We start from the raw sequence: 72,089 nt of genomic DNA, 5'->3' as shown, positions 1-72,089 counted from the left end.
CGTTCCCCCTAGGAAGTGACGGCGAGGTGGGTCCCCTGCGGTACGGGCTGTGGTGGTGCAACAGGTAGCAGGGGACTGGTGCCCATTCGTCCTGTTAACCATCAAGTGGCCCCGGGGAGGGGAGCAGCATGTGCTAGCTCTGTTAGACACTGGAGCTGAAGTGACCATTCTGCATTCTGCCCAGACTGCGGGTCACGCGGTGGTCGTGCAGGGCCTCGGAGGAGCAGAGACCACCGCTTATTCGGTGGAGGTCACTCTAACGCTGGGGAAAGCCCCTCCCTTTCAGGCGACTGTGCTGGCTGCACCTTTGGGTGAATACATCATTATAATGGATGTCTTGCATGGCCGGTGTGTGGATACGCAATATGGGCCGTTTGCCTTTGGGCACCCCCGATACATTCGGGCAATCAGAACTGTGGAGCCCCTACTGTGGGGACATCCCAAATGGGACCCTGTGCGCCTGCCGGTCCCCCAGACCTCAGTGTCAGTTAAGCAGTACTGTATTCCTGGTGGAGAGCACGAGATCAATGACACTATTGCTGCATTGCTACAGGTGGAGATTATTCGCCCCATGCTGAGCGCCTTCAACAGCCCCATCTGGCCAGTGAAGAAGCCGGATGGATCATGGCGCATGACAGTGGACTATCGGGAACTCAATAAGGTAACCCCAGAGCTAACGGCCGTAGTTCTGGACATGGGTACCATCCAGGAGTGTATCACCGTGGCAGCCTTGCCGTGGCATGCTGTCATAGACCTGGCCAATGCTTTTTTCTCTATTGACATTCATCTCGAGGGTCAAGAGCAGTTTGCCTTCACATGGCTAACAAAGCAGTACACGTTTACCGTGTTGCCACAGGGCTTTGAGCACTCCCCGACGATCTGCCATCAGCTAGTGCAGGCCGATCTGGAGCATCTGGACCTCCCTGACCAGACGGCCTGCTACCACTACATCGATGACGTTATGATCTCGGGACCAGATGAACCGACTGTTCAAGCTGCCCTAGACACCGTTGTAACAGGTTTGCAGGAACAGGGGTGGGCTATTAATCCCAAGAAAGTGCAGGGGCCAGCCACCAGTGCGGTCTACTTGGGTGTACTGTGGATGGGTACAGACAAATGCATTCCACCGAAAGTGCAGCATACCATCCTGGCGTTCCCCACACCCTCGTCTAAACAGCAGCTGCAAACCTTTCCGGGCCTTCTCAGTTTCTGGCGTGCTTTTATTCCGCACCTTGCTTTTCTTATGCATCCTTTACAGGAGTTGTGCGCAAAGCCACCCAGTGGAACTGGACAGAGAAGCACCAACGAACCTTTGATTTCTGCAAAGAGGCGGGGGTGGCACATGCCTGCCTCACTGCACCGCTGCAGGGCCAGCCGTTTGAACTGGAGGTAACATCCGTCGGCGACGTGTCATCCTGGGGTCTGTGGCAGCAGGTAGGAACCCAGTGAAAAGAACCTATCGGCTTCTGGTCACGAACCCTCCGCGGAGTTGAAGGTGGGTACACCCCCCTGGAAAAGCAGATCCTAGCAGTGGTGTGGGCTTTGCAGGACACTGAGCGGGTCACGGGCGTTGCCCCTGTTACTGTACGGACCCCGATCCCCTTAATGGGGTGGGTCACGGATACCTCTGAGCGTGCACATATGGGAGTGGCCCAAGCAGCTACCCACTTCAAGTGAAAACACTACTTACAGCAGCGCATGCGCTTGGGAGCCCCCACACTTACTGTTCCACACGCCCTTCTCCTGGGAACCATTACTTTTCAGGATGATCCCCAGCTAACGGACAAGCTACCTGCCGTCAACCCACCAGTAGCCCTCTCGCAGGTGGCGGAGGCACCTCCGTTGGATACCGTGCCTGAGGAGAGGAGAGAAAGCCTCTGGGTAACTGATGGGTCTGCTACGTACACCGCAATGGGACAGAGACAGTGGCGAGCAGTCGCATATGCCCCCTACAGGGATGAAATCGCCTTTGCCTGGGGAACAGGCAACTCGAGCCAGTGGGCAGAGTTGCGGGCAGTGACGCTGGCGGTGGAAGCTGGGCAAGTGGAGACCTTTATCTATACTGACAGCTGGGTAGTCTACAAGGGTCTGCGCACCTGGGTAACAACGTGGGAAGCCAAGGAGTGGAAGATAGCGGATTGCCCCCTCTGGGGCACCGACTTATGGCAACAACTCTTAGCTTTTGCTCGGCAGCAACCCCTGGCAGTGCGGCATGTTGACACCCATACCAAACAGACGACTTGGGAGGCGCAACTCAAAGCAGCTGTGGATCAGATGGCAGGACACACGATCACGGAAAGCGCCATGGCCTTACATGTGGAGTCAGGGCACCGAGGCGCTCACACAGCCCGCCAACACGGCTTAACCAAGGGTGAGAACCTCCCCCTGGTAGCATATCGGGTGGCCCAACTGAAATGCACCGTCTGCACCAAACTGGTCCCAGTAGCGCTAGCGCTAGCCACAGGAAGCATACGCCACGGGCACCTGCCCTGTAGTGAATGGTTAATTGATTACATTGGACTGCTACCTCCATTGCGCTCATGGCGCTATACGCTGACCAATGTGGATACCTATACTGGCCTGCTGTTTGTACATCCCTGCAAGCATGCAGACACTGCTGCTATGATCACAGCACTCACTCAGCTCAGTGAACGGTATGGTGTCTCCCTAGCGATTCAGAGTGATCAGGGCACACACTTCACCGCCCAACACATCCGTGACTGGGCGGCCAACCTACGGGTAACCTGGACATTCCACGTGCCCTATACCCCCACCGTGAGTGGGCTAATTGAGCGGATTAATGGGCTCCTGAAGGAGCAAATCCGCAAACTGACACCCACAAACACCCTGAAAGGGTAGGGGGAGGTGGTGCACTGTGCTGTTTTCCTTCTTAACAACTGGGCTGTTGGACCCACCACTCCCTATGAGCGCCTGCACCTTGCCCCTGAGCAAGGAGTTGTAGTACGTGCCAGGCAGGCCTCACTCCCGGGCCAGGTGCAAGTGGAAGGACACCAGGTGGTGCTCCTTGCTCGGACTGCAGAAACTGTAGCACCCCTGACCACTGCCAAACCCTGGGCGGGAGCGGATGTACTTGAGTGTACCCCCGAGATCCTCTTTGCTGTTAGTACCTGAGTACCTGGGCTGAGTTGGGTCCCAACGTACTGGTCAGTCCCTGGCCCACCACTGACTAAACTACGGTGTTACAACCACACCGACCAGCCAGTTATCTGGGAAGTGGGGCAACCCCTAGTCGAGCTGGTCCCTGTGATGCCCACAATGGCACACATAGAATGTGCCCCCGCACCAGCGACCAGTGCACCTTTGATTAGTGCCTGGTGCCGTGGTGCGCCCTCGGAGGCTATACAAGCAGTGATAATCTTAGCAGAAGGCTCGGGCATGGCCGTGGTCCTCCCTGGAAGTGAGGACTATCCTCAATCTGTTTCTTCCTGCAGACTGACTCTACGGACTCTGTAACCATGGCCTGGCTGTGGCTCTGGTACCTCAGGACTGCTGTAGCAACGGCCTCAGAGTGGGGCCCACATATCGGTGACCGCTCCAACATATGGGTAACGTTGGCACAGACTGCTGTCAATGCATCTGCCTTGTGTCTGCCCCACAGTGTGGCCATGGGACAGCTCATGGACACCTGTTTCATAGGTGTCAGTGCTACTCCTGCTCTCTTGCAAAACCATACCCTTCTAAGTAACTTTGCTTTTACTGCTACCTTTGCCAATCTGTATGATATGGGGACTGTGTTGGCAGCCCCAGACAGTCACACATATGTGTTTCGTGTAGCCAATGTAACACGAGCTACACATTGCGTGTTGTTTATTAACGCACCAGGGCCCCGAGTAGACCTTAATAACACTGAGTTATAGTGTGCTCAGACCCAACTTGTCTCGTACGCCCGTAACCCCCTTTTGCTGCCAACAGGGTGGTTCCTGTTGTGTGGCTGCGTAGCCCGCACCTATGTACCCGCAAATAGCTCGGGCGGCCCTTGTACCATTGGCAGTATTGTACCCCTTATCAGCCCTTATACATTGCGACGCAAGGCCTGACTCCATTCGGCGCGTGACCTACCAACCCTGCCTCTGGCACCCACTTGCAATCTGAGGGTGACTTTGGCCGCTGAAAAAGAGGCAGCAGCCCTAATCTTTGCTTTTGGAGGTCTTTCTGGTCTCTTGGGCCATGACTATTATGCTGTAACTCACCCTGTGTGTGCCCTTGCTAAAACTATCAATCTCATCTCCATTCTCATTGTGGCCCTCAATCAGGAACTCAGGGAGGTGTGCAAAGGAGTGATACAGAACCGCATGGCTATAGATTATCTCCTTTTGCGACATGGACACATGTGCTGAGTTTGAAGGTATGTGTTGTTTCAACATCACCAATATCGGTAACACAGTGGAGACCAACCTAAATTGTTTGAAGGCCCTGGCTCAGGGCGGCCCACTTGGTACCAATCCTATTCCTTGGGCTCTTATGCCTCTGCGCCCAGTACCTTGGTCTCATGTGCTGTTGTCAAGTCTGTTCTACAGGTGCACGCTGTGTGGCCAGACATCTTGCCAGAGGGGCCTCAGACACCTCACTCGATTCCCACTAGCCTCGGCATTCACAAAGGGGTCGCGGGGAGGAGTGTAGGGTTCGAGAAGAGTTTCTAACAGTCTCACGAGAGCAGTCCGACCCCTCTGTGAACCCTCAGAGGAATCCTTACAAAGCATGCTTGCCAGTACTTCAAGGCTACATGCTGCAAAACAACGCATCCTGCCCCACAACACCTGCTAAACAAGGCTTGCTTCCCAAGACTTCAAGGCCACGCTGGCAGTAGGCCACAAGATGTAGTGATAAGAAATGCATAGGCAATTTTAGGCAATGTTATGTTAATGAGTTCAGCTTTATCAGCTAGTGTTAGGAGGCCTGTTACAGAGCCTCTCCCCAAGCAAAGCTCTGGCGCGTCGGGTCGTCCCCCACTGGTGACTGAGGCGTCTCCGGGGCTCCTGTCGTGGGTGTCACGCACTTTCAATAAACCAAATATAGCACTCGGCTTCTGGGTGCAGCCTCGTTTCTGGGGAACCTGAGCCTGGTTGGCTACACTAGGTGATGTCAGATCTCCTTGTCTTGTACCTCTACTCTTTCTCAACCAACTTCCCAACTCTCCGCATGTTCTCACCGCTGCCTCCACATTGTCATTGATATCCTTCAACAACCTCATCAGTCTGCTATTGACTCTGTATGACTCCAGCACAGCCTAAGTCACTTTGGCCACGTCTACACTAGCCCCAAACTTTGAAATGGCCACGCAAATGGCCATTTCGAAGCTTACTAATGAAGCACTGAAATGCATATTCAGGGCTTCATTAGCATGCAGGCGGCCACGGCACTTTGAAATTGACGCACCTCGCCGCCGCGCGGCTCGTCCCGACGGGGCTCCTTTTCGAAAGGAGCCCGCCTACTTCGAAGTCCCCTTATTCCCATCAGCTCACGGGAATAAGGGGACTTCAAAGTAGGCGGGGTCCTTTTGAAAAGGAGCCCCGTCGGGACGAGCCGCGTGGCGGCGAGGCGCATCAATTTCGAAGTGCCGCAGCCGCCCGCGTGCTAATGAAGCGCTGAATATGCATTTCAGCGCTTCATTAGTAAACTTCGAAATGGCCATTTGCGTGGTCATTTCAAAGTCTGGGGCTAGTGTACTCACGGCCTTTCTGATTTATACTGTCAAACACTTTCTGAAAATTGAGGGTTTTCCAAATTACTAATTTTTTGTGCACTCAGTGTTTTGAATTTCATTCCTGTTAAACTTAATATTCATTTTGGCTGGTTGGTTTTACATTGACAGAAATCTCTCAAACTGTGATTATCCTGATATTTAATTACAGTATTTAAGCAGGAAATGCAGCTGATTTTTTTTCCTATGGGGGCCTTGCTTACAGTAAGGCATTCAACCTAACTAAATTATCATGTTATAATGTTTGTGTTCTAATAAAATTATGCCCCATTCCTTCTTGTGAACAGATCTTCAATGTTATGTTTTAATGATGTAGGGATTAAAATCCAGTCACATCTAATACAGCAGAAGCAAAAGAAGTTATAAATAATGGACACATGCAATACACCCAATTGGTCAGATTCTCAAGTAGTATAATGAGCATACTCCATTGATATTGATTTTGAGCACCTATGACCCATCCATTATTATTCTTAAAAATGTCACGTGCTATCAATATACATCATTGGGTCTGCAACACAGCTGCATTTCAAGGCTTGCTGATGGGAGGGCAGGCAAAGAGGGCAATTGCCAGGGGCCCGGCTGATTTAAAAGGGCCAGGTGAGCCCATTGGACACTATTAGCAGTGCAGCAGGGCTAGAGTGGACCACCTGCTCCTTCTCACTCTATACTACTCCTGTAAGTGGTCAGCACATCCCTGTGACCCTAGGGTGGGAAGGTCTCCACACACTGCCCCCATTGTGAGCACTGACTCCGCAGCTCCCACTGTCTTTTGGTTTCAAACAAACCCCCAGACTCAAAGGCTAGGTCTAAACTACAGTGATCTGTCAACTGAAGTTACTGTCAGAAGATATCTTTGGACAAAAGTTCTGTCAACAGTTCATGGCCACACACAAAAGTGGATCACTGTGTCAACAGAGAGTGGCTGGACTGCCTGGCTGCTCTTTTGACAGAACAGCCAATTGGAAGCACAGGACAGCCAACTGAAAACACTATCTATCATGGCTTTTTTGTCAACAGATTCTTTTGCAAAAGGCATTCTGCCTCATGTGGGAGAGGCAGAAGGCTGTTGACAAAAGTGCTAAGTTCTGCTGACAATATGTTGACAGAATGCATTTTTAGTTTGGACGCTCCATGAGTTTTGGCAACAAAATGCCAGTTTTGTTGACAAAACCCTCTAGTGTAGATGTAGGCAAAGTGTAATGCTGAAAAAATCACCTGCATAAAATCAACAACAATTTTTCTCTGCCCATAGCTTGTATTTGAAAAAAAAATCAGCCTTACTTGAAAGGTTATTGAAGTTTGGCATCTTTTTGGTGAATGAAGCCAAAGCTTTGGATTTGTATTTCAATTTGGCAGCAAAACCCAAAAGAGGGCAGTATAATGCTATCACACTGCAGCATCCAAAGAATGTTCTGCTAGAAGTCTGTCTCTCTAGCAATATATCAGCCAGGCTCTGACAGTTCATAGTGTACATGCATTGTATAAGCTGTGTATAATGTGCTAACTCAAGAGAACAAGGGCATGAACATGTTAAATACAAATGCCTGTCTTTACTGCAATTACAACAATGCAGGAATTAGCCTGTCAAATAAGGTAATAACAACCTTCCTCCGATACTAAATAAAATGTTAAATTACCAATGGGTATTACAGAAAAGACAAGAATTAGCGATAATCCCAGACTGCAGCATTGTGATCCAGAACTCTTTTTTTTTTCCAAGTTCAAGGATGAGTGGGTGTGAGCCTCCAATTTGGCCACATTATGAATAATTTCATGCTGTTAAGTTCAGCCCTACATCATAAAGGTTGGGTAAGGGCAGCATAAGGCTAATCTCTAACACGAAATTAAACGTCTTTATTGGTTGCTAGGTTTGGGGAGAATGAAAACAGACTATCACTTCTGATTAGAGTTGGTCAATTAATTTATTTGACCAATTTAATAACATGTATTTAACAATTAATTCTAGCATGGTATTAGTTCTTATTCATTCAGCTGAAACAACTTGGTAAAAGTTGTAATATATTAATTCAAAAATTTTATAAATACATTTTGTGGATTTTGTTAAGAAAATAGTGTGGGGTGTGTGTGTGTGTGGCTACGTCTACACGTGCAGCCAACATCGAAATAGCTTATTTCGATGTTGCGACATCGAAATAGTCTATTTCGATGAATAACGTCTACACGTCCTCCAGGGCCAGCAACGTCGATGTTCAACTTCGACGTTGCTCAGCCCAACATCGAAATAGGCGCAGCGAGGGAACGTCTACACGTCAAAGTAGCACACATCAAAATAGGGATGCCAGGCACAGCTGCAGACAGGGTCACAGGGCGGACTCAACAGCCAGCCGCTCCCTTAAAGGGCCCCTCCCAGACACAGTTGCACTAAACAACACAAGATACACAGAGCTGACAACTGGTTGCAGACCCTGTGCCTGCAGCATAGATCCCCAGCTGCCGCAGAAGCAGCCAGAAGCCCTGGGCTAAGGGCTGCTGCCCACGGTGACCATAGAGCCCTGCAGGGGCTGGAGAGAGAGCATCTCTCAACCCCCCAGCTGATGGCCGCCATGGAGGACCCAGCAATTTCGACGTTGCAGGACGCGGATCGTCTACACTGTCCCTACTTCGACGTTGAACGTCGAAGTAGGGCGCTATTCCTATCTCCTCATGAGGTTAGCGACTTCGACGTCTCGCCGCCTAACGTCGAAGTTAACTTCGAAATAGCGCCCGATGCGTGTAGACGCGACGGGCGCTATTTCGAAGTTGGTGCCGCTACTTCGAAGTAGCGTGCACGTGTAGACGCAGCTTGTGTGTGTTATTTTCAAATTAGCCAAGGACCTTGCCTTGGAAAGCATGATAAACCTGGTGCAGTGAAGGTGACCCATGAGGAAAGGGCATATAATCTCCTATGATTATTAAAAAGCTTTCAAAGCATAACATTTGAAGAAACAGTGCTTGAGCAAACTAATGGATAGTTTAGAGCACTATTGCAGATGTATTATGATACAATGCTCAACCAGAAATTTAAGGACTCATGATCAAACACTTAGCCAATGCTAGAACCAAGAAACCAAATAAAGAATGAAATGGGGGAAAATGCTGGTTTGGTTGTTGCCTGGACAAACAAGAGTTGTATTTACAGTTCAGAAACCAAGCAAGGCTGGAAAATATGCAATCAGAACAAACACAAAAATACAAATGTACAGAACAGGGCATTTGATGTGATGAAATTAACAGTTATAACCCTACTGTAAAATGTAAAGTGTAAACATGGTGTCATGGTGGAGAAATTGTGACAATGATACCCGAGTTTGAAATCATTGGTCTATGAAAAAGGAGGTGGGAAAGCAAAGGAGAATTATATCATGAAGCATGTAGGACTTTTGCATAAGCAAGAGAAGATGATGGAAACACTATGAGATTGAGTGGGTGCTAAAGTCAAGGGAAGCCAGCTCTGAAGGTACTGCACTCCTTGTAGACAAGAATCAGAATAAAATCCCGCGTGGTTACAACAGTACACATCTATGAACCAGCTTCAGTAACATCTAGTAGCTCATTTGCATCCAGTATCTGATGACATCATCAGTTAATACTTGCATCAATAAGGTTGCACCCAAAAGCAATCAAAAATGTCAAGAACTAAGATCTATTATACACAGAAGCCATATAGAGAATAATTGCACCTGTGGAGGAAGAGGAAAGAAATGTTCAAGATACATGAAGCAGTGTTAACAGTGGGATTACAAAGCAGTTGAACAAGTGCGGATTAACAACAACAACAACAACAACAAAAACAACAACAGGGGGGGTTAAGAGATGAATAATGCACTTGAAAGACCTGCATAGGAGGCTGAAGGAGAATATGAAGGAGCAACAATTGGATAAATGAACAATGTAAAGAGGAGGAAGGACATACAAGGAGAAATGTGACACAGGTTGTGGCTAAAGATAAGAGAACAAATGGGATATATGAATTGAAAATATATGGCAGTGAAAGAAGCTGTATATAATTAAGGATGAACAAGCAAAAACTATGTGCTGGAATATTTTGAAAAGCTGCATAATATGTAGAAGTTGGTAGATGAAAGGCCTTAGAGAAGCTTACCAACATAAACAAAGGAGAACAGATGCAGGAATCCTTAGAAGATGATGAAAGTATGTAACAGATACTAGGAAGTGACAATAATGACAGACCTACTCCAATCCAGTGAGGAACACTTAGTAAAAGAGAAGCACAATTTCTTCAACAAGATTTTACAAACAAGAGCAAGAGCTGAGCAAATAGGGGAAAGTGATACCATTAATGAGCTATAAAAAAGGAGATAAGCCAAAGCAAAAGAATTACAAAGAATTAGCTTGCTGAGTGTGCTGGGAGAAGCATTCAACAAGATGTTGCAGAAGAGAACAAAGTAGCATGGTGAAGTAGAACTTACAGAGGAAAGTCTGGGAGGAAGTCCTATAGATCAGTTATTTGTAATCTACTATATATTTTAGAGCGTTCATCTGTCTGATCAAGAGCTCCTCCTAAATGGTAAGAGCTAGGACCACAAAATTCAACATACAGCCTCTTCTTATCATAACTTAAAGCAATGTAAGGTATCATGACAGGAAAACAGGATGTGCCTGGGAAGGTATTGCTTCTCAATAAACGTAACAGAAAAGAGACAAAATGGAGAAATTTGGAGTAGTGCTCTGTTTTGGCACAGCTTGAAGTTTGGAAACTAGAAGAACATGTTTTTGGAAACCAAACTGAGCGTAGCCCTTTTTTATTAAATAAATAGCAAATGATAAAAGTTTATAGGGGTGAAGAAAAAATACACTTCATAGAATTCCCATTTAAAAATTACTAAAAACAGAGAAAAAATGTAAATCCCTTTTTAATACAGTCACAATACAAATAAGCTTCATAAAATAACACTATTTTTGGAAATAAAATAATTTCAATAAAGCATATACATTTTGCTTAAAAAAAACCCAACAACCTTGAATGATTTAAGGACCTGAATAATGCCAGATAGATCTGCAAGTAAGACGTACTGGAAAACACATCGAACTCAGCGGAACCTGTTACAATGTTATAGACTTAATGGAGGCTTCTGATTATGTCTGGCAGAAAGGGTTATAGCAAATATGAAAACATATGGCATCGCTGATAAACTGGTCACAAAACAGGAGAAATTTTAAACATGAGCCCACACTGTCAGATACCTGCATTTTAGAAATGTGCTTATACCAGAGTGACAGTTACTTTGCCTTACCCATGACCTGCACTGGAAACAATAGCTATTATTGCTTTTTTTTTTCCAAGCAAGTGTTTCGTTTAACCTTAACGGCACAGGTGTTCTGCCGCTGTGAGACACGTCCTCTGCTGTGTCTCATGATGCAGTATAATATAGCTGAGCCAGTCTGATCTGCACACACATAAATGTCTTGTAACTGCACTGGAAACATAACGCCTTCTTTGGCACGCCCTGTTGATATAGTCAGATCAAGTGGCATCATAGGGTTTCAAGTGACAGGATTTTATATGTAATACTAGAAGAAATAAACATACATTAAGTTTCTTTTCTTGATTTTGGGTTTTTGCTTGCTAAATAGCACAACAAAGCCCATGTTATGATCTCAACATTTCTTCTGTTAAATTGTGGCTCACCTAGTATCATTCTTTCATCAGAAAAGGGAAGTTGATTAAAAAGAATCGAGCTGCCATATCTTCAAGCACCTACTAGGGTTGTATTTAATCACTACTTAGGTATCTCCCACACCTCTACAACATCCTTACTGTTTATTATAGAAAGCTTACTATACACACAGCATTTATCAATGTTAAGACAAGATACCTTGCTTTTTTAAAAAAAATGTTTAATGGGAAATTTCAAAATTTCACCCCTGAAAGAAAATAAATGTAGAAATTTATGAAGCAGAAAGTCTGGTTTCTTCTCAGCTCTTGGTACAACATTTTTTTTCTCCAAGCTGGTTAGTACCAGTGGATAATGAAGTACCCATGGTACTCTTGCTTGTTTCTCTTTAGTTGATCAGAAATTGGGGTATGTTTGTGTGTGAGAAAAAACACTTATTTGCTCTCCCTATCTTTTTCTCTTTCCTCTCTCCTTGCAGGGAAAAATGGCTCTGAGTAGTCTGAGAAAAGGAAAAGAAAAGCATTGTTATGAGAATATAAAATGGGTTACTTTTAAACTTGTGAAATTGATTAATTGTGGCCTGGAATTCCACACATATTTGTTTCCCTTTTCTCTGCAATGTACTTTGAAGAAATATGCATTGATCCCTAACAAAAATGTCACCATCCTGAAAATACAACTGTTGCCTGCATTTCTGAAAATGTTTACCTTTAGGCTTTCTGCATTGTAAAATTCCTCAAAATCTGTAAAATCAGATTTTGACTCTATATAATTTGGTTTAATTGGATCACTTACAATACATCCAGGGCTTGTCTACAATACCACGTTCCTTCGAAGGAAGGATGGTATAGCGTATTGGGAGTTTACTAATGAAGTGCTGCCATGCATAGGCAGCACTTCATTAAGCAAATTCCCCCCCTGCAGTAACTCCGAAGTTATAAACTTCAAAGTACCAGAACGCGTCTAGCCGTGGCGCATCCGCCAGTACTTCGAAATGCCGGGCAACTTCGAAGTCCCCTTACTCCTCAAAATTTTGGTGGTAGTGCAGACACAGCCCCAGATGGGACAGGTTCATAGCATAAAAAGTTGGAAATTGTGCAAGAAAGTCCTCAGGAATTATTTCTGGTATTTTTGGGACAGTATTGCTGTGTAAACTCCAGTTAGGTGAGCTATGGAAAATTAGCAAATGGAAGCCCAAAATGAGGAAACTTCCATTATTTTAAATTCATTTAATTGAACCAATATTAAAAAATAATTGAAGCATAACTCCAAATATAGCAAACGAGATCTTAGTTATCTGCATTGATCTGTTGTCTAATGTTGCTGATCAGGATGACACATTGGTTGGACTTTACATCTGGAGTTCTATTTTGATTTTTCTTCTTCTTGTCAAATTTTAGGTCATTTGCTGATACTTTACATTTAGAATTCTTATCTATTTCATTATTGTCAGTTAGATATTAAGTTATATTTTGGAAGTCAGGGCATTCAAATACCTGCCTTTGTTTTCTGATACTCTAGTATTGCTCTAAACTATATAGCCTGGGCCTAATCCAAAGTCCACTGAAATCAATGAGCTTTGGATCAGGCAAGAAATCTGTTATTTAAGTTTTGACAGGTCAAGCTACATAAATAACAGCTTTATACATGTAGAGCCTTTTGTGGTATATCCTCTGCTAAATATCACTTTTAGATTGTAGCTATAGCTAATGTTAAATTATTTAATGCAAATGTGGCAAGTGTTTCCTTATAATTTCGTGGCTGATAGCTGACTCATTATTGAAATTAAAAGTATCACAAATTCTAAATGCTCTTCAATCAGCCAATGGAAAATTATCATTATAAGGGAATTGACTCCAGGCCATTATAAGGTTAATAAACAGAGACGTTTCAACAAAACTGGATAAGGTGTGTTTGCAGGCATGACCTCATGTGAAATTATCACCCTTTTTACAGCTGCCTTTTTACCCTTTCACTATATAATTGTCTTCACACAATAACTTTGTTTTCTGAACATGCATTTACTAACAATGGAATTTCTCACAGACTTGCAATTACTTGTGAGAGAAGATTCATGGCTTATTACCTGGATTCAGGAAATAGAGTACCTTTTCTTTTTGTGTTCTGTTTACGTCCTCAAAAAGAATGTGCATGTGAATGTGACTACATTGGCTGTGCTTGCAACTTAATACAACCATCCTTTTTAATTGCATTTGCTGCAGTAATACACATTATGGTGTTATGGTGGAGATGTGCCAAGGAAGAGCTGGCTGAAGTACTGCATGGACATTTCTCCCATCTCCATCTTATCATTACCAACTGTACCTTTTGTGGAAAAGAGAAAACAGTGTTATCTTATTTTCCTAACTTAGATTCCTAAGAGTAACTAACATTAGCAATTGAGTAGGACACTATGAGGCTCTTGATTTGCTTAGTATTAAGCATTCTCCTGGATATCAAATGTGACACTAAATCACTAGGGCTATGTCTTCATGAAAGGGTTTTTTCCGATAAAATTGCTCTTCTGTCACAAAAACCCGTGGAGCGTCGACATGCAAAACACACTTTGTTGACAGACTACTGACAAAACTTGGCACTTCCACTAGCAGCATTGTGCCTCTCCATAATCAGGAATAACGCCTTGTTGACAGTTTCCCATTGACAAAAAAAAAAGGGTGTAGACACTCTGGGGGCCCTCTGTCGGAAGACCGGGCTTCCGGTTTATCAGGCAGCCCTGTTTGCTGAGCTTCCGTTTGGCTGTTCTGTCAAGACAGGGCCAGACAGTCTGGCCTCTCTCTGTTGACAGAGCAGATTGCTCTTTCAATTCACTTTTGTGTGTGGATATGATCTGTCAGCAGACTTTTTGCCAGAAGTCCTCTTCCGAAAATAACTTCTGTTGACAGGATGCTGTAGTGCAGACGTAGCCAAAGAGATAAACAGGCAATGAAAAATGCCTTTTGTGAAATACATTTTTTTCAGAAGCATTCATTTTACAGACTCCCAAAATAGTTTATAGAATATTTGAGCAGCTAATTAGGTTATTAACACAAAGGCTGAGGATTTCATTCCATCATTCTCATATCACTTCAATTAAATTTCTTTTGGGAAGAAAGGTGCTTTTGAAATCAGGAAACCACCCTTTCCAAGGAACCCCTGCTACACAGCTAGTTTTATTTCAAAATCTGCACTTCTATTATGCAAATGAGGCTCTGAGTTTTCATATCACTGCCTCATTTGCATGTTCAAACAGCCATAATTTACATGCCCCTTCCAAAAGGGAGGGGTAGTGTGGCTATAGCCTATGTGTGCAAATGCTCTATTTCAAAACAGCTAACCACTATTTTGAAATGCATTTTGTGTGTAGCAGTGTTTTTTTTTAAATAAGCTATTGCTGAAAATCTCTTCTGCAATTGTTTATTTCAAAATAACAATACTGTGTAAACATAGCCCATGGGAGCCTTTATGAAATCTCTTCAGCTGCACCTACACTACGAGATAAATTCAAATTTATTGATTATGGAATTCCAGAGTTTATAAATTAAATTTTGACTATCCTCACCTCCCTATGTGCTTGTCACAAAGTCAAAGTTGCTGCCAGACTCCATTGGCCAACATCAACTGTTGCAGTAGTGTTCTGGGGGAACCTATCCCACAGTAACATTCTAGGTATATGCTTGTTGGTCTTCATCATCATCTTCCCACATTGCATTTTCCTCATTCCCCTCCCGTGGTAAGCAAACCTCCATTTTTCCCATTGGAAGAAAGGAAGGGAAAGTAGGGCATCCACAGAGATGGCAAAAAAGCTTACGAAAATCTCTCAACTGGCCATCCACTGAATGTCCCCACTCCCATGATTGTATCCAAGCCCTGAAAATAACACAGGGACTCTGAAAAGTCTGTAAAAAGAGAAGACAGGAAAGTTTTTGAAAAAAGGGAGTTGCCGAGGGGAGGGTCTTTGGCTTTCTGGTGCACTAAAAGGCTTTCATGCGCAGACTGTGTTCTCAATTGGCCATCCACTGAATGTCCCCTCTCCCAGGATTGCATCTGATCCCTGATAATAACACACAGACCCTGACTGTTTTCTCAAAGTTAGAAGAAGGAGGATAGAAAAGTCTAGGAAAAAAGATTTCTGTCTTCCCTCTTCACTACATAGACATTCCCAACACAGGGCATGATAGTGAAATATGCTGAACTTACAACAAAAAGATGGATCTCAACTTGCCCTCCCCCTGTGTTTTTGAGGGGCTCAAAGCAAGAAGACAGATAGGAGGTGTTAGCAAAAAGATTTTATAACAGAAATATCAACCCAGCAAGTGTTTGCAATGGATAGCAAGTGCCCAAAAACACTTTTGGCAGAGTATGGGGCGGTGCTGTGGTCTGCGGCTGCAGAGCCAGTTGAAATCTTGAAGTAGGTGAAGTAGTCTCCCCATTACCTTAATCTCTGGGGTCGACTTCCCTCTGGCAGCAGCAAGCCCCCAGATATCTTAGTCACTGGGAGGGGAGACTTCCCCCAGTCGCTGCAAGCCTCCAAAATTCTTTCTGCCCTTGGAACACTAAACATGCACAAATTAGTACATGGTGCTGCCTGGCAGCATGGCCAGCACCGAATGGCAGGCACATCCTTTTACTGGGTGGAGGGTTACTCATGTGATGTTGCTGAGCTCAGGAAAGAACCTAACTGCATGGTGCCTATGGGGAAGGCAGGGAAGGGGGTTTGTGCGCAAATGTAAACTTCTGAGAAGAAGTTTTTCAGTCTCTTATGCAAACACGACCCCCACCACAGCCTTGTTGCCATGTGGTGTGGTGGGGCAGTGGCTCATGCCAGGAAGCACAGAAAAACATAACAAGTGTAGATACAGAACCATAAATTCCATTTTGGGGCTATTCATAATGGGTAGATGTGCTCACAGTGCTCATAACAAAGAAAAACTTTTTTCGGGCTCTCATACAAACATGATCCCTCAACCACAGGCTTCCTGGGCATGATTTAAAATTCACGGTGCTCCTGTTACCTAATTTTGGTGCACCTAGAGAGCAGTGGCTACAGCAGAACTTGGAGGGCCACTGTGGGTTACATCCAGGACACCTCTGAAGGCTAATAAATTCAATTTTAAGACATGGCGCTTCCACGCTGGCCTTTAATCGAACTTTTGAAAGCAAGCTTGATGCTATGCCCATCAGGTACTGATGATATTGTAATCTCAGTATTAGTCCTCTCTAAATCAAGCTAATGGTATTTAAAGTGAAGACAGTCGCATGGTAATATCGAGCTAACTGCCCTAAATTTGAATTTATCTCATAGTGTAAACATAGCCTTTCCTTGGGGGTGGGGGGGGAAATAAAAATGCATGTCTCACACCAGACACTTTCAGGTGTTAACAACTGCTCCTATAAAATCAGCAAAAAAATCCCAGACAAAAATCAGATTTCACCAAGGGTGCAGTGTTTCCTGGAGAAATTGCATTTTTGACAGGCAATTTCAAAATGTAACAAAAATGTTTTTCTTTAATTTCAAATGACATTTGTTGTATGAGTGTCAAGAACATATGAATTGAAGCCGAAAGTTTTAAAGTTATCACTGAACAATAAATATTAATAGTAATAGCACTTGAACTAAAAGAGTCAAACAAAAGATTGTCATGTGAATTTTTTCACAGGAGAAAATACAAAGGCCACCTCTGCACAAACCCACTGACATGCAAATTCTACCTCTCCTGCACACACAAGCTGTAAGCCGATGCCCAGGTGCCAGCTAAAGGTCTGGTGGGGCAAAGGGGGCAATGCCACACCAGCAGCTACGCTAAGCAGCCAGGGCAGGCTGGGTTCTTTGGTTTGTGTTTAGTTCGGGTACAGCAGCAAGAGGAAAATTACACTTAGAGAGGCTTTAACAGTTACCTTTTATTTATACAAAGATAGAAACAATTTAACTAAGACAAATGATTAAAGTACAAGTTAGTACTCACAGTTTTTAAAGGGGAAACAACACAATTTAACTTAAGAAAAGTTTTAGACAAACTAGCCAGCTTAAACTAATACAATTACTGTGTACACAAGAAAGGCAAGCTGCAGGTGCGATTTTCACCCCTGCCTCTTAGACCTGGTGGAACCAGAGTCTTTCCCTCAATTCCTATAGGAAAGAAGTTTAATACAGGTGTAATTCTTACCCCTGCCTCCTAGATCCAGTGTGACCCAGATTCTCTCAATCCCTCGGGAAGAAGTAGATACGAACCAGGCGTCCCCAGTCTCGGGAGTTAATTCCAGACCTGGCCAGCAGGTGTAGGTGATTGAAACTCAAAGGGGAGTGGTGGTCTGCCAAGCCCCTTTATACTGCTTTTGTCACGTATGCTTCTTCCTGGTCTCAAGTGGCCAACTGGGAGGAATGTGTTTTGAACCCCAGGTTTCCCAGGGAAGGTGCAAGGCTCAATTCGCACCTGTGAATTATGGACAATTGGGCACCTTTGGAGGTGATGGGCGGGGTTTCCCCAATCTTCCTGGGGAAGCGATCAAGGCGTGTCAATTACTGAGATCAGCCAGAAGGGCGGCCATTAGCTAGCCCATCCACTGTCTGGTTTTTGTGTATAGTAGAGAGGCTGGGCGAGACAGCACACCTGCGTTCCCAGGACACCGAAGGCTACCTCTCTCCGCTGCTTGTTTCTCTCTCTGTCTCTCCCAGTGGGGGTGAGAGGAAGAAAAGGCCAAATGGGGGGTTCATATCTGGCTAGCATACATCAATATTCACAGAAAAGGAACTCTTAAGCAGAGCAGATTTGACTCCTTTTTAAAATCAATGCACGGGGTGAAATTTTGATCTCATGGAAGTCAGAGTTGTACAATTGACATTAGTGGAGCCAGAGGTTGTGGATCCATTTGTTTTGATCCTTCTCCCCTCAGTATTCACTCATTACTAAGAGACAGAGCTCTGCCATGGTCCTAATACTATAGAAAACCACAGTACAATCCACTTCCTGTCCACAAGTTGGGCAACAGCAAACGTGCAAATAATAGTATTAGGAATGATAATGTAAGTTTAAGCCTTTGAACTTTACAGTGTAAACTGTGTATGATGGCATATTTGCAAATAGTCACTGTGGGCTGAAATGTAGGCTTTACTGAACTGCTTTTTTGAAAGGTCTTTACTGTATGATAAGATCATTTTTAAGTATTTTCTGAAAAACTGAACTGTGATGAAAAGACCCAAATCAAAAAGGCAACAAATTATCTCATTGTGTAATGTTAAAGTATTTACTGAGTGTGAGTTTAATACATACTCATAAGTCAAAGTTTTCCTTCAGGGTCTGTAGGGCTAAATTAAAGTAAAATATATGTTGGAGACATGCCAAAGGGAAAAAAAAATCTCTTTCTTTCTGCTCGTCCTTACATAATCATGGGTAAAGCCCAATGGCAACAAAAATAGGTGATCAGTTTCAGCTCTAATTACCTATAATGAGCTTGAGTTGGAACATTTAAAAAAAAAGACTAAAATCAGCAAATGGATAACAGATAAATAAAAAGGCTTTTCATTGCTAAAACATCTTGAGGATCATAAAATGCTTTATAGGCATTAAGGAATTAAGCAGCATGACACCTTTATAAGCTAGCTAACACTTCTGTCCATTTCACAGTCAGAGAAACTGGGAAGGGCTAAGATGCTAATTCAAAAAAGCACTGAAGTCCCACCATAGTGTTCAAAAATGGAACAATAACATGATCATTGTGATGGTCCCTCCTGACCTTAAATTCTATAATTCTATAAACAAAGCTGACCTACTCGACCATGTGAATTTTCACTGTTCTGGAGAAACTTTTATAATGTCTGTAATTTCTTGCTCTGCTTCCCAAATGTCCTTATCAGTGTTTCTCCATCAAAGTGTTTTTTTCCTAACCCATTGTTTTTTTTCTAATGTTGTCCAGTGCTTTACAGCCATGTTTCTTAATCGTTTGAGACCATGGAACACCAAGCAATAATATTTTTATGCAAAACACTTATGAAAATTTTCTTCAGAAAAACTCCTCAAACAAAAAGCAACATATTCAGCAAAAACCCAATGAAGTAATTTAATTAGGTGTCATAGAATGAAAAATTAACTTTGCATCTGGTTTTAATAACATAAGATATATACCATCAGTGTACAATATAAAAAAGGGGTCAGACACTCACAGCACACCTGCAAGTTGTTCCTGGAACTTTAAGAAATACTGTTTTAGAGACTATACATGCTATGGAGCCGCCCTATTTGTCCAATTAGTTTTCCTTTCCAACATCCTTCACACTTTGTTGTTCTCGGAGTCACTTTAAGAATGTGTCATTTTGATAATATTGTGGCATTATGCAATCCATTTGGAAATGCCTGCACAAGTCAGCTTTGGCTTCCTTTGCAGTAGAAATGTACTTTAACTAAATAGTATCTTGGATTCACTTTGTTATCACTAAATATTTGAGATTAGTTCAGGTGGTTCTCAGTCTGCAAGAAGCTACGAGTCTATGGAATTTACCGTGATAATGAAGATGATTCCAATCTTACCCAAAGTAACCTAAACCTTTTACACATAGCTGGGCTTGATTGACTAACATATTTATCCATTAATGCCACAAGTGGAAACCAGTAGTTGGCAGTGATCAGTCAAGCATTTTTATTGTGTATCCTTTGCTTCAGAACAGGCATATGCAAGTGAGGAGGGTCCTTTGGTTCAAAGGTTCTCAGGTTTGAATTTGTTCTGTTTTTTTCTGGCACTGTTTGAGGTTTGCTTAGCAGGTGTTGCAAGCAGAGCTAAGAGACAGAATCTCTATCTTTTGGGGGCTTATGCAAACATTTCCTTCCTCTGTATTTGCAGAATTCAACATTTCCAATATAGGTAGGAATTTTGGGTTTGAAGAAGCATCATAGTTCAAAGCCAAAACAAACAAACAAATAAACAAACCCCTCAGGCTATGTCTACAGTAGCAAGTTCTTTAGAAAAAAAACAACAAACAAACAGGAGAATCCATGCAAAATGTTTTCTTTCAATCTGAAACTGAAACAATACGGTACTTTTACTGGCATCCCTCTTCCTCTCCCGGATGAGGAACGCCATCTTTTTCCAAAAGATTCTTTTTGGGGGGAGGGACGTGTGGACACCCTAGAGATCCTCTTTTCGAAGGAGTTGTCCTCATGGCACCAGATTTTTTGATCCCCTTCTTGTTCTTTTGAAAAAGTGGGGGCCGTGTGGACTCTTTCTTTCAAAATAACGTTTTTCGGAAGCTATCTTCCAGAAGAACTTCTTTTGAAAGATCTCTGTAGTGTAGACATAGCCTCAGCGAAAACTGGTGAGTTTCACATGGGCCCACATTAGAATAGTTCCAAACCATCAATTTCTCCCCACTTGAATGCAAAACCAAAAACTGGTCTGGACTTAGTTAGGACCAGGCTTGGGTTCAGTAAAATTACTTGCAAAGCTTTCAACAAATGTGGCTTGACTTTTGGTTTTAAAATGAAACCTGAACCTAGGTACTTTCAGTTTTGCCGAGGACATTTCCAATCTATAAATACACTCTGGCTGGGTTTGCTCTGGAATGGGATTGTTTTGTTAGCTTCCATTTTCTTGTTTAAAAAGACGGAAGAATGTTTGTCAGCAGAGAGCATCATAAACTGTGTAGCTTAGTTTTCTTTGTTAATATCTTGACAAAGTCCTTCTTGTCTAGCTATCATAGAAAAGATTAAAAAACAGATATCAGCAATGGTTAGTCTTATATTGTTTCATTATAGTCTCACATTGCTAAAGAAAAAAAACCCACAGTTCATCAAAGATACATATTTTACTGGGAACTGCAGGGAGCTGTAGATTCTCTTCAGGAACAATATCTCATGAATGTTTGCGATATGGCAGAATACTAGCTGTGCCAAAATCTCTGCCTTTCTTGCTTGAGCTATGGGGAAAAAGTCATATAAATGAATTATAAACAAATATATTACATACTATTCATTTTACTAGTCAGCTGGTGACATCTTATGTGTCTTAATGTAGTTGGCTTAAATCATGGAGAAGCATTTAAGAATATGATTTGAATTTATTAACATCTTTATGGTAAATTTCATAGACAACATAAATCAGTTCATTGCAGACCAGCAATTGCTTCATTGGCAAATAAAGCGTATAACCATATGAAATCCTTAGTAGTTTGCTACATTTATACTTATCTTTCTGCCTGTATAGACAGGGTATTTTTGGTTTGCTTTTTTCCTGGACAAATGAGATTTTTAAAACTAATTGTTTAAATCTCTCAAATTTTAAGATTGTATTCAGGTACATTCAAAAATGTGGGTGTTTATCTGAATCCTATACAAGTAGTATGAACTTTTCCTTTGAGATACAGAAAACAGACCAAAGGATTTAGCCATACAACACCTATTAAAATGAATGGGGGAAGAATAGCAAAATCTTTGCGACTGTAAAATTGTGATTGTAAAATTGTACCATTGTTTTCCCATTTCAGACTATACTAAAATATCGCCAGAATAGCCATGTAGTGATATGGTAGTACTTTAGTTTCACAGCCCTGATTTCCAGCCACAAATAATGAGCAATCAATGAGAGTTAATCTTTATCGTGCAGCAGTAGAATAGGCCTATACAAACTTATTATAAATAAGACATTTTGTAGGTAGCATCTCAGAGCTGCATGGATTGAGTAATGAAATCCAGAAGTAGGTGAAAATAAACACAACTTTTCAAAAGTGTTCACTTAAGACTTTGTTTGAGTATGGAGTGAAGATTTCAGATGTTCTTATTTGATTTTATCTGGTACAGCCAAACCTTATTCATAATTTCCAGAAGCAAATGGCATAAAATTGAAGTTAAAGTCAAGAGTCAAAAATTAGAGCCACATTTAATTAGACCTGTGTGAATTATTGATGTTTGGATTCTATGCCAAATCTGGAAAATTGAAAACAATTATTCTGGGTCAACTCCCAACATTCTTTTTTTAATTTGGAAAATCAAAAAGGCAGAAAAAATAATTCTGTTTAAACTAAATATTTTAACCCAAAACATAATTTTCTATTTGGATTTTGAGTGTTTCTTAAAAGGATTTTCAAAACACAAGTTATTTCCAACTAAAACACTCACCTTTTCTGAATAATTAGTTTTCAGCAGTTTGGCAAAACTGTTTTAAATTCATGAGGCATTTCAACATGACTGAATCTGCTTTTTTATTATAATAAGGTTTGGACAAAAAGTTTCTCCCAGTTCCAATTGTAATAATCCAAAATCAAGCATTACAAACCCAGAAAATTCAGAGTTAATTTTTTAAAAGCCAAACATTTAGATATGGAACTACAAAATTAAGACATCCAAACAACCTTAACTCTTCTGTGTCCTAATAGCCTGCAATAAACAGTTTTTACAGTAGTAATTATAGTGTTTGTAGTTTTAGATTAAAGGAAACTGATTATTTGCCCCTTCCCCTCCTTTCATATAGGGTGAAGTTAAAGTAATTTTGAAGGATAGCTCTTTTGCTAAAGGCAACTATAGCTTTAATCATGGAAATGGGAGAGGGAGGATGGAGATGGCAGCCATTTGAAACATGTCAGTCCTTCATGAATTTCTTTGCTGGATTTTTTTTCAGCCTTTGCTAAAGAAACTTACTTATGAAGAATGACTGTCTATGGATAATAGATTTCAGAGGTGTAGCCATGTTAGTCTGTAGTATCGTAAATAACAAGCAGTCTTGTAGGGCCTTAAAGAACAACACATTTATTTATTGGATATGATCTTCCCTGGGTAAGACTTACCCAGGAAAGCTCAATACCTAACAAATATATATTTTTAGTCTTTAAGGAGCTACAGGACTGTTTGTTCACAATGGATAAAAATTACATTCCTAGATCATTCTCTGGATGCATCTACACTATGAGAAAAAATTATATTTAATAACTTTGAATATTTAACCTCGACAGTATGAATTTGCATAAAGTATCCAAAAAGCTTCTTGAAATTCAACTCACCTTTTTTCCATTTTGAATCTCTGTGTCCCCATTGCCCTGTGCAAGTTCAACAGCATAAGCATGGCATTGTGCATACCTGTTCCACGGTGTCTTAGCCCTGGTTGTGGGAGTTTCATGCTGGAATCCCAGAATTCCAAGCACTGTCCCTGAATTGCTTCATCACTAACCACATGAAAACAGAACTGGAGATCGTGCCATTTTCTGCTGCAGCATTGCAGTGCAAGCATGGATCCACGAATGCTCCAACTCATAGCACAGATCACGTAGACAACCACAGTAGCTGTCACGCAATCAGTCCTTCAGTTCCAAAGCTCAGTGACGCTTGGCTATCCTATTGGTGGTGGTGATGTTGATGGTGATGATGATGACGAGAATGGTTTGGAAAAGCAAATCTCTCAGCTGTGGTCCAAGAACTCAGAGCTGCTGGCTGCCATGGCTGCATTGCTGACAGTAAAGTGGAGATTTTGGACTTGAGAGACCAGCACACACTGGTTGGACCACATAGTTTTGGAGTTCTGAGACAACAAGCAATGGGTGCAGAACTGCTATGGGCAAGTCCACCTTTATGGAACTTTGTGATGTGCTGCTGCCTGCCCTGAAGCACAACACCATCAAAATGAGGAAGGCTTTAACGGTTCAAAAGTGAGTGGCAATTGCACTCTGGAAGTTTGCAACCCCTGACAGTTAACGGTCAGTGGCAAATCAGTTTGGGGTGGGCAGATCTATAGTGGGTCCATAGTGATGCAGGTGGCCCATGCAATCTGTCAATATCTTCTCAGGAAGACTGTGACCCTGGGAGATGTACAGGCCATAGCATGTGGATGGCTTTGCTGCCCAGGGTTTTCCTAAATGTAGTGGGGCGATAGATGGCATGCACATCCCCATCTTGGTCCCAGCCTACCTGGCATTGGAGTATATTAATTGAAAGGGGTACATTTCCATGATCATGCAGGAGTGGGTAGATCGCAAAGGTCATTTTACTGACGTCAATGTTGGCAGGTAAGAGAGGGGACATGTCGTGTGCATATTCTGAAATTCGGAAAGCTTCTCGATGGCACTTTTTTTCCTGATCAGAAAATCAAGACTGGTGATGTGGACATGCCCTTTGTTATATTGGGTGACCCTGCTTACCTCCTGCTTCCCTGCCTGATAAAACTCTACACATGATCCCTGGACCCCAGCAAGGAAACTTTAATCACAGATTGAGCAAATGCAGAATGATCAGGGAATGTGCCTTTGGACATTTAAAAGTGAGGTTCAGATGTTTATTGACCCATTTGGACATTTCTGAAGCTAATGTCCCCACTGTTACTGCAGTGTGTGCTGTTTTGCACAACATATATGAATCAAGGTGGGAGACTGTCCCATCTATCTGAAATTCTGAACTGGAGGCAATAGGCAGGGCTTACTCACAGTCGTCTACACTGCCATCCACCAATAGTCACGCTCAGGCTGCAGCAGTAAGGAACACTTTAAAAAAAACAACTTTGTGACTGACCTGTAACACACGTGATACCTGTGTATTTCTGTGCCATAATGCCAATAAATCATACAGCGACATAACGAATGAATTCTTTTACTTGGTGGGAGGGGCTATGCTGCAGTAAATAGAATGTATGTGTCAGGCAGCTGTGCCTTCAGTGCCCCCCCCAACCCACTAACTTCCCTCAGCTGTGCATCTGCTGCAGACCAGTGAGTAACAGTGGGCAGCTATGCCTTCAGTGGCACTCCCTGCCCTCCTGCTTTGATTTGTCTTCCCCGCCCCTATTCCTGCAGGGCAAGAAATCATACCAAGCTCAAAGGAATTATTTTATTTTGGGGTAGGAGAGGTTTAAGTGGTTGGGAAAAGAAGCCTTCTGAAGGGTCCTTGAAGACCCTTTTGTAGTGGCCCTTGAAGCTGAAGTGGCAGGTTAGTCTTGCCCTCCCTCCCCGCACATGGAGACTATGATTATGGGGGGTGGGTGACCTCTCCATAGGGTACTTGATGAGGTGACTGCAACGATGTGAGGTGGGTGACCACTCCTCAGGGGACTCTGGCCAGCAGGTATCAGCTGCTGCCCTGCTGGGTTGAGAGTCCCTCTGCAGCTGAAGCAGGGAGAGCAGGCCATCCATCTGCTCAGCAACGGCCGTTACGATCTTTGCCGCGACCTTGGTCTGCATTGTCGTGGCCTCACTCATATTTGACAATTGCTGCTGCTGGTGGTCAGGCATTCTCTCATTAACGTTTACTTGACTCTGACTCTACTCAGCTGTACCGTGACATCACTGAGCAGTGTTCTTTGTCAGGTTTTGTGCTCTGCCTCTGTATTTTCCATATGCCGCAGGATCAGATCTTGTTTGCATTTCTTCGTCTTCTGGTTTTCTTTGGAACACTGTACATTGGGTCTGGAAAATGAAGGTCAAAATTAAGATACAATTCACAAAAAGTGCTTTGAAGTGCAATGAATGGGTCTTTCTGTGCACTATCACTGAAAGTATACTTTTGAAGGACATATTGATTATTAAAGTTGGGACAGTAAGCGTGCATTTCACAATACCTCACTTGCCATCACTTACCCAGCACACTGTGTTGTGGACATGGTAAGTTATAAGCAATTGTCCTCTTTTGGTGGGAATGGGAAGGTCATGAAAAATGAAAACAAATGCTGGTTGGAAAGGAACATGGGGGGTGGTGAACTCCCGCAGAGCCTTCAAACTGCATTGTGGGGTGGAGAACAGCGCTACCAGTGGCTGCTGCAGGCAAATGTAAAGGGACAGGAAGCATGTTTAAAAAAAAATAGATGCAAATTCCTGTGCTTCTGCAGGCTGCCAAAGAAGACATCACCTTCCTAAAACTAACAGATATGGAGAAAGAACAGCTACTTCTGCTGTGTGACCAAAAGCCTGGAAAATTTGCTAAAATGCTGTGTGGTGCCGTGACACCAGATCGCTATCTGGTTGCCTGGTGTGTCAAGGTGTGCTACTGTGGTAGCTGCAAGAAGTCAGTTCTGCTCAAGAACCTCATGAAAAAAATAAAAGAGTGCCTGGATGAGGCCTTCGAGGAAATCTCCAAAAGAAAAAGTGCTCCCTCCCAAGAAACACTGTTCTGAGGGGCACAGAAGCACTGGTAGCAAACTTGTACTTATGCACAACTTGATAGCCATGCCCACCCCCAAACCACTTCTAGCATGCAGAATAAATACTCTCTAGAACTGTTTGCTCCAGGGGGTTTGGGGACCAGTGTGGAGGTAACTGCCATGGAGGGTCCTGGTGTGGATGGGACCAGTTCCAGGTTGACCGTGAAGAGCTCTAGGCTGTCTGGAACAACTTCCTCAGTCCCCTGCTTGTTGCTCTTTTCCTCTTCTCCGTTGCTCTTATCCTCTGAGCCACCCTGCTCCTCTGTGATCACCCCAAACTCCATACCAAGGCCTCCTTAAGTGTCATAATTCAGTCCAGACTCTGTGGTGGGGTTGCTCCCCATAAATATGTGCAGCAGTTGATATGTGCAGCTGTTAACGAAGGTCCATGGAGCTGCCCCAACCTCTGGTTGGCTTCCCAAACCTTTTCATAGGTCTGACGGAGTTCTTCAACCTTCACCTGGCATTGCATAGAGTCCTGGGAGTAATCTCAGGTGGCTATCTCGCGCGCCATATGATCATAGGTGGCCACATTTCTCTTGGCCACCCAGAGTTTCTTCACTGCCGATCGGTCTCCCCAAATGGTAATGAAATCAAGAATCTCCTGGTGGGTACAAGCTGGGGCTCTCTTGTGAGCCTGATGTTCCTGGAGGCTAACAAATTCGAATTGAGGACATGGTGCTTCTACACTTGCCTTTATTCAAGATTTTAAATTTGAAATCGATGCTATACCTATCCCATAATATCGATATTTTGTAATTGGTATTACCGCTCAATAAGTTTAGTTAACAGTATTACATGTGAAGACAGTCAGGTTTTAATATTGAACTAACCCCTTGACATTTGAATTTATCTCACTAGATTTTATAAAGTCGAAGTTGAGAGTCTGCACCTGCCCACTTAGTGCATCTCCACTAAATTGTCAAAGTTCGACTGTTGCAGCAGTGAATTATGGGCACCTATCCCATAGTTCCTTCAGCCCCATTGCATTCAGGGTTTTTTTGCCAGTTTGTTTTGCAAAAAAACGCTCTGCAAGTGATTGTGGGTGTAGGATGTTATCTTCCCAGACTACATTGCCCTCGTTCCCTCTGCCATTGAAGACAAATGATGATTTTTCAGAATCTCTTTCCCTGATAGGAGAAATTGTTTGCATTATCCACATTATGGAAAGAGGCAGCTTTTTTTTTTCTCTTACAGAAAATCATCTTTATGGACAGAAGCAGGTTTTACAAAGGAGGCTTTTTTTTTTCAGGAGACTTCAACTGACATTATATACAAGTGGAGAGAGAAAAGCTGAAGAAGCCAGGTTTGAATGAGAGAGAGTGGGGGAGGAAGGGAGAGAGGTCTGTGAGCTGTCACCACACAGAAGTTAAGAACAGCCATTTTTCAAAAGTCTCTTCCCCCCAGTGAAAGTACAGCAAACAGGTGGTCTTCAGTAGCTGAAGCCCATGATAACCATGTGGAACAAAGTGGACCTATGCAACCAGTGAAAGCCTTCATATTATTCACAAGAAAAGAAGGAAGAATATGGAATCCCAGAAGACATTGGTGTCTAGTTATTAGCATGACTCAAAAGAAGAAGAGCAGGAAAGGTAGAGGGCATTGATTTCTAGTGGTTAGAATCTCTTCTCCCAGTGAAAATACACCAAACAGCAGTCTGTGTGACTAGGAAAGACTTCATATTATTCACAAGGAAAGAAGGAACAGTATGGAATCCCAGAGTGCACTAGTGTCTAGTGATTAGCGTGAACCAAAAGACGAAGAGAAGGAAAGACAGGGGACATTGGTTTCTAGTGGTTAACATCTCTTCCCCCAGTGAAAATACACCAAACAGTAATCCATGCGACTAGGGAAAGACTTCATATTGTTTGCAAGGAAAGAAGATACAATGAAAAATGTAGTGGTAACGTATCTGGCTGAACAAACCAGGTTTGAAGTAGAGACAGAAGTTTGTGAGTCATCACTACATAGAAGTGAAGAATGCTCACAGGAGGCCATTGCACTGATGTCTCCAACGTAAGGCAAAGAGACCATTAGAAGTATTAGCTCTAGGCTCATTATTAATTCCCAAGACTAAACAGAAGAGAAGGAAAGAATTCCAGGGGGCATAGCTGTGGCTCCGGAAGAGAAAGAAAAGTTAAGGAAGCATCAGAAATGAAGTTGAGGAAAGAATGAAGGAATTCCCTTGTGTCTTCTGGTAAAGAAGCCCTATTCCTAGCAACTGCCTGTGCATGAGAGGGAAGGGAAAGTGAGAGCCCACAAGCTCCGTTCCTTCATAGGAAATCCTCCCTCAAACCACACCATGTGGGAAGGGGGAGTACTCCATATGTCTCCCAGTCACATTCTGCTTCTGTCCCAATGAGGGTAAGCCTTCTCAAGGAGTGAAGCCCTGTGCAGGACAGGACATGGAGCTGTTTGAATGCATGGTCCACACTGCCCAGCCACCACCACATGGTCTGATGTGGTGGGGGCTAGCCAAGCGGTGGGGGAGGGGCTAGCCCTTCAGGCACATGGCAACTGGCTGGGGGGTGCTGCCCAATACAAACGTGAAGCAGAGAAAACAAGTTTCTTGGCCTCTCCTGATAAGTCCTGGGCAGGGAAGAAGCCTTCACCCCATGCAAAGCAAGACATGCTACTATCTGGAAGCATGGTCCGCACAGGTCAGCTTCCATGTGGTGTGCTGGGGTAGGTGGCTGCCTTATACAAACATGAAGTGCAGAAAACAAGATGAACCACCTGTTGAAATGGTTCAGTTAGCTGGATGATCCCAGAACTCATGGTAACAAGGTTATGGGTCTTCTTTAAAAAGCAAGCTCCATTCTTTTCTATGAAATCCTCCCTGAGCCCCACATACTCCGTATGTCCCTGCCAGTCACATATTGCTGCCGTTCCAATGGTTCTTGAGTCAGGCTGGCTGTATTGAAAAAGCTTGCCCCCCCACTCACTACAGTCATATTCTGCTGCTGTCCCAGTGATTCTTGAGCCAGACCGTATGACTGGCTGTGTAACAACAATGGGTTGCTCCCAGAACTGCCCAAAAGAGATGAAATACGTTGGGTAATAAGCTTATTTTTTAAAGTCACTATTCTTTAAAAAGGGACAGAATGAATCCCTGTCTCAGCGCAGACTGCTTAAAAATATAACTGCCTCATAGTAACTTTGGAGGGCAGAGGGACGCCTTGTAAAATGTGAAGTGGAGAAAACCAGTTTCTTGGCCTCTGCTGCTAAATCCTGTGCAGGGAAAAAGCCCTCTCAAGCACTGAAACCCCACGCAGGACAGAGCATGCCACTGTTTGAAGGCATGGTCTGCACAGCACGGCAGCCATGTGGGTGTGTGGGGGAACATGATTTTCACTCGGCACTGCTGAGTGTCCCTGCTGTTTACTCAGCACAGATTCATCCATCCACACAGAAGTGGGATCCTAGCTTTCCAGATGTCTCTGTGTTGGGACTTTTCTGAGACCCTGAAAATCACAGCTAGGTGTGATCACCGCCCTTGCCAGAAAAAAATGAATTAAAATTGCCAGGCTTTCTCTTTCCTATTTCCTGCACAACTGAAGAGCAGTGGAGGTGAAAGGAGGCGGAATGGACACACTGGAGGACTTTTGGAATACCTCTGGAGCTTGATAAAATTGATTTAAAGTAACAGTTTCTACACTCGCATTAATTTGACTTTGCAAATTTGAACTTGGTGTTACACCACGCCAGAGGGGCTGGGAGAGAACATTGACTATAGCATCCCTCAAAATTAACCTAATGGTATTTGCAGCGAAGACAGTTACATTGTAAAATCGAGTTGCATGCCTTAAAATTCACTTTATGCTCTAGTGTAGACATAGGCTTAGTACATGGGTGTGCCAACAAGGTAATATAATGCATCTGAATCTTTTAATCTGATTTCAATAAAGAGACCATTATGCAAGTCTCTAAGAAGCCGAGCACACAATAAATTCTGCAACAAAACCCCAGTGACATTAGTAATTAGCTACTTTATTTTCTTGTTACAGTATGGAAAAAGCTTCAGATTATCTCATGTCATGAGTAGTTGAGAGGTTAGAGAAAGAGCTAGCAATAAAAAATCATACCTTTGAATTTTATCCCTCCTACTGACACAGTCTTTCTGTGCTTCAGTTTCCCTGTCTGCAAGAACGCTCATAAAGCTCACCACATCTTGAAGTCTTCTGAAAGTCTCTCAGAAGGGCATTAATAAATTCACTCTGTCAAAGAGCAAGTTTACTCTAATGCATCTCTTAGTTTGACACAAGAATGCAAGGTGGAGATGTGTAAAAGAAAACTATTTCAACTTCATTGTGCCCCAGTATGCATGACGTTCTATCTTCTTTGTTTGAAAAAGAGCTTTAAAATATGAAGAGAGAAATAAGCTTCCTCCCATTGTGTAGAATCCATTTAATTTCCTATTCATTTAAAACTAAATATTTGTCCCTGTGCACCGTCCCATTATGTGGCATGAAGAGATCTTCTAGGAAGGAATCCTTTTCCTAAGGGGCATATGCTACACTGCTGTTACTGGAGCCTGAGAGCCACAGCACTGCTTGAGGCTGCTCTGCCATCTCCCAAACTTTATGAAGAGGTGGGGGTTGGGGGGGCTTAGGGGTGGAACTCCATAACTGATGATCCATTACACTCACTTGCCCCCTTGTTGGACTGCTCTGCTCCCCAAATTTCTGCTGTGCACTCAGGTGGGGGATCGCCAAAGGATCCACTCTTCTATGGTGAGTTTCCTGGATCTTGTTCTGAATTTGCTAAGCAGTAGCACAACAGTTCTTACGATGAATTCATGGCCTTCCATACCTGTTGGAGGAAGTAAGCTGTCATTGACAACTTAGTTCTGCTTACACCGGTAACATAGGTATTTTTCAATCATGTTGAATGATGAGGGCTACATATTAGTGCAGCATGATTGAAAAGCCCCTGTGAAAGAGAGATGGAATTTGCGGCTTGGGAGGAGGGTAGAGCCTACTTTGCAGCCCAGCTAATTAAAATGATTCCTAACACTTTGGACTTCATCTTAACAGAGCTTTCCAAGTGTGTTATGCTAACAAAACTGGGGGAAGAGGATTAAAAACTGCACTATTTGCTTGTTAAGACTTACCGTTTGGACAAAGTCTTTGATTTTCCCCACGAACACAGTTTTATAATGGTGCTGGAAGAAGCATTTAGCTCAGGAGATTTGTAATGGGTTACTACATAATGTCTTTATCCTCTAGTTCACTAACATAAGTCAGATGAAGGTTAGCACTAACCAGAGGTCATTATTATCAGCTGGCACTTTGGGTGGCCTTTCCTGAATGAGTTCAAACTATGTAGTTGTCTATATAAAAAAAATTACAATTGGCACTGATTAGTGTATTTGCTGGCTGTCTCAGCAGATGTGGAAAGAGTTTATCAGGATAGAAACTACTTCATATATCATAACCTGGAGCATATATTTTCTGTGTGCAAGGAAGGCAGTACATGCCCTACAACTGGCTGAGCCTGTGGGATGATTATCTTCAGGCCCTCAATGCATGTCAAAGGTGCCATTTTGTAGAACAAGAGGGCACCCTCCATACACTGTATTTGCATGTACTGAATGTGTGAGGTCACACTGAAGGAAGTCCAGCATTTTTGTAAAACAAAATGACGACCTCGTCCCAGTATAACCATGGCAAGGCCACATATATATGTATGGTGCTATTTTATGTGCAACTGTAGAATTGCACTCCTGACTAAAAATGTCACTGTACACCACTGATCATAATTCAAACTTGAATTACATTGTCAGTGCATCAAGTTGGAGCCTGCACTGCCATCGCATGTGGCGCCATAAAGTTAGTGTCAGTTGCTACTTCTGTCAAGCCATGTTTCACCAGCACCAAAATATACCTTTTTTAACAAGTGGTACTAGTAGAACAGACTCTAATTAGTGTGATGAGTCTACCTTTGACCAGCTTTGGCTGGCATGGACATTGAAAGGACCATGCTAGACTATGTTCTAATCATTTGGCACATAAGCTTGATTTCTCTTTTACTTCAAAATACATTTTTCTTCAAGGATTTTCATGAAAGATGAGATTTTCGTGAGAAGATCATAGCCATGGTCTTATTAAAGAGCTTTTCTCTTCTATATTCTCCTCTGCAGAGGTAACATAACTCATTATGTAATAACATTAGATGCTACATTTTGAACTACATCAAAGGTGTAATTAATGTGACATAGTTTTGGCAAATGGAAAGAAAAAAAGATTCTGAAAGAAAGAAAGTGGATTGATCATTCCTAATTAAAAATACCACTGCTGAATCTTGGGAAAGCTCATCTTAAAACAAACAAACAAAAGTTGTAGGGTCTTGCAAGAGCTTCATTAAAGTCAAAGTCTATCTGAGGAAAATATAATTATAGTCTCTTTCCTCTGTCTTTGCTCAGACTGAAGATTAGACACATTAACCCACCTCCCAAACATACGTCAAGAGCTTGACTAGAAAATGGCATGAGACAAGAGGCCAGTGTACGCATTCATGTGACACTGGTCAGCCTCTTACAAAGGCTTTATGCTGCAGACTTTTTATATACTGGGGTGATTTTTAGTAGTCTTCCTGTGTGAAAAACCTAGCTAATGACATCTGCCAAAAGAAAAGTGAAACTTTGAAACTCAGGAAAATTTGTGACAATCGCTAAGCTTGTCTTAGAGTTATTCCAAATATTAATGCAACTCATTTTGGCTTTTATCTGGGCTTAACATACACTAGGTACCTGAGTCAAGACCAGAAAATAGAGTTAAACAGGTCTTAAACGGTCTGGGCTTGCAACAGCTTCTATGAGCCTCAGGTGACATTCTACAGGATTACAGAACAGACCTGAGCTCTAATGTATATTATGAGAGAAGAAAAAATGAAAGGACCCTCAGTTTAAAAGCAACCAGCAGCTGTATGTAAAATAAAACTAATCTTTCTTACGGCATAGGGCGTCTCCTTAGGAATACAAAGTAAACAGCTCCATGCACAGCTATTTCTTATACAAAGATAATCCAGCTCTAATATAACAGCAGCAAACTGGAAATGAAAGGAAGCGTGTAGTGTGGCATATGATGCAAGCATGAGTATAAAATAGAAAGTATGAGTCATTATCACATTTTGCCATTGTTGTTGCTGTTGTGACTGGATCAGTCTATAATGTTTACAGTGAAACTCCATCCTGTCCAAACTTAGTGGGTTTTCATTTCAAATTCACAACTCATTGCAGTTTCATGGGTAAAGGGCTCAGCTCTTTTAAATAGACCCTGGAAAGACTAAAGAAAATACTCGCCCAACTTCCCTGTACAGAAAAAACAAAGAATTTTAACCATGTCTACCTGTTGTGCATAAATCTCACAATGCTGGAAGAGGCCCCAAAACCCTGGCTGATATACACTGTTTCCAACATCTAAGTTTCTGTTTACGGTGGACAAATTTCCCATCCTTCTAGCTTTTCTTATCTGCTGCTCTCTCTTTAAAAATATCATTTATATGGGAAAAAGAAACATTTGTGCATAATTTTCACAAGAGACATTCTCTACCACAGTACCTAAACTTCACACGGGAACCAGGCAATCTTCTTGTTCACAGTGAACCAGAAGTACTATTTTTTGAGCTAGTGTGGCCAAAACTGAACATAACTTTACAACTGAGGTCAAACCACTGATTTATATATTCCCATAATATTAATTATGGGAATATATAAATTAATATTAACAGTTATTGTATAGTACAGCCTTGTGGTCAAATAGATTGGGCTCTCCTTGCAGTAGGTGCTGTACAAACATGAAAATCCATTCTCCAAAAGATATACAATCTAAAATTTTTATAACATTTTCTGGATTATTTTATTTACCAATCCTTAATATGCTATCATCATATTTTTTTTCAGCTTGGCTGCCATCACATACTAAGCAGATACTTTCACTGAGTGGTGCAGGCAATTCTCCTGACTAGATTTCAATTATCTTAGAGTCAAGGCCCTCCATATGAATAGCTGAAATTATTTCTTCTGTTGTGCATTACCTTGTCAAAAGTGACTTCACCATAGTTCTGCTCATTAATCTAGCTTCATTAGGTCCCTCTGAGGTTTCTCAGAGTTTAGCTCTGGCTAATCTCAGTAATTTGGTTGTCTGAAAACTGTATCATCTTTCCACTCAACTGTATCATCTTTTTACTCAACTCTTCTCACCTTTTAGCTGATAAGTACAATGAACAGCAACACATGAACACATAATATTGCTGTAGCACATTTGTTTCCTAGTGGGAAAAGGGTAACTTTGTTAGAGTTTGTTAGATTCTACAAAATCCTGCAAAGTAATAGATCTCAGAGTTCTCATTAAGAAATTCAAATCTGCAGAATATTTTCCTACTATAACTTCCACCCATTTTATTTAAAAGTCAGCTTCTTGAAAACAGATAATGCTAATCAGGGGGTTGCAATCTCCAGCACATGCGCAAAGAGTGGCATGGCAGCCAGTTTTCATTGACACATGGGGAGGGAGCTCAGTCCTGCCCCTTCTTCCTCATACATCCAGGAGCTTGCTCAAAGCCATGCCGCCTGTGGATTAAGGACCAGCTACTGCTACCAATCTCCATCTAAACAGTAAAGCTCCACATCTTTATTTATTTATTAATGAAGCTGGTGTGAGTAGGACTATTGGTGACTTTAAAAAGTATCACTGGCATTCGGACCATACACAGAGGTCATAAAGTCAAATTTTTGCACTTGTCCTCTGAAAGGTTACTGATCCCATGCTAGATTATGCAAACTTTCCTTTATAAAGTAAGCACTTACTGAGAAAAATAGTTAATGGGACTAATTGTGTGATTAAATACTCAACAACTTTAGCAGTGGTTTCACAACCTAGTCTCATCATTTGCCTTCTCACTAATAACATTTAATGATAAATTCCTTAATCCTACCCCACCCCTATCTCTGATTGTCTGGAGCATGTTCTGCTTATTCATTGCTGAGTCCGACATATAATCTCTGGCTTTGGATATCAAAGATAACAGATCATTCTGTTTGTCTGTCATGCATAAGAACTAACATGTCTGTAAAGAACAATACATTCCTGTGGGACTATGTAAATAATAAATAATTATTAAACAGCCTATGCATCTTGCCAGCAATGTTAATCACAGAAAGAATCACAAAGTTGTTGATACTTGATTGTGCCACACCACATGCCCAAAAGGTTGGAAAATATGGTCCTTGTTATATGATGAATCACCATAGATTACAATAATTCAATAAAATATTGGGAGGGAACTTTGGCAATTTGTCCTTCTTGGCTACCTAAAATTAAATATTGTCATTAAGGAATTTTGAAAGGGATGCATAAATCCATACAAATAAACCAGTTTTCCAGGAAATTCCACACAGTCTATTTCTTAAAAGATTGGTTAAAAAGTCCTAAGAAAGCATAGCTGAAAAAAATACTATAATTATGATTATTTGGCTACTAATGTGAACATAGAGCTACAGCTTACTAATAAATACAATGTTAGTCATATAGACCATGAAATGTTTGAGAATACTATAGCATAGCCAGGTTGGCTTCCCGGTGGGGTTCCTTCACCTCTGGATCAGTGGTTGGCTACTCTGCCACAGGTACCAAAAGAATCCCCTGAGTCAATACTCTGTTAGCCCAGCCTTACTTCAGATGGGTGGGAGGCAATAGTTCAGACACCCAGAATTGCATCAGGCAGGCAACAGAGAAACAGCCCTGAGCTGGGGGGTCTTAGCCCTAAATCAGAGCAGACAGTGAATAAACACAGTTCAATGAGTCCAGGCCCTGGTTCAGGGTGGGGCAGTAACACAGTTGCTAGAGAGCCCAGGCCCTGTTGCAGGGTGGGGCTTCAAACACACAGTTTATAGAGAGCCCAGCAACAGTCTGTCTCCTGGGTCAGAAGGGATGCAGGCAGTTTGCCTGCATTGGCAGAGAGGGGGAGACTGCCACCCAGAACATGGGTGGCCAGGCGGAAAGCAGGCCTGCCCACTCCACCACATCCTAGCCCAAGGGTCAGTGGGGATCTGGACCACAACATGCTGACCTGAGCCCCTTTAATGCTCCTCACTGTTCTCTGGGCCACTTCTGTTCTCCCCTCGGCGCATACTTGGGTGTCTGGTTATGCTTTTGGAGGTTTGAGGGGTTCCAGGTCCAGCTGGGATCCAGATGGCCCAATCCAGTCCTCAGAGACTGGCAGGTCACACTGTCTTGGCTGGCCTCAGGGTGCAGGCTGGGGATGGGAGTCTAGGTGGCTGTCAGAATAAGGCTGGTCTCTAGGGGATGCATGGGATGCTAGGACCGGCATAGGTCCAGCTGGTCCAATCCAGTCTGAAGCCACTTGCAGGTTTCGGGGTTCCAGCCAGACTTGGGGAGCAGGCTGGGGTTGAGGTCACTCCTTAGGGTCAGCCTGGTCCCTCAGGGCATCTGGGCAACCTGGAGTCAGCTGGGGATCAGGGGAGTCCAGGCCAGTCTCTGGCTACCAACAGGTTCTGTGGCTCCAGAAGGTCTTCAGACTCCCAGACAGGGAGCACAGGGCAGACCCCTGAATCCTCTGGAGGCTGATCCCTTGGGGCTTCCAGGTAGTCCAGGGCCAGCTGGGGTCCAGGGTGTCCAGGCTAGTCTGCAGCTGTCTGCAAGTCCTGTGGTTCCAGCAGGTCTTCAGCCTCCCAGGCAGGGAGCACTGAGCAGACCTCTTGTTCCTCTGGAGGCTAGGCCCAGACTGAACCCTCTGGCTGGGTTTTTATAGTCCTGGGCACACCTACTGACTTCTAGTCAGGCAATAGGAGGGGATTAAGTTTGACCCAAAATGGATCCCAGAGGGGTTCCTCCACCTCCACGTCCCCAGTTGGCGGCAGCTCCACCCCACTGTACATAGTTATCTCCACAACACCTAAGATCTTATCAGACCTCTAATAAAATGAAAGGAGTCTGAAGCTTTTTGTTGTGGATATAATAGACTGTACATGATCTTGTGGTTCAAACTGTTGATCATTAAAGTTGAGGGAAGTAAAAATGAGAGTGAAAATTAGACTAACAGGTATCAGTTTTAAACAAACTAAAATAAGTACTTCTTCAGACAACACACAGTCCACCCATGGACCTTGTTCCAGGAGACATTGTCAAGATCAAAAGTATAACATGGCTCAAAAATGAATTTGGTAACTTCATGGAATGTAGGACCATTAATGTATATTGTCCAAGCCTATAAGGATTGTAAACCCGCGCTCAACATGTCCCTTAACCTTTGATTATCAGAAGCTGGGACTGGATGTCAGGGTGGATGACTCAAATACCTGATTCTGTTCATTCTTTCTGAAGCATTTGACATCGTCATCTGTCAGAAGACAGACATTGGGTAGATGGACCATTGGTCTGACTCATTTGGCTGTTCTTATTCTTGGAACTATCTACATGGCTGTGCAGTCAATTGATATTGGAAAGGATTTACAAAAATAATGGGAGTCTTTTTATTCCTGCTTGACTTTGTCCTATGTCTGCATTTTCCTATTTGAGTACTGCAGAGTGACTAAACTTACAGCTTCCCAAGTAAGGCCTTGCTCCAGCACAAGACACTGCCATGAGGTACCCCATTATAGTCACTACTTGTATGAGTAAAACTTCATGGGTGGCTAAGTATATGCAGGACTTGTGTCTAATTCATTTGTTAAATGGCAGCTATTCATTTCCCCTGTAGTATGATTCAGCTCATAATTCAGCGTCAATGAATGAGTGTATTTATTGGTCTTGCAATCTCTGATGTAAGGGCTAAATTAAAATAAAATACAAAGTACCAAACTATAGTTCAGTGATCTCAGTCGGGGGTTTGCAACAATGGTGTAGATGATTCTCCCTCAACATAAGGGTAGAAGCACCTCAGGGAATTGTGCCCAGGTTCATCTAGGGTGTGGAAATGATCCTGTATAGTTACAGAAGGTCAGTGTGGGAGGGAATGTAAGCTACTGTGCATCCATTTTAAAGTGGGACAAGCTGCATCACTCACCACACCCTTCCTGTGCTCTGCAAGCCATTGTGGTTGCTTCCATTCTAATCAGCCATGGAGACTGAGCTTGAAAGGGTACCCCATCCTAATGCTGCTCAAGGACATACCTGAGAATTTTGACATAATGCTGTTGGTTGCAGCAGCATGCCTGTTGCACAGATTTTTTATGGCACAGCAAGCATCTTCTAACATAAACACATCCACATGTGTTTTCAAGGTCATGGCTGCTAATGCCACCAGATCTGGACATGGATTCACTTCAGAATGATTAAGTGAAGAAGTTTTATTTTCCAACTGTGCAGGACTTCTTCCTGGGTTAAGTTAAAAAGGTTAAGCATGTTTTACCATCAGCTTTGCTTATCAGCATAAGCACGGCATGATATTGAGTTTTGGACTGACGTGACTGAACAGCAGATAGTAATTTATAAACTCATATTCACTCTTCTGCTAAGTTCTTAAAATAAGTTTCATGAGCTACATTTGGTCTCACTCAAAAATTACTTTGTCAGTCTTTATAGTCATTGTCATCCTGGCACTTTCTGGCACAGATTTCTTGTGCAAAATATCTCATTAGATAGTCAAGGGTATTACTTGTTGAGTTTTGGTTCTGGGATGGCATTGCTGGTTCTTCGGTGTCCTGAGCTAATTGTAAGTCAGAAGGGGGAGCAATAAATTTATTTTTCTCCGAGGTAGAATATTTCTCAGCAAGTGCTGAATTCTGTCAGAGATATTCTGCCTTACATATCATAACAAGCACACTCTTATTAAGCTGGTCACTATTTGCCAGAGTTTCTGCACATCTGCATATCCAGTATATACTGTGATTCCAGTTCAGCATATGGTCTAGCTCCTTCCTTGTCTGGCTATCATTGAACAGCCAGGTTTCCCCCAAAAATATAAACTCCTGAACTAGCTCACAAGAGTAGTAATATTACAGGAAGGACAAAAGGAGACTATTTTCACAGAGTTGTCATTTATTACAAAACAAAATTTCCCAAGAAGAGGGTCAAAGTCATTTCTGGAAGAATCTCAAATACCATTAATGTCTCTATCTGTGTCGACACTACAGAGTTCTGTCGACAGAAGTCATTGTTGACAGATATTTCTCTACAGAACCTATGTCTACAGAAAACATCCACACCTACTTGGGACTCCCCCCATCAACACCCTCTGTCAATAGAGAGCAGCCAGACTGCTCAGCCCTCTGTCGACAGAACAGCCAGCCAAGAGCTCTGCAAACAGGGCCCAGTGAACCAAAATCCCTCTGTGTCGACGGAGGCCCCCCCCACCCAGTGCATCTAAGCTATTTTTCTGTTGACAGAATCTATCTACAGAGGTGCTATGTCTCAAACTTTGAAGACATAACTCTTCTGAGAAAAAGGGTGCATTCTCTCAATAGCTTCTAGACAGAACTCATTTGTAGTGTGGACTTTCTCTAGTTTTGTTGACAGAAGGCCTCTTCTGTTGACAAAACTTTGTAGCATATACACAGCTTCTGAGTATAAGTTTGTTGTGTGGCAAAACAGATTGCATCGTTGCTGCTACCTGCTGACATAGTTAATCTTTGTTAGCATTTGTAGCTTATCCAGTGGGAACATGGGCTAAAATGATGGACAGTTGCTCATGGTTATGCCTCAGTCCACCATATAACTGTAAATCAGAAATGGGATGCCATGTTGTGAGTGATTTCTTCAAAGGTGATTGGAGTACAAATGACAGATGAGCTGTGTTCTTGAATCTTCCAGAGTACAGTACACTTGAGACTGCCTCAAAATGTTGACTGTTCTTCCTGAGTCTCATCTTATCTATTCCATAAACTACAATGTATTGTCCTTCTAATCTTCAAACTAGCAAAATCTAGTACCCACCCTTGATTGGTGTTAGTTCATTCCATGTGCCAAATCAGGATTTCCTCAGGTAGACTGTGGACACCAGAGGACTTAATTTTGTACTGTGTTTCACTGGACACCAATCCTGGGGAGAAGAGAGATCCAGAGTGATGGTTTTGTCTGGGACACCAATCCCCTTCCCAGAAATCCTTCCATACACAAGAGAGAACTCAGAGATCATAGTTCATCTACCTTCACAACAATTTCGGGAATGCTTTTCCTTTCTGTATTACATCTGCCGTCAACCTTCACTTGTAACCCTGAGCAAGGGGCCTTATACTGCTAGTCAGAGTGAGTGAGAAGGAAGGCTCCCATTGGCAGCCACAACAGCACCCAGAAGTAGCACAGCAAAGACTACTGGCCTATCTTCTACCCAAATTCAAATACTTCTGTTCTAGCCTTTTGGCAAAATGTTTAATAGCCCATATGTAGATGAGTATTTTCAGCTTACTGTGAAAATTAGACACTGGGTTAAAAATTGATGGATGTTTTGAGATTGGGTCCAGGATCATCTCACTCAACTGTTAATAATTCTTTGGAAGCCTTAATGTCACATTGGCATTTAAATAGCATACATACACAACAGTGTTATTTATAATAATTATTTAAGCCTCCCATTAGAATTGTGGCAAGATCCATTTCTCTCCATCTTACAGATATGTAAATATGTAATTCAAAGAGAATGAAACACCTAAATGCAGCTTGTGCATTTGGAAGTCTTCCCAAGAGAAGCAAAAGTGACTTGCTCTGGGCTACATGGTGTTTCAGTTGAGGGCAGATTTCATGGGCCCCCACCTTCCAACATCCTACTGTGAACACTAGAAGCACTTTCTCCTGCATGTTCCATTTACCCTAATGTGACAGGAGTAAATGTTACAAGTGAAAAGCAAGAGAATAAATAAGGCCATATTTTTAAAGGTACTCAGTTCCTATTTAGGCACCTAAGTGGAAACAATCAAAAAGGGCTCAGCCTCCTGCAGCTCATAACTGAGAATGGTGGAAGCTACGGCAGGCTGCTATCTGACCGAAAGCTGAGCTTTCTTGAAAATCCAGCCGTTGGGAGCCAGTGGGCATTCACCTTTTTAGAAAATCTGGCCCTTCCTGTAGATATGAAAGCCCATAAAGAGTGAACATAACATGTACAGAGCAATCCATAACAGGAATATTGCAATATGTTCTCCCTTTCATCTGACCCTGTTAATGCAGGCAGATAGACTTCAATATGCACTTTTCTGTTACGTTTAAACAAGGTCCCATGACTCTGTGGTGCAAAGCAAATGTATAACTGAGCATCTTTACGTCTACAAGGACCAGAATCTTCTCTAGGATTACACAGACTCCATCAAAGTGATTTACAAACCATCTCTGGGACTTATGGATATTGTCATTCATGAGCTTTCTGTACTTTATTTGCGTATTAGATGTTGAAGAGAGGGCAGCCAGGTCCTGCTGCGTGTTCTTTGTTATACAGGAAACATTTCCCACCCCTTTCCCCTGCCAATCTCCAGATGAATCACTTTTAGGACAGTCTGCAGGGAACCAAATTCAACAACATTCACATTGTTTTGGAAGTCTGCCTTCTGCTCTGTGTCACAGCAGTGAATCAAACTTTTACATGTCCTCTTGGCTTTCAGGGTCATGGTGCTATGGATGGACATGGTGTGTAAATCTGCCTCAGTTCACTTGATTTGTCATTTGTCTTTGGTATGGTATTGTTATGATAATGTTGCACATCAAAGGAACTGATTTTGTAGTGAACTAAAACTTACTGCAAAGACAAATTTCAAACTTATTATAACCAAATGATGACTTTTCCTCATTTGCTATGTATATTAAATGTTATTGCTTAATCTGTTAGTAAAAGAGAAGTCCAGACAACTGGGACAAAATTTCACAAACAGATGACTAAAAGTAACAGGTGCAAGTCACAAAGAAAGTGAATAGAGGGGCTAAGAAAAAAGAAAAATACCTAGTTCACTGTGATGCTTATAGAAATAACTCTTTTTCTTCTAAGCCCAATTCTAAGTACATTGGTAAAAATATACCTACTTTTGTATCGTTTTCAGCACTTTAAAGAAACCTGTAATTCTGCAGAAAGGTTTCCAAAGATCACTAGCCAGCTGATGGGCAAGGGAAGCAGGAGTTGCAGGTACACAAAGACTTCAGTTTTGTGCCCATAATTATTTCATGTAACATATTACATCAGCTGAAGCTCTGGCCCATAGCTCCTGCCTCAAAAAGCTGACAACATAGGACAATGCACATATGAAGATTGGGGAGGAGTGATCTGCAGTTTGAACCTCTCTAGTCCAGCACTCTCTCATCTGGCAACATCTGTAATCCTACAACAGAAACCTGCAGGATTGCTCCATGAAAGCCTTCACAAGGCATACTAGAAGGCCATGGAAGCAAACAGTTGATCCAGTATGAAGATGGGGTAGGTCTACACAGCATAATTATTTTGAAATAACGGCTGTTGCTTCAAAATAACTATCCTAGCGTCTACATGACAGAACCAGTATTTTGAAATAAACTCATGTGATGTTGCGTCAATCCCAGTCAAAATTGAGAATGGCATACTTACAGTTTGGGGGTAGCAAGACAAAATTTGTTCAGCATCCTGCATTTCAATTTAACTTATGCATGCACTGACAATGATACCTTTGTGTGTTGCACCTGCAGCATCTTTCGGGGACTCCCCCTGTATGTCCATGGTGTGCCTGAACCAAATAAGCAGACCCTAAAAGGCACTGCTGCATTAGAGAACGTCCACAGGACCTATAGGTCTGGGTAAGGACAGAGTGGAAAGGAGAAAGGCAAAGGTAAAGGACTGGGACAGGCAAGGATCATCAACATTTCCTTATTACCAGGGATGTCCCTTATTCTTTCATCTTTACGGAAGAAGACCAGGAGTTGCTGAGTGCAGTAAAAAGCGGCAAGCAATACCCATAGAGAATGTAAGTGAGTAGTGTTTATTACTAAATAAATAAATAAATAAATATTAGGAGGAGGATGGGACAAGGTGCTAAGAAAACAGCCCCTTATATCTGAAATAGAATGTTGGCAACTCTAGACCTGCAGCATGCAAGCAACCAATAAACTCTAACTTCATTATGTCAGAGAACCCAGCAAAATCTTTCACCAACAATAATAATGGGTGCACTGACGGTGTTATATTCCCACATTCACAGCAATCACTAACAGTCATACCAGGCCACTAAAGAACAAGGCCAGGTAAAGCACACTGTATCAATATGTTCTACCATTGCTCATTATTAAACAGTCTCTCAAACTCTACCTGAGCCCTGCAGCTCAGTGTTAAACTTTACTAATAGCTCTTCTATCTGGTTGATGAAATTCAGCATCTAGCAGCTCCTTCTCTGCCTTCCACCATGGTAGAAACTTTTCCTCCTTTACTTCATGTATATTATACAGGACACATCAGGCAGCTCTAAATATTGGGATAATTTTTCACCAAGGTTAAATCTTGTCAGTAAACAAAGTTAGCGACCCTTCAAATGACCCATGGCACATTCAAATGGCATTCTGCACCTGCTGACTCTGCAGTTGAATTGCTCCTTCTTGCTGTCACGGTGGCTAGTCAATGGCTTTGTGACCCATGGGAACAAGAAGTAGGCTGGATTGCCCAGGATTCGTAGATGCCAGAGCTAGGGATGGCAGAGGTGCTGCTGCCCCCTGGGGCTTGAAACTGTTGCTACCATGAACAGAGTTTAGAGTTTAATTCAGTGGCTGTCAGAACACAAAATATGCAAATTATTCCAGCACTACCGCCATTGGCAGTTCAGGATTGTGAATGGTAATCCAGCAGTTGGGAAAGAAAGTCTCCCCTTGCCACTTTCTGAACAGTCCTGTATTAAAGATTATGTCATGCATCTTCCTTAACCACAAATATTTCAGTAAAGCATCCTCAGAGATCCGCCAGCATAACCACAGGAAAAGTAAAACAAAGTACAGATTAACGCGGCCACCTCTCTGTTACCACAGAAAAAGTAGTTCTTTCTGTTTGTGTGTTCTGTGGCAAGTTGTTCTGGTGTTTACATAGAAATGTGTGTGCCATCTATTCCCTACTCTTCCCCCACGTTGCTGCAAAATCATCCAATAGGTTCTGCAAACTGTACAGAGTCTTGGTCCTGAGTAGCAGGAGGCAATTAAGGGCCCTGAACACTTGCACAGTAACCATGTCAGTAGACTTCCTGACTCCAAATTGATTACCAGTTGACTAGTAGCTATATGATGTACATTTTCTCAAGGCAGGTGCCATTTGCTTCTCAGCTGCCATTGAAGTGTCCATTTTGGTGTTCCTGCAATGGAGGGCTGGGAGTGAGTTTGGCATACAGACCCAGGAAAGTGGCCTATGCATCTGAAAGTTCTGGAGACACTGATCATCATCCCATACCTGCATGGTGATGGGATTCTATCAATCAGTGTTTGTTTCTCATGCCAAGAACCAGAGATTCACCACCTCCCAACAGCTCCATGAAAGCCAACAACAATCTTAATTTGTTTTTCTGTATTCCACAGCACTCTAGCCTCCAAGGAATCATAATGCTTCCCATGACTTATTTAGAGGCTCATCAAATACTGCAGGATCACACGACTGGTCCCTGTAATGCTCATGACTGTAGTGCAGATCTGCGCAGGCTGCATGCTTCCATCAGAGATGGTGGACAGTAAAAGAGGTTGTGCAGGTTTGTGGGATTTTGAAAAGTATTATGTTTATGGAATGGATGCCATTGCATTACGGGAAGTTGAGCCCAAACTGCCAGTCACTTTGAATGACTTGTTTTTATCCCACAAGGCTTTGCAAGAATTCCCAAATGATGGAACGGTACTGAGTTGCGTGGTGGGATATCTACTCATGGTGCATTGCGCTCTGCATCAATACAAAGGTTCCTGAGGAGGCTGTGGAACACTGATCCAAGGAGCCAAGTGTGCACCCCCACAAGCGATATAACCACTGCGATGGCTGTATGCTGACATAAATTTTGGTGATAAAATTTTGTAGCCTAGACCTGGCCTTCCTTAAGAAAAATTAAGCAATATAAACAACAAAATCCCAAAGTGAACTGTCCTTTTCTGAACCTCAGAAGGGGCTTGATTTTGGTTTAAGGCCATAGGTAGATAGGTTTATATTTTATTTGCAATAGTCCACTGAGCCTGACACTTAATGGTGCTCTTCATAACAGTATTACATTTTGCCTATCTAGAAATATGAATACTTTGCATTAAAGTCATATTTGCAGAAACTTCAAGTAAAATATATTAATCTTACTCATCCAGGAATCAGAATGGTCAGGTTTACTGCTCTTTTGTGACCTTTTTTACATAAATATTTAATTTTACTCTAGATTATAATTATCTATTTAAATTAGGTAAAATTTATAAGGTTAACTATGATTTCCCACAGACTTTTCACCCTTAAAACAATTGGTTAAAGTTTTATTTGGAGACCCATCTGCTTGAAAATGGAGTTATAACTTGATCTGCTGGACCAGCCATGCAAACTTTCCATATCCCCAGCCATCTGAAATCCAAGTCATGAACTGTGGAAACAGACCCAACAGATTTCTGTGTTGCAATTGTCTTTATGTGAAATCATGAGTTCTCAATGTCTTATGAGACAATGAAGTTGGCAGAAGCTACCCAGCAGCTCAGATCAAGTTGAGACTACTGCTTTTCATAGCATGTGAGAGGTTTTTGGATGACCTTCGGGTTTCACATTGTAAAAAAATCCTTCACACAACTGTCCATTCAACACATTTCATTTTTTCATCACAAAGAAAGATATTTTTGTTACAGTCAGTTCTTGCCTGCCATTATGTGAAGCTAGATGATGAAACTCCTCTTTACATGCCTTCCTGGCGCCAGAATAAGATCCAAATTCTTAGCTGATTAGAGCCTTCAAAGTGTTCCTGCCAGCTTTGCGTACTTTCAGCCCTTGGGCTCCTTAGACTGAGGCTAAAAGTGCTTTAATATGGATTTGTTCTCTGAGAACTTTCCCCCTTCATTTTGTTAAAGAGATCAGCACCTCCAAAATTATGTCAGTGGCCTATGGTCTACAGGAATGCCATTTTTATAAAGTTTGTATGTTAATATTCCACATCCCATTGATTAAAGTCTGTTTATAATCATGCATTCGGCAGCGTGCTCTTATCTGGGAATGATAAGACAATGCTCATCAGCATACCCTTGCTGTCCAAGATGACTGTCTTTCAGAGATCTCACTAAATCCTAGCTGGTTGAGAAGAGGATGATCCAGTTCAACATAATAATTGGTGAGTGAAATTTTCTCGCTCACTTTATTCAGGCATCGTCAGACTACGTGACATTTACATTTGTATGGGTGTGTCCACACTAGGAACCTGGAGACATATATACACATGATCATGCGCACACACATACACACCAGGCATTTAATCACATTTTCTCCATTCTCAGAATTTCAGACTTTTGTTCATTTGATGTATAGTTCTTTTCACTAGAAAAAAAAATCCCTATGATCTAACCATTTGTTTCCGAATGAGTGAGTATGAACCCCAGAAAATAATTGTTTCTTTGGAAACACTGATTCAGCCTTTAACTATACAGCTGTGAACTATTCAGCTATAATTACCAGTTAACCTCAACATTTCCTAATTAAATTTTTCCTTTAGTAGCGTATACTTAAGGCTAATCCTTACCGTTCATTCTAAAATATGTCATTACAATGAACCCAGTGTTAGTTAAATAATGTACAGCAGTAAACTATTCAATTCGTTGCCCTGTGTCAAAACAAACAAACTAACAAACAAACAAAAACTAAAACCTCCTTAGATGTGCAGGAACTTGGAGATGGGAAAAGACAGTGAGGAAAATGGAACATCAATTGGGAGCCAGTTGATGAGTCCTGGTTTCTCACTCTGTTCTGCAGAAGAGTTGATGGGATTGAGGACTGGGAATGGTTGAATAAGAACACTAGGAGCTTGAGAGGGAAGGGAAATAGATCCACCAATGGGCTTGTCAGGGGAGGGAGAGTATCGGGAATGGATAGGCAAAGAAACTGGGACAAGCATAAAGGTAGGCAGGCTGGGAGATCGGAGGTATTTTGCATGAGGATACCCAAAAGAGAGAGTGGATAGGCAACTGGGGTGGGGAACTGGGATTGGCTGGTCATGGAGATTAGGATGTAAAGCCTGAGAATGTAAACAGGACCAGGTATGAGTGGAGAATGTGACAGGGAAAAGGAGACAGGTGAAGCGACTGGGATAGGCACAGAATGCCAGTGACAGAAGAGAAAAATTCAGGCTTGTAGGATGGGAAGACAATCAGAAAAGCCTGTCCAATAGAACTTACTTTTCTCCAGAGCCTGGAATGGAACCCCAAATTCCTGAGTTTTTGGATTTTTCTCTTAGGGCATGTCTACACTACAGAGTTAGTCCGGAGTAGTTTATTCTGGAGTTATTATTCCAAAATAAACTATTCTGGAATAATATGTCCACTCTACAGAGAAGCCTTGGAATAAACAAAACTTATTTTGAAATAGTGTGTCCACACTCAGTACAATATATTTCAGTTTATAGGCCCCAGGACCTCACCATGGAGGGCACCAAGGTGGGCACTTCCTGGTCAGGGAAGCAGCTCTGAACAGCCACCTCACAAGTCACTCCACCACTGCCTCTTCCCATAAAGGGCATCCACTGGGCACATGTAGCCTTGAACTCGGTTGCAGTCAGAGCATGGAGCTAGAGGAGCTGCAGATTATTTCTGGGCTTAGAGGCTTCGTGCTGTATCTCATGGCACACTTCCTCCAAGCCGCTCACATAGTGCCCTAGCAGGACAATGACAAAGACCAGCCAGACCCTGTTTTTTTTTCCTCCACAGGAACACTGCTTCATTCAGTGCACATTTTGGAATTGCTTTGTGAATCATTCAAGGTTGTTCAGTGAAGGCATCTGTACCCGCTAGGACCCCTGCCTCTTTCATTGCACAGTTTGGGAGGTAAGATCATGTCTACACATAAAAGCGGTTTGGAAGACTACCCTGCCCACTGTTGACAGAATGTCTGACTGGAAGCTCTGCAAACAGGGCTGCCCAAGGAACTGGAAACCCTCTCTGTCAACAGAAGTGTCTACATGGGCACTTTGTTGGCAAAACACTGTCAACAGAGGTGTTACACCTGACTGGGGAGAGATACAAGGCTGCTGGTTGAACAGCTCAGTTTTGTTGACAAACTCTCAACAGAACACTCTAACTGTGTACGCACTCAGTGAGTTTTGTTGACAAAAGCCCAGTTTTGTCTACAGAGGCTGCCCATGTAGATGTAGCCCCCCCAGCTCAGGTATAATACCTCTACCAACAGAGTTTTATTGACAGAGTGCCCGTGTAGACGCTTCTGTCGACAGAAAGGGCTGCTGGTTCCCTGGGCAGCTCTGTTTGCAGAGCTTCCAAGTGAGTCATTCTGTCGCCAGAGGGCAGGGAAATCCGGCTGCTCTCTGTCAACAGAGCAGCTTGCTCTTTCAAGCCACCTTCATGTGCAGATGCGAACTGTCGACGGAGGTACTGCCGAGGTTTCTCTGACAACAGAGGCTGCCTGTGGAGACATAGCCTATGTATATTGCTCAGAAAGAATAAAAGCGAAGCATTTAGTATGCCCTTCATACTGATTTACCCAAGACCTGAAACATTAGATAGCATTTAAAGAATAAAGTAAACATACATTTCAAACAATTTAAAACTGGTTCCACTGAAAAGTTCCTATTTCAGCAGCAGTATTCAGTGTTTGTGTTTCTGGAACACATAATAAAACAACACCTTATATATGTTATATACTACGATGTCACAAGTTGTGCAAGAGAACACAACGTGCCTATGTATCCAGATGGAATATAATTATAAAGAAAATAAAATATCAGTGTCAGATGGTAACAGAATCTGGCCATATGCTAAGCACCAGTAACAACAGTTCATCACTTTCTGCCATAGTTTTGATAAGTATCTTTCTCCTCAAATAGCCCCATTCCTTTCAACGTAACATGCAACGAATGGTGGCAGGATCACAGACTAGCAAAATAGTAATTCACTTAGGTCCCAATTTTGCTTAAGTTTATTTATGTGGAGAAGTACCCCAGGGAAGAGCAAGGCCCAGGAAATCCCCTCTTTCTGCCCCAGGCTCTGTGCCTGTCTCTTCCCAGTCCTGTTTGGCCCCCCACCCTGCCCTGCCCGTACCCCATCCCCACCCTGCCTTTTCCCACCCCTGCTCCACCCTCTTCCTGCCCCCATTCCAGTCCTTCCCCTAAGCACCTCCCACTCGTGACATGGCCTGGAGACTAGCTGAGGGGCTTGGCACCAGTGGCAGGGTTCGGGCTTACTTCTGCAGTCACTGGTGGTGGAAGGAAGCAGTGCAGCCTGGCTCCAGCCCACTCTACTCAACTGCCCCACCACCACCAGCTCCAAGTCATGTCACTCAGGGGAGAGGGGTTTGGAGAAGAGTGGGGCCCCCACTCACGCTGCTGGATCTCATCCACATCACTCTGCTTCCACCATTGGGTGTGAATGTGAGGGCAGGTCTGACCCCAGAAGCTGGTACCAGGTTCCCCACTAATCTCCTGGGCCCTGCAGGCCACCCCCACCAGAAAGCATGGGTGCTTAAACAGTCCTTTGGATGAGATGGCTCGAGAGGTACCTTACAGCATTTGCACAGAGAGGATGATAATCAGCAGAGTTAGGGTCTTGTACTTCAACTTGCTTCTTGACCAAAACTCACTCTGCTTTTTAAATGATGAATTACAATATTCTGCCACACACATAAGCACAAGGGGCCTTTTTCCAACATGAATTCTATTCACTGTTTTTTTATAACTACTGTGTACTGGTACTTTTCCACAGCAATACACAGAAAGGAATATATGATCAGGTAGAGAAAGATCATGGGGCACTAAAGAGGGATATTTAGCTATTATAAACATTATGTTTTCACATATTTTGCTGTTCTATTTTGTATTTTCTTTACCACTCTTGTGCTTGTCTATGAGTTTTAGAAGCCAACAAACTTGTTACAACGAAGTTTTGGGTTACATGACCTAATACGTCTGAACTAATTTTAATCCCTCAAGGCAAGTTGGCAACAGTTGTCCTCTCGTCTGCTAAGGAATATTCTCAGTACAAAGACTTTTATTTTCTGTTAGGCATGATCTTTTTTGTCTGATAGTGTTTGCGCAGTGTGACAAGTGAATTTACATGTAAATGTTTTCTTTATCTCTATAGTGTTGGCGTAAGAGGTTGAGTGCAACTGGCATGAAAAGAGGAGAGTCACTCCCTCATGCAAAGTTGTATAAAAATTATTTGCCACCCAGCAGAAGAAAAGATCCGTAATGGATTACCATACCTATTTTCCCTGGTGGGAGGAGGGGAATTGATTAGGTCTATAGTAGATTCTTTATTAAAGTAATGATATTAAAAGTACTGTGAATTGAAGGCCTAACTGAAATAGCAGCTGAACTCTATGGCTCAAAAAACTTTTTCATTAAAAGCAATTATGCAGTTGCAATTTTCTGGGCAATATTTAATGAATTATAAAAAGAGATTCTTCAAATAAGGTGTCAACCTATTATAACATTTTCCACGTTTTTGCACTGAACAATAATCGTCTTCTTCAACATATCTCTTGTGATAAATCACAACGTGTTTTAAGGCTGTCTTAAGCTATGTTTAAGGGAATGTATCATGTTGAACTTTGAAATAGCTTTCACCGGAACCTGTAGTGTTACACAATATTTTTCTCTGAAGTTAATACAATACTGATTAATGGGTTTTTACCATATACATGACCACTGTAATTAAATTATATATGTAGAATAAAGTACAAATCCCTGGCTTGTGTTAATTGGCATGGTGACATTGAATTTAGCCCTCTCTCTTTATATATTTAAACACCAATGTACATAACACTCAGAGGCCGTGCTTCTGAAGTCAGCATTTGTCAGCATTTACCAGAACAGAGGTACAATACATTTTTTGCTTGCATGTCCCATACAATTTTTACCTGCACATAACATAGTTGTACACATTTTCAGTGTAGAGATGACTGCTGTCTGTGCGCACACAGAGAACTTTAAGGCATAAGCCCAGCAGTCAAAAATTCAGAACTACAAGAATTAAGTTTGCCAGTACAACTATAATTTGACTCTCTTCTGCATATGGATTATTATACAGGTGTTAATTGCATTATCATATGCTATTTATTTCCACAGAACTCCTGCCTCATTCAATGCAGAGGGAGGATGGTGCACACTTAATACACTTCTGTTCAGTATTTTATTCAATCTATAGTTGAATGTGTGTCCCCATCCCTTATTTACCGAACACTAGTCAAACCCTGCTCTGAAGACAGAATCAAATCAGTATTCTTGCATGCTTTTCTAGGGCATTCATTTCAATGTTACCTGAGTGTTCCACAAACAGTAATTAATCTTTTCAACAGCCCTGTGATGTGAATAAGTGGTGTCATCCCTACTATGCAAATGGGGAGCTAAAGCACACAGAGGTTCATGTAAATGTCCTTTTATTTTTGGGTGACAATTTGAAGCACTTAGGAGCTGATTTTTCAGAATGCTTTATGAAGCACTTTAAGTGTTAAAACCAGTTTCTGTTGATTTCAGCTGATGCTGTGACTATTCGGCCCTTCTGCCAACCCAACTCCCAGGTCTCATATTGGGAACCCAGAAAATAAAGCTTCGCCAATTATCAGATACCTGTGAAAAGTTTGCCATAAGCCTCTTGGGCTTGGTCGTGTAGGGAGCAAAGTTGATTCCAGATACGCAATTCTAGCTATGCCATTAGAGTTGATGTACAAGGACTGACTTTGTTCCTTAGTGTAGATGGGGCTCTTTGGGCTCGTACCAATGTCCCTTACTCTAAGCAATAGCATGGAGTACTAGGGTTGACAGTCAAGCTCAGAGAGATTAGTTTTGCTGTGTCCTCACACACAGAAAAATCAAACTCCGGAAGATTGATCGTGGCCCGTCAAATGCTCAGTAAGTATAAACAAACCCTGGCTCAGTATGATCACATGGGAACTCTGTAGGAAAAGCAGTGATAAAATCCAGTTCTACAGGCCATGCCTTAACCATGAGGCTGTATTCTCTTTTCCTGTGACACCATGCCTCATTCACAGTAGTATCCAAAGATCCCAGTCACTGGGGCCATTGTGCTGGAAGCTTTACAAAACCAGATGAAGAGACACCCTCTGTCCCCAAGAATTCATTTCAGTTCCTATAAGCTGGGTACAGGTTGAGCCTCTCTAATCCAGAACGCTCTCATCTGGCAACATTCATAATGATTTTAGTCAGCCAGATGACCACTTATCATGGCCAAGATTCTCGTGGTCCCATAAAATTTGTTTCCAGCCTCTAGCCCAGGCTTTCATTGTTCTGTGCTGCTACATAACTGTAATTTACTCCTAAACATCTTCTAAGAGTCCAGTAACTAGTGAAAGTGCTAGTAAGGTGCTAAACACTATTCACCTCCCGTGTTCTGGCAAATTCTTTCATTAGGCACCAGTCAGGTCCCGTGGGGGCTGGATGACAGAGGTTCAACCTGTATTTTGTCTCTGGATGACTGATTTGACTGGTTGCCAAGTTCTGAGTCTTACTATTTTTAGAAAAACCAGTCCTAATTTGTTATTTAAGAAAAGTAAGTCTGTGCAGATTCATAAAATCATAGAAACATAGGACTAGAAGGAACCTCAAGAGGTCATTTAATCCAGCTCCAGGATTAGGTAAAAATAGACCACCTGGACGGGTGTTTATCTAACACATTCTTAAAAACCTCTGAGGCTGGAAATTTTACAGTCCCCTAAGACAACCTGTTCCCATGTTTAACTATGATTCAAGTTAGGAAATTTTCCCCTAATATCTAATGTCAAACTTTTTTCTTGCAAATTCAGATCACTATTGCTTTTCCTCCTCTCCGGGGACAAAAAGAAGAATTCATTTAGCTCTTTATTGTGATAACCTTTTAAGTAATTTCAGACTTATTGAAGACCCCCTTAGTCTTCTCTTCTCTAAACATAGTGGCTACGTCTACACGTGAAGCCTACATCGAAGTAGCCTATTTCGATGTGGCGACATCGAAATAGGCTATTTCGATGAATAACGTCTACACGTCCTCCAGGGCTGGCAATGTCGATGTTCAACATCGACGTTGCGCAGCACCACATCGAAATAGGCGCAGCGAGGGAACGTCTACACGCCACTGTAGCACACATCGAAATAAGGGTGCCAGGCACAGCTGCAGACAGGGTCACAGGGCAGACTCAACAGCCAGCCGCTCCCTTAAAGGGCCCCTCCCAGACACACTTGCACTAAACAGCACAAGATACACAGAGCCGACAACAAGCTGCAGACCCTGTGCATGCAGCATGAATCCCCCGCTGCAGCAGCAGCAGCCAGAAGCCCTGGGCTAAGGGCTGCTGCACACGCTGACCATAGAGCCCCGCACGGGCTGGAGAGACAGCGTCTCTCAACCCCCCAGCTGATGGCTGCCATGGAGGACCCCACAATTTCGACATTGCGGGACGCGGATCTTCTACACGGTCCCTACTTCGACGTTGAACGTCGAAGTAGGGTGCTATTCCGATCCCCTCATGAGGTTAGCGACTTCGACGTCTCGCCGCCTAACGTCGAAGTTAACTTCGAAATAGCGCCCGACGCGTGTAGCCGCGACGGGCGCTATTTCGAAGTTAGTGCCGCTACTTCGAAGTAGCGTGCACGTGTAGACGCAGCTAGTATGTCCCTTCATCCTGTTCTCATTGGTCATTTAAAGAAAAAAATCACAAATTTTCATACTCTCCTCTGGAGTCTCTCCAATTAGTCCACATCTTTCTTGAAGTGTGGTACCCAAAACTAGACACAGTATTGCAGTGGGATATCTCACTAAAGACAAGTAGAAAGGAACAATTACTACCATGTCTTGTTGTCACAGGGTCCACTCACCACTTATGGCACCTCCTCTGTCCATCCTGGGGATCAGCTCTGCCAGTTGGTGCTTCTCCCATCACCCTCCCACCTTGAAGACCCACATCAATCCAGGAACTGAAGCATCTTCATGGGTTGGCTCTACAGGTAGGTTTCCCTATTCCAGAGTTACCCAAAGTCCTTCTATGTGAAAAAAGTTCCAGGCAGTCTTCTCCTGTACTGCCCTGATGGTGTCACTTTCTCAGTAGTCAGTCCAGGCATCCTCAGATCAGCAGTTCTTTGCTCAGCCCTTTCAGGCCTCATTGTTTTTTCCTTGGACTGCTTCCTACTCTCCCGGATTTCACCACTTTCTCTTAGACTACCTGCAAACTAACTCTATCTTCACTCTTCCCAGGGAGTGACTACAGGCTATCTCCCTGCAGTTACCACACATTCCTCCCATGTCTCTGAGAGTAAATACCTTTTCCCAGACACTCTTCAGTTCCCAGCTCTTGAGCTTTCTAGGCCCACCTATTTCTGGGCAGCTGAGCCCCATTTACTCACTTCCCTGCTCCTCCTACAGGTGCAAACAAGGTAGTTGATTGACCAGCCTGGCTTGAACCCCTTTTAATCCTGTGTGGGATGGATACTACATGACATACTCTCCCCCTCAAGACTCCTACCCATGGGGAGGGGGACCAACTCCTCTGTTTCTCATGCAGCTCAGTGCACTGATCCTCCTTTCCTATTTTCAGCCTCCCGCATGAAAAGAAATCTGCTTTTCTCCTCCATGGTGTCCCATTTCCATGTCTTATTATAAGGCCTGGTCAGCTGCTCCTTAGTTCTTCTGCAGAATCCTTATCTGCTCCATAGAGTCCCCCAGCTACCTTTCCCTCTGAGTCTGAGTTACCACTCTAGTGGTTAATTTCCATATTAGTCCTATAGCCCTTTAAATTGTCTCTCCTCCCTTTGATTGATCCCTTGCCCCTTTCCTGGCTTATTTGCCTTTCATTTTGAGGAAAATATCTTTTACCTGTGTCCTACATCCCCATAAGAAAAAGAGGCACGTCCTCCAGTTCCTGCTCTGACCCGACATGGGCGATTACTAGCTTGGAACTTTGTGGAGAGGTAGTGGGAGATCAGCCTCAATAGAAGTCAGCAGTTATGGAACTTGACGCACAACTCAGCATAGGTCATTGAGGCCTCTCATCCCTATAGTTTCTGTTGTGTAAAGCTTCAGGGCTTCATCTAGTGTTCATAATGAAAATTACAGCTGAGAACAAAATATGAGCCAAATCACAATACATTATGGATACTATTTTGTGCAATACTGGGGCTCCTGAGAAGCCATTCTAGTGGATTTCCTTTTTGATTGTTATCAGAAGAAGGACAATTTCCTACATTTTATGAGAAGTTTAAGTCTCTGTCCTATCTAGGAACATAATAATGCTGCAAAGAATGCATGTGCACTGATGTTACATTGCACGGTGGTTCCTAAATCCTTTAACTTGTAGAGTTATGCTTAGTAGTAGCATTAGTTTTATTGAGTATATTAATCTTTGATTTCTTTTATTTAAATGTAGAAAGAATTATTATATGAATATGAAATTTCCCCCCAAACAATATTTGATATATGATATATAATACTATTTTGAAGATTTTTTTTCCTCTATCCTACTTTCCTGCAAGAAAAAGAGCCCTCCCCGCCACTCTCATAACAGGTCACGTTCTTCTGAGCTGATATAGATACACCCACACAAACCCAATAAAATATGTTTCTCTCCAGCTTTGCGGCACAAATGACAGCTACAGAATTAAAACCACAAGGCTCGATTATGACATGAACTGTAAACCCACATAGGACAGGAAGGAGGCATAAGGACCCTAGCCTCTCCTGAGTGCATTTGGAACAGTATGTTTTATCATGGCTCCTTTCAGTATAGAAGATGGAAGGTGCCTACTGAATGAGCAGCTCATCAATATTATGGTTTCTCCTCATTGTTAACAACTGCGACTGAAGTAACTGGGAGCTGTGCTTTGAAGGTATGAAGTGCTTTATAATGCTAAAAACACTGAAAAGCCAGGTTTGAGTTTTTGTTTTGATGAAAAACACGTTAGTTGACTGAAACAATAGGAAGAGTGAACACAGTTTAAACTTGTAGACCTAAGAATAGCACCCCTGTTTGCACACAAAGGAGAAAGAGAACAAGAAGGAAAGCTAAAGAAAAGCAGATAATGGTGTATAAATGTGTTATGATTTTGAGTGGTTATAAATCCATACTTAGGCACTTAACTATGTGACCTGATTTTCATGGAAAAGGAGAGAAAGGGATGTGAATTATTCATGGTGAGTATTTTAGGCAGTAAGTAAACGGACTGAGTACCTTTTAAAAAGGTTCCAAGGCACACAATATCTCTCTGCCTGTAGTGGTTTGGGGCAGGGCTTCTTTCCTTCTGGGATCGTAGGAGGCCAATCTGCCTCACTCCAGCACAGGGAATTAGCAGTGCAGCAAGCCCACTTCCTGGGCCCTTGCTCAGGGTCAAGTAATGAACAGTTAAAGAGAGTGCAGGCACTTGATCAGGGCAGGTAACAAAGGTCTATAGGTCAGGCCTGGGTGCAGCACAGAGTAGCAAGAGACTCAAGTATTCCAGCTCTGACAGATAGCCAAGAAGAGCTGTCTCCTGTGATGGCAGGGATGGGGTAGGTGGTGCAGGCCCACCCACTCCAGTGAGCCTTAGCCCAGTGCTCTAACAGTGGCAGTGAGATTTCCAGTGAATCAGTGGGGATCCTGACTTCAGTGCTCTGACCTATGCTCAGGCAATGCTGACGGTAAACAAAGGTTGGCTGCACCAGAACACTTCTGATCTACCCCTCAGATTATACCTGGTCCTCTAGAGCAGGGGTGAGCACAGTGACGGGGGGCAGACCCCTCAGGGGGCATGAAATTTTTAAAGTGGGTATTGAATATCTGGCATAGGCTGGTAACCCCACCTAAACCATGTCAGTCTACACCTCTGATGGCTTTGGCCAATCCTTAGCTCCTCAGGGACCAGCAGCAGGGAGCAAGCAGGTTGTGTCTGGCTCCTCTGGCAGCTGCAGCCCTACTGAGCTTTCAGACCTACCTTTTATATCTCCTGTTCCATTGACTGACTTCGGATGGGAGGGGTGAGTATGGCCCACCTCTGCCAAATAGGGCTCAGCAGGTGTGTGGGAGGCCAGGCCATCTCAGTATGTGCTCTCCTGGTTATTGTGGCTGGTTTCTTGGTTATCTCCTGCATGGGACAAAAAGTCAGCAATTGCATGCTCTTTACCTGGCCAGTGTCTGACTGTGAAGACATTTTGGTGGAGAACATGGTACCAATACCTCAGCCTGGCATTGGAGTTTTTCATGTAGTTTAGCTACTTATTGTGTGTGCTGTCTGCAGGGCCATTGATGGGCAGGATAAAGGGGGCAGTTACTCTGACAATTGAAAAGGTCCCTGGGCTCCAGGCAACTGCCACCACTACCACGGCAGCATCTGTGGCTGGAGCCCAGGACCCCTTATATTGCCACCAGAGTCTCACATGAGGCGGTCTGGGCAGTACCAACAGAGGGCTGGGGAAGATAATGTAATAGGGTTCAGGGGTCCCTGAGCTCTGCACCCCATCCATAGGTAGGAGTGACTCTCACTCAGCAGAAAAACAGCGGGTTTATTAGCCAACAGGGCACAGCGTTGTACAGAGGAATCAGCACAGCAGGCAGAGACAACCAGTCCAATCCATTTTGGGGAAAGAAGGACCCAAGGGGCACCCCAGGATAGGGCCTTGCTTCCTCCTCTGTCTCTCTCTCTCTCAGTCCAAACCAACTACTTTCCAGTTCCCTGTTCCAATTCAAAACCCTCAGACTCTACCTCCCACTTTGTCTGCGGTCCAGAGGTGTCACCTGGTCGCCTAGGTTAGCCTCAGCAGGACCTGCACACCCTCTGTGAGCCACACACACACACACACGTATCCCCCACTACATCACAGGCACAATGAAGTCTGAGAGGTGCTGAGGGCTGGATGTTCCTAAACTCTCCTTTTCCACCTCAGACCAATCCCCACAGCCCCCTCGCACATTGTCCAAGGCTCAGCAAAGTCTTTTGCCAGCTATGGTGGTCTGTGATCAGGACAAAGGGAGCCTCTCAGAGGATAATATCATGTCAATTGCTCACTTGAAGGTGAGGGCCTCCTTTTCAATGACCGAGTGTTTATATTCATGTGGGAAGAGCTTATGGCTATGATAGAGGATGAGATGCTTTTCTCTGCTGGCCTTACTTAAGAGAAAGGACTGCCATGAGTCCCACCTCCAAAACATCTGTTTGCAGCAGAAACCTCCACTTGATGTCTGGCTGAAGAAAATGGGTCCCTAAGATGAACTTTTCTTGAGGGTCTGGAAATAATTTTCTCACTCTTTGGAGATCCATCACAACTCTGCTGAAATGGGCCATCTGGTCAGAGGTGCAGCTGATCATCTCTCTGGTCTCTACAAAGGTCAGAAAGGGCAAAGGATCTACCCACAGGGGTTTGGTGGTCATATTTGGTTTACAGGCTGTTTAAGGTCTTCTCCTCCAGTCTCATCACATTGCTTCTGAAGGGTATCCTTCCTTTGGATCCTTGCCATCTTCCCCAGTGGGGCATCTCTCTCCCGGACTTCCAAGTAGTAGGACTGCAGCTTCATCCAGGTCTGCACAGGAGAGTCCCGTGCCTGCAGGTAGTACACCCTGCAGTTGACAGTGCCTGTGAGAGTGGGTCAATGATAAATGTGGCCTTCTGTGACTCTAGGTATGGACAGATCCTCATCCATCAGTCTCCCCCCAAAATTGGATTGATGGAAGGTGAAATCGGACAACTGTTCATCCACAGAGATGTGAGAGCGTACCCCACTGACAGAGTCATGATGACAATAAATTGAATGATGCAGTAAATGACAGTGGGATTGGCTCCTACTCTTCCCTATTCCATCATCCTTGGATGAGACTAGCTTGGCTTAAGTGACTTGCTGTGGGAGGCCAGCCTTAGCAAAGCCCCAAGCACTGGAGAATTGCAAGAAGTAGTTTCACATTAATACATAGCAAGCTTTGTCATGGCTCTGTAACTTCTCATAAAGGCAGGTATATCTCCTATTTTCTTCAGCATCAAAATACTCAGAATACTTTCCTAGTGTAACCACCAGAAAGGTATTACTACATAAGAAGTAGGATATTCATAAGAGCCTGGCATTGTGAAAACTGGAAAGAGTGTTGGAACTAAGGCACAATTCTTGCACAATTCACATATCTCTAGCTGAAAAGAAAAATGAATGCTAATGCAATAGGAAATGAAAGGACCAGGCGTTCTCTTACAAAATGTGGCATCTAGTTCTAAGATCACAATTTCCAAAAGCTTCTGTTCACAGATCTGAGAATGCTGCAAATACTGCTGACTTTCCTTTTCCACAGGATGCTTTTTTTGGAAGATAGGGACCCTTGTATTAGAAAAGCAAAACAAAAACCCAAAGACCAACTGTCACTCTGAGAATGAGGCTCAAGGTTCACAGAAAGGAGTGTAATATTTGTTTATGCTACTTTCCTCTCCATGTTATCTTCAGACTATTCCTCTCAAATATCAACAGGCTGCCAACATTATATGTCCTTGACATCCCATCTGTCAACTCACTGCCACCATTACACTTAGTTTTGTAAACACTCTGTATGCCAGAAATCCATCAAAACTAACACAGCATCATAAAAAGTACCCTTTGATGCATTTATTGCTATTTTTCTTTTCTCTCATTAGTATACATTTCACTTCTTCCCATGGAATGGCCTTTGATAAGAGCCCTATGTTTGACATTTAATATGAGTTTACTTTTACTGGTAGCTAGTCTCCCAAGGAAAACATGCTTTTATAACTCCATTTCTTACTTTTGTGACATTTAAAGGATTACCTATGATTCTTTGTGCTTTTTGTTTTGTTTTCATGCCAAAACGGTATGGGTCAACTCTTTAGCAAAGATTTACACCAGTGACTAAAGCTTCTGGGTGCCTCAAATTTTGTTGGCCAACTTGGAACACTTCAGAAATGGATTCGATTTTCAGAAAGGAGCTTATTGGCACTTTTAAGTCATTTAACAGGTCTCAAGTTGGTCACTCATAAATGTAGGCAACAATCACTATTTCTTTTATCCCTGTGAAATTCTGGTTAGTACTTTTTTTTTTTAAAACAAATACTATTCACAAATTACAAAGAAAAATGTATACCTGCTAAAAAGAATAGACCTGTTTATAAATACATATTTGTCTTTGAATGTAACCATATGCTGCAATATCTAAAGATAATTAAGTTTCAATCAAAAACAACAAGAAATCCTATGGCACTTTATAGTCTAACAGATATTTTGGAGCATAAGCTTTTGTGGGCAAAGACCCGCTTCATCAGATGCATGCATGGAGGTGTTTCAGATAAGGATTTAAAAAGGGGGTCTCAGTAAAGGGGAGGGCCAGAGCTGACTAGGTCTATTCAGTCAGGGTGGATGCGGCCCATATTAGCAGTTAATGTGGAGTTGTGAATCTCAAGAGAGGAGAAATCAAGTCAGTTCAGTCACTGGGGATATAGCCCATTGTCAGTTGCTAACGTGGAGGTGTGAACATCAAGAGCAGAGAAACTGCTTTTGTAATGGGCCAACCACTTCCAGTCTCTGTTCAATCCTTGGTTGATGGAGTCAAATTTGCAAATGAATTGCAGTTCTAAAATTTCTCTTTGCATTTTACGCTTGAAAATTTTGTTGTAGGACTGTTACTTTCAAATCTGTTACTGAGTGTCCAGGTAGATTGAAGTGTTCTCCTACAGATTTTTGTATGTTACCATTACTGATGTCTGATTTATGTCCATTTATTCTTTTACATAGAGACTGTCCAGTTTGGCCAATGTAAATCGCAGTGGGGCATTGCTGGCACACGATGGCATATTAGTAGATGTGCAAGTGAAAGAGTCCCCATGGTGTGGTTGATGCTAGGTCCTGTGATGATGTCACTGGTATAAATATGTGAGCAGAGTTGGCAGCGAGGTTTGTTTCAGGGATTGGTTCCAGGTTTAGAGTTGCTGTATTGAGGTCTATAGTTGCTGGTGAGAATGTGTTTCAGGTTGACAGGCTGTCTGTAGGTGAGGACAAGCTTGCCTTCCAAGGTCTGTGAGAGTGAAGGATCGTTGTCCAGGATGGGTTATAAATCACTGATGATGCGCTGGAGAGGCTTTAGCTGGGGAGCTGTACGTGATTGCCAGTGGTATTCTCTTGTTTTCCTTGTTGGGCTTGTCTTGTAGCAGGTGACTTCTGGGTACACATCTGGCTCTGTCAATCTGTTTCTTCACTTCTTTAGGAGGGTATTGTAGTTTCAGGAAAGCTTGGTAAAGGTCTTGTAGATGTTTGTCTCTGTCTGAGGGACTGGAGCAAATGTGGGTGTGCCTTAGTGCCTGACTGTATAATGGATCATGTAATGTGCCCTGGATGGAAGCTGGAGGCGTGTAGATAAACATAGTGGTCCATGGGTTTTTGGTATACGGTGGTATTTATGTGCGCTTATTACACAGTAGTGTCCCGGAAGCAGATCTCTTATGTGGACTGGTCCAGGCTGAGGTTGATGATGGGGTGGAAACTGTTGCACTCCTAGTGGAACTCTTCAAGAGCTTCTTTCCCATGGGTCCAGATGATGAAGATGTCATCAATGTAGTGCAGTAGAGGATGGGTGCTAGGGGAAGAGAGGTGAGGAAGCGTTGTTCCAGGTCAGCCATAAAAATGTTGGCATACTGTGGGGCCATGAGGGTGCCCACAGAAGTGCCACTGATTTGAAGGTATAAATTGTCCACAAATCTGAAATAGTTGTGGGTGAGGACAAAGTCACAAAGCTCCACCACCATTTGTGCCTCTGACTCATCAGGGAAATGTTTCTAACAGCTTGAAGTCTATCCTTATGTGGGATATTGGTGTAAAGGGCCTCTACATCCATGATGGCCAGGATGGTGTTTTCAGGAAGGTCACCAATGAATTGTAGTTTTCTAGGGAAGTTGGTGGTATCACGAAGAAAGCTGGGAGTTCTGGTAGCATAGGGTCTGAGTAGAGAGTCCACGTATCCAGACAATGACAGGCCCAACAGGAAAAGTTTTTTGTGAGATATATAGTACTTTTGTTATTGGCTGAGTTGGAAAGAAAGCAAGAGCTGTCTTGCTTTCACTTGGTATTGTTTACTACTAGTTGTACATGAAAACAAAATTCAAAGGTATGTAAAATGTTGAAAAATTAGAAGCATTAGACCACTCAAAAAACCTGTTTAATGTGATCGTTAATAGAAAGCTTGGTATGGCTTTTGCTTTCTTTGAGGTAGGTCTTATATCTACATTCCCGATCACATTTTTAATTCTTGTCATGTTGGCATGACACTTGGGCTTATGCTAACTCAGCAGATATTTCAGTGACGAATAAACAATGCTTCTGAGGCCTGCAGGAAATGAACAGCATATTCATATAATAATTTTGTGAATACTAAAATGGAGCTGTAACTGGAAAATTGAATTTTTAAAATGGTGATAGTGTTGATTTCCCAGTATAGTCTGATAACATTGAGTGAAAGTTTATTCAAGGTAAGAATTATTTTCTTAACTTTAAAAACAAGAAGTCCCATGGCACCTTATAGACTAACAGATATTTTGAAGCATAAGCTTTCATGGGCAAAGACCTGCTTCGTAGATGCATCTGCCATAGAAGGTCTTTGCCCACAAAAGCTCACGCTCCAAAATATCTGTTTGTCTATAAAGTGCCACAGGACTTCTTGTTGTTTTTGAAGATACAAACTAACTTGCTTACCCCTCTGATTCCTTAATTGTGTACTTATTAAGCCAGCTGTTTTTTTCCTAGGTTCTCATTAGCAAAAGAGTTAAAGGCTACACATGGATCTAATAACATTAGTATGTCATTTTACCTCTGGCTATTTCTACACTAAGAGACAAATTTGATTTTTAATAAATTCAATTATTTAACCTAGATATTATGAATTTGACTTAAATGTCTACAAAGCTTCTTGAAATTTGACTCACCTTTCCTCTGTGTCAATTCTCCACATTCCCATTGCCCCATGAAAGTCTGACAGCATGATTAGTGCATTGTGCTTTAGCCCCTATTGCTTGTGCACGCTTCATATTTGAATCCCCACTTCCAAGCACTGCCCCAGAATTCAGAGCACCGGTATCCATGTGAAAACAAAGTGGAGATAGTGCCATTTCCTGCTGTGGTATGCCAGCATAAGCATGGATCCCCAGATGCTTCAACTCATAGCTCACATCGTTTCGGCAGCCACACTGGCTGTCACACAATTTTTCCTTCAATTACAAAGCTCAGTGATGGTTCAGTATCATAATGGTGCTGCTGCTGCTGCTGGGTTGGAGGAGCAAATCTCCCAACTGAGGTCCAAGAACTCAGAGCTGCTGTCTGCCACGGGTGCATTGGTGACAGTGGAGCAGCAGTTTGGACTCATGAGATCAGCACACACTGGTGGGACCACGTTGTTTTGGATAGCCTCTTGCAGTGGCCCTGATGGCTGGAATGGCAGGTTATGCTTACCCTTCATCCCCACATTTGGGAACCACGATGATGAGGGGTGGGCAACCTCTCCTCAGGGGACTCTGGGCAGCTGGTATCAGCTCCTGTACTGCTGTGTTGGAAGTCCCTCTGTAGCTGAAGCACAGAGTGCAGGACCTCAGTAACCTCAGATGGTCATCTCGTGTAACATCTGATCCTAGATTGTCACATTTGTCGTTGCCACCCAAAGTCTCTTCACCCCTGGTTGTTCTCTGCAAATGGCAAGAAGATCCAGAATGTCCTGGTGGGTCCACACTGGGGCTCTCTTATGACCCTGAGATGTACTGGGCAGATCACTACCCTGAGTGCTCATGATTGCAGTAGATGGCTAACAATGTAATTGCGACCGATGCGGCGTGAAAGTTACGGATGGGCAAAGGAATTTTTTCATAGTTTTTTTGCACTTTATATTTTGTGGGGCTGGGTGCTGATGAATTCAAATTCAAATACAATCAAAACTTCATGGGCTTCCTGTGGTCTTCTTCCTGCATACCTGGATGGAGATCAGTGTACAATGAAGTGGCCATACATGGAAGATTACCACATAGCTTTGTGAGATACATACAGGACATTTCTGGAGGCTAATAAATTTGAATTAAGGACATGGTGCTTCCACACTAGGCTTGATTCAAGATTTTAAATTTGAATTTGATGCTATACCCACCCTCTAATATCGATATTTTGTAATCAGTATTACGGCTCCATAAATCAAGATAATAGTATTAATTGTGATAACAGTGCTATTTAAATATCATGCTACCTCCTTGAAATTTGATTTTATCTCATAGTATAGACACAGCCTCTCTCTGCTGGTTTTCTTCCATCACTACTCAGGTACTATCATCAGGTCACACTCAAGTGTTAAACCAGATTGGAAGGGGTGTAAGATAGTGTGGGAAGTAAAGTGCTTCTGGAGCCAGCTTCCTAACTTTATTTAGAAAAGTGAAATAAGAGATAAAGTCATGACAACAGACCATCATCAAGCAACAGTTTTGTGTACAAGGGCCAGAATCATGGTCCTTGACTTGTGATGGATGAAACTCTAAACAAGGTATTTCTAAATTTGTCAGTAGCAACATCAGTAAATTTCTTCCAGCCAAGAGGATGTTTTGTGCAGTTCTTGTATGCTATCTTAAATTGCAGCCCTGGCCTAAATTCAAACAGGGAATAAACATAGCTATCCCCTTTCACTCTCACTCTTTTTCTGGAGAGCAGGAAAGCTTGCCTGAAATGTTACCATTTTCCCCATAAAGTATGCTAAAAGCTGCTAATAGTTTTGGGGCTCAATAGTTAAAAGCTTCTCCATGTCTGAGCCTGAAAGCAAATAAAACAGTACTACTTGATTAGTAGAGCAGCAATAACCAGGGGCCTACATACAGTGAATCAGATTTTGAACTCCTTACTCCTATTCATGACCAGTCACTTGCATGAGATTTTTTCCAGAAATATGAAAGATGAGATGACAATTATATAATCTTCTTCATGACTGTGGTATAGGATTGTATCAACTCCTAACGCTGCTGTTGCTTGGATTTAAATCTGGACTTGTGTCATCAACATTGCAATTTTTTTTCCCTTTCAGTTCATCCAGGCACAATGAAGAAATGAAACCATTTTAGGACCAATCGCAAGCAACTGAAGTCAGTGGGAAAATTCCCACTGATACTGAGAGGCAACTAAGTAAAACTGATGGGGAGGTCTATGACACCCAGGACCAGATCCAAAACTTGAAAAACTGATACAAAGGATCCAAGAAATGGAAATACAAACACACACTCTTCTACCTAATCTCAATGTCTACACCAGGGGTCAAGAACTTTTGGGACGCAGAGTGCTGAAATTTGACCTTTTGACTTCTATGGACAGTCCAAGTGCTGGATATACTTTTTGAAGTCATTAATAGCCCTATTTACAACAGCTTCACTAATAAAGATGCAGATCTTTACCATTTAGGTGGTGGTTGGTAGCATTAGCTGGTCTTTTTTTAATCCATAGGTAGCCTGTCTTTGAGCAAGCTCCTGGATGCATGGGGGAGGAGGGGCAAGGCTGATCTACCACCTCATGTGCCAGTGAAAATCAGCTCACATGCCACTCTTGGCATGCATGCCCGGGGCTACTGATGGCTGCTCTAGACTGAACTTTCAATGATACACATTTTTAAATGCATTAAGGGCCACAATTGAGTATGCTTTGCTGAAGCAACAGAGACATAAGGGGCTGAAATATATTGGTCCTGCCACTGGACCTACAAAAAGGTAATTTTATTTAAGTTGTCTTCATAACAGTATTTTGGTTTGTGTTAAAGACATGTTTGCCATTTGGCAAGTAGTAAACTGTCAGAAAAGAGGATTTACCCTTGGCAAACAATCAAATTTTCAACCATCAGGGCCTTTTCCATACTGGAGGAAAGCTTTTGCTAACTAACACAATGCTAAACATGATTTTGTTCTTAGCATAGTCAAGGAAGGATGAGATTAAAAACATATTAGCTGGTCATGGATAAAGCTAAGTAGACCATGGCCAATTAACCCATTTGCAAACATAATTATCCAGAGAGGGATAGCTGTGATAACCTGTAGCTTCACAAATAGCACCCAATCCTGTAGCATCTTAGAGACTAAGAAATTTACTGGGTCATGAGCTTCCATGGGTAAGATCCACTTCATCTGAAGAGGTGGATGTTACTCCAAAAAGCTCATGACCCAATGAATTTCTTCATCTCTAAAGTGCTACAGGAGTGCTTGTTATTTGTGATGTTTGCAGTAAGGGCAAAATCATATTTAACATCATGTTAGTTACCACATTTTTCTAACAGGATGCTTGTGCCATTGTAAACAAGCAACAAGATTTTTAAAAGTGCCTCAATGACTTAGAAACATAAATCTCTCTTTCCAAAGAGACTGGAATTGTTTTGCTTTTCAATGAGACACTGTTCTAAGTGCCTATTTCAGTTTTGACAATAGAGCTTAATTCTTCTAAATTACTCAGGATACCTGGAAAGTTTTCCTCCAAAGTGCTAACATAGATGCATACCTCAAAGGAATAACCATGTAAGCTGTGATGCACATCCTCCTTTTCCTGTCTTCATTCCCAGTGCATGTTATATCTTTACTTATTTAAACTGAGTTTTTTCAGTCTCAGTTTCAGTCTCATATGTGTTCTCAGGGATGTACATAGGACCTTTCCTAGCATTATAAAATGACAATACCTCAAATCCATAAGGTCAGATGAATGGTTCATCACAAGACACGCAATTGTTAAAAGAATGCAGAGGCTCCATAGGTGAAATTATAAATTCTACGGGTGAATAGCTCTGAATGAACAAACTCACTAATTGCTAAAAGTGAGTTTTTTTCCCCAGCACTCAATTGTTTGTACCTTTTATTTTTATTTCCCATTTTTCTCCCTTGTAATAGCTGTGAGGTGATTACATGATGAGCTGCTTTGCATATCACCCACCATGGATTGTTGTCAAATTAATTTTTCTTCTTTTGAGCACCCACACTAACTTTTCTATGAAAGTACATAAACAAAAACTTGCAAGCCAACCAGATAGGGGAATCAGAAGCTAAAAAAAAAGGCTTTTGTAAATTTAAAGATACCTCCCACACCCACTTTGTTTTTTATTTACCATGATTTGGGGCCATTTTCTCCCAGTGCATTTTGTAAACACAAATACTGTGAGATACAGCTACCAATATTTATTACCACTTACATTTGAGGAGAAAATTTCAAACATTTAAATACTTATGTACTTCACTAGTCAACAGTGAAGAATGTCAATTAAATGTTAATGGGCACATAATTGAACTTTTCTTCTGCTTTATTTTTCAATATAGAGACATGACTATTTCTCCACTGCATGTAACTTTATATGCATGGTAAAACTCCTGCTGACTGAAAAGGGAGTCTTGGGTGCCTACAGTCTTCTGGAAGGGAAGCCTGGTTTGTTTTTCACACAGAAAGAGCAGTCAGAAGGTCCAAGAGTATTCTAGAATAACCAGTGATTTGGAGTGAATCCATTTTTATAAGATGCTATAAAGGGGCCTGTTTTTTAGGAAGTGCTGAGCACCTGCCCTGTGAAGATTTGTGCCCTTTAAGGCACCCAAAACCGCTAATTATTTTGGAAAATCTTGGCCTTATTTTTAATTTGAATTTCTTTTATTTTAGATTAAGGGTGACAACAGAATAAGAATAAACTAAAGCAAATCATGAGAGAGCACAGCATGTTTCCTTTGTTAAAGACTTCAGCAATTTTTCCTTTGAGAAAACTGTCTCTGAAAAGAGTGGAGCTTTTAGAAGTTCAAAGGCATGGCGCATGTACAAACAAAGAATGCAAAGGGAAAATGGACATATTAGCTAAAGACATCAACTTTGATATTTGTCATTTTTACAAGCAATTAAAAAAAACCTTTGTTTTTAAACTTGGATCCTGATCCTGAGGAAGGATTGGACTACTAGCAGTACTATGCAATCCCATATGGGTGTGTATAAAAATAGGCTGCATCAAACTTAATTTATGCACTCCAACTCCATATGTTTTCTAAAATCTCAGTTTACCAACCAATGCTCAGGTTTCACAGTAGAGGTTTCCCATTGATGTTCCTCATCTCAATGAGTAGACTATCAGGATGGGCAGATGTTGCCAATAGTTATGGAAAGTTTGCATAGCAAATGGAGATCTTCCAGTCTTTCACAGAATGAACAACATTACAGCATGCAATGCCACATCAAAGCAGTTGGCATTGGACAAAGTCAGGAATTTTTCAATAAAGCTTTTTTTTTTTTTTTTTGAGAAATGCAAACTGGCTGCAAATTAAACTTTTCTCAGAAATGTATTGATTTTGAAAAAAGTTTCATTAGAAAAGGTTTCTCATGTCTGAGGTTTCTAGTGTTTCTGGTTAAAATAAGAGGCAGAGAGAGATGAGAATAGCCTATTACTGAGGGATTAGGACACTTGTCTTTAGTAGGGAAGACCCAGCTTCGAGTCCCTGCTCTACTGATTCTCTCTCTATCATTTTCTTGGAAAAATGTAGACAGATAATTGTTCCATCCCAAGGCAGAACAAAACCAAATGTCAGAACCTTGGGATATTGCTGAAATGGAATTCTTGTTTTCTGGCCAGTCCTAGTTGTCAGCGTGGCTAATAGTAAAATGTTCTTATGTTCTTGGTGGATGCACTCTCCTGAACAAAACTGAGTGTCTTTGCTTTGATAAGCCAGCTAACATGTTTGAGTAAACACCATGTGAAATATATTACTAGACATTTTCAAGATCATAAACCTGAATGTAACCGGTTAAAAAAATAAGGTTAGTTTTAACTCAGAATCAGTCTCCCAGGATTCAATTTTGTATGCCGAGTACGGACGCATAAAATTGATCTTTTGGAGGTTGTAGTGCAAGGAGTAAGGGGGGGTTGACAGAAGAAACTCTCCCATCAACAGACAAGTTAGCCAAGTGCATACATGTAAATATTAGCTATGCTGTTGGTGTAGCTAGAATTGTGTATCAGCGGTTGACTCTTTTAGTCTAGTGTAGACATAGCCTCACATTTTCAGTCACCAAAGGGATTTGTGTAATCAATGCCCCTTTAAATTACTGGAAGTATGGCTTCCAGATCTCCTTATGTGGCTCTGAATATCTCAAATAGTATAGACAATATTGTTCCACCAGTATCTGTCACTTTGAAAGATGTATTTCAGTCAAACACTTTGTTGCAATGTAAAACACAGTAGTTGTTCAGGATAATAGGCCAGACTGTTCTAAATTACACATTTGAAAACTGAGTGTAATGCCACTGATTTCAATCTGAGTGACTTCAGTGCAATTACTCTGGGTTAAATAAATACAAGGGAGATCAAAATCTTAATCAGTGCCTCCTGGGGAGTGGAGGGAGGGATCCATTAAACATTCCTTGTTTCATCAGTAATCAATTTTTCCAGGACCCTATTAATTTTCCTGCACTTCCCTTTTAATTAAAATGAGAATGAGAAAGCATTCTTTGAATTTTGTGCCTATGAAGCTGAGGGATTCGTTGAATAATTGCATTGATTATAATCAAGCAGAGTGATATACTTTAAAGCTCCCCTGTGACTCTTCTGTTCTTTAGTACTGTAGTAATAATTAATTAATACCTTGTTAAACTCACAGTTACAAATTTTCCAGTAAGCATAGTCTCTCGGTTGTAGAATTGGTCATTCATACTTTATGAAAGATGAAAAAAACATTTTGATTGATATTTGCTTTTACGAATGCAAAGGTTCATGAAAAAAACAATGGATAAAAATGCACATCAGCACATATATTCTCATACAAGAATGTTCACTGACTCTGAGCTGAGGTTGCCTCTGACATGAGTGGTACAGAAAAATGGAAATTAGAAGTGAAGTGAATTTAGCAGCCCCATCAAAGAACCAGTAATTAGGGCACTCCATCACCTTATTTCCATCACTGTCAGGAATAACATATTTTAACACTCATCCTAAGCAGTAGTATGTGAAGGACAGCCAGGTGTCTCTGCATCAATGCAGGGGTGCTTTAAATTCTCCTCAGCGCTGCTGTTGAGTTTCCTAGGCTACGTCTACACGTGCACCCTACATCGAAGTAGCTTATTTCGATGTTGCGACATCGAAATAGGCTATTTCGATGAATAACGTCTGCACGTCCTCCAGGGCCGGCAACGTCGATGTTCAACTTCGACGTTGCGCGGCCCGACATCGAAATAGGCGCAGCGAGGGAACGTCTACACGTCAAAGTAGCACACATCGAAATAGGGATGCCAGGCACAGCTGCAGACAGGGTCAACGGGCGGACTAGCGCTTCCGGGGCAACAGCTAGCCGCTCCCTTAAAGGGCCCCTCCCACATACACTCAGCCTGCACAGCATGCGGTCTGACGAGCCATATAGGCACACAGACCCCGAGCGCCGCAGTCATGGACCCCCAGCAGCAGCAGCAGCTAGAGGTCCACCCAGCCCTCCCGGCAGGAACAGGGCTTGCCCTGGCTCTTGTCATGTTGGGGGCAGCTGAGCACCTTCTTGCCCCAGGGGAGGACATGCCCCCAGGGCAGCAGGGCTCAGCCCCTACCCTTGCAGCACCCCGCTCCACCCCCCGCCTCCCACGCCGGCGGCTGTGGAGCTACCCCACCAGCACCGACTGGTGGGAGCGGCTGGTGCTTGGGGAGTGGGACGATGACCACTGGGTCCGCCACTTCAGGATGACCCGCCAGACATTCCTGGAGCTGTGCCAGTGGCTCACCCCCGCACTCAGGCACCGGGACACTGCCATGCGGCTTGCCCTCCCTGTGGAGAAATGGGTCGGCATCGCTGTCTGGAAGCTGGCCACTCTGGACAGCTACCGATCCGTGGGGCAGCAGTTTGGCGTCGGAAAGGCCACCGTCGGGGCTGTCTTCATGGAGGTAAGAGAACCCACAGGGGGAGGCCAGGGCAGGCCAGGGGGGCCAGGGCAGGGCAGGGGAGCCAGGGCAGAGCAGGGGGGCCAGGGCAGGGCTGGGCAGGGCAGAGCAGGGCAGGGGAGCCAGGGCAGGGGGGCCAGGGCAGGGGGGCCAGGGCAGGGCAGGGCAGGGCAGAGCAGGGCAGGGGGGCCAGGGCAGGGCAGGGGGGCCAGGGCAGGGCAGGGCAGGGCAGAGCAGGCCAGGGGGGCCAGGGCAGAGCAGGGCAGGGGGGCCAGGGCAGGGCAGAGCAGGGCAGGGGGGCCAGGGCAGGGCAGAACAGGGCAGGGGGGCCAGGGCAGGGGAGCCAGGGCAGGGGGGCCAGGGCAGGGCAGAGCAGGGCAGGGGGGCTAGGGCAGGGGAGCCAGGGCAGGGGGGCCAGGGCAGGGCAGGGGAGGGCAGGGGGGCCAGGGCAGGGCAGGGCAGGGCAGAGCAGGCCAGGGGGGCCAGGGCAGAGCAGGGCAGGGGGGCCAGGGCAGGGCAGGGCAGGGCCATGCACACCCTGCTCACCCCTCATTGGGGCTGTCCCATGTGCTTTCTCTGCAGGTCGTGCGTGCCATCAACTCCATGCTCCTGCACAGGCTCGTGAGGCTGGGGGACCCACAGGCCACTGTCGCCGCCTTTGCCACCCTGGGCTTCCCCAACTGCTTTGGGGCTCTGGATGGGACTCACATCCCCATCCGCGCC

Source organism: Carettochelys insculpta, chromosome 2, assembly GCF_033958435.1.
Source record: "Carettochelys insculpta isolate YL-2023 chromosome 2, ASM3395843v1, whole genome shotgun sequence".
Lineage (NCBI taxonomy): Eukaryota > Metazoa > Chordata > Testudines > Carettochelyidae > Carettochelys > Carettochelys insculpta.
This window is presented reverse-complemented; position numbering follows the sequence as displayed.